At 55.6% G+C, this 69184-nt stretch overlaps 3 protein-coding genes and 1 long non-coding RNA gene across 5 annotated transcripts in view; 2 read left to right on the forward strand and 2 right to left on the reverse strand.

The window, feature by feature from the left end:
• Positions 1 to 4266: 4266 nt before the first annotated feature.
• On the forward strand, positions 4267 to 10681 carry SPC24 (SPC24 component of NDC80 kinetochore complex). Of its 2 annotated transcripts, XM_046685988.1 has the most exons (6): positions 4267 to 4426; positions 7928 to 8072; positions 8462 to 8566; positions 8689 to 8765; positions 9577 to 9713; positions 9826 to 10681. In XM_046685988.1, exons 1-5 carry the CDS (start codon positions 4267 to 4269, stop codon positions 9681 to 9683), a joined length of 594 nt encoding a protein of 197 aa, XP_046541944.1. In that variant the 3' UTR covers positions 9684 to 9713; positions 9826 to 10681. The 2 variants fall into 2 exon arrangements, with proteins under 2 accessions (XP_046541944.1, XP_046541943.1); XM_046685987.1 differs by having other exon boundaries at positions 9577 to 10681.
• A 2315-nt stretch (positions 10682 to 12996) lies between these two features.
• Positions 12997 to 16694, forward strand: LOC124252107 (uncharacterized). The gene is made up of 3 exons (XR_006891914.1): positions 12997 to 13413; positions 16190 to 16278; positions 16586 to 16694. It is a non-coding gene; the product is annotated as an uncharacterized LOC124252107 (long non-coding RNA).
• Positions 16544 to 46115, reverse strand: LDLR (low density lipoprotein receptor). The gene is made up of 18 exons (XM_046685230.1): positions 45950 to 46115; positions 37761 to 37883; positions 36714 to 36836; positions 35139 to 35522; positions 32790 to 32912; positions 31904 to 32026; positions 30261 to 30380; positions 29400 to 29525; positions 27518 to 27689; positions 27202 to 27429; positions 24604 to 24722; positions 24187 to 24326; positions 22809 to 22950; positions 22527 to 22679; positions 21903 to 22076; positions 19891 to 19968; positions 18830 to 18987; positions 16544 to 18240 (listed from the first exon to the last, which is right to left on the reverse strand). The coding sequence occupies exons 1-18, from the start codon at positions 46014 to 46016 to the stop codon at positions 18205 to 18207; spliced, it is 2589 nt and encodes an 862-aa protein (XP_046541186.1). The 5' UTR covers positions 46017 to 46115; the 3' UTR covers positions 16544 to 18204.
• An 18152-nt stretch (positions 46116 to 64267) lies between these two features.
• Positions 64268 to 69184, reverse strand: part of SMARCA4 (SWI/SNF related, matrix associated, actin dependent regulator of chromatin, subfamily a, member 4) — an 84198-nt gene continuing 79281 nt past the window's right edge. The window contains 5 exon segments of the mRNA XM_046684952.1: positions 64268 to 64764; positions 65582 to 65724; positions 65876 to 66008; positions 66684 to 66785; positions 67095 to 67203. Coding sequence (XP_046540908.1) covers positions 64732 to 64764; positions 65582 to 65724; positions 65876 to 66008; positions 66684 to 66785; positions 67095 to 67203 — 520 coding nt within the window. The 3' untranslated portion in view covers positions 64268 to 64731.

A 69184-nucleotide genomic window follows, 5' to 3' on the forward strand; every position in this document is an offset into this window, starting at 1 on the left:
TAAACATCCCTGTGTCACCAGCACCAGGACAGGAAGTAGACCATCCTTGGCCCCCCCACCACTCCCCACAAGGGAGATCGATGATGGACGGTCGCCCTCCTGACTTCTCCCTTCCTCATTTTTCCTCTGGCTTTTTCCACCGGAGATGTGGGTGGGTTTTAGAGGTTATTGGAAGTCCCAGAAATTTCACACGAAGTTGTGTGTTTCTGAGCGGAAGGTCCAATGCTCTTGTCAGCTTCCCAAAGGGGTTTGTGAGCCAAGAAGGGGCTTTTGGGGAAAAAAAAAATTGTTTCTCACAATTGCCAGGACCATTTTTTCCTCATCTTTGTTGTCTTGTTCAGCTCAAGCTTAAGACCCTATGGGCCCCCATCACCCAGAGTCTCACTTTGCCTTTTGGATGGAGATTTTTGTTTTTAATTGTGGTCAAATACAGATCCCATAACATTTGCCGTCTTAGCCATTTCTAAGCGTCCGGTTCCGGGGCATTAAGCACATTCACGTGGTTGCGCAACCTCGCCCCCATCCCTCTCCAGAATTCCTTCATCTTCCCAAACTGAAACTCTGGCCCTGTTAAACATGAACTTGGCACGGCCCTCCCCCAGCCCCGGCCCCCACCATCCTACTTTCTGTCTCTGAATTGAAGTCCCCTAGGAGCCTCACAGAAATGGAACCACGCTGTATTTGTCTTCCATGCCCGGCTTCTTTCACTTGGCCTAATGTCCTCACGGCTCCTCCATGTTGTAGCCCGTGTCAGAACGTCCCTCCTTTTAACAGCTGAATAATATTCCATTGTCTGGATGGACCCCATTTCGTTTATCCAGCATCCATCAGTGGACACTTCAATTGCTCCCACTTTTGCTTACTGTAAATAACGTTGGGTGTACCATTGTGTCTCCAAGGCCCTGCTTTCAATTTTGGGGGTACACACCCAGGAGGGAGACTGCTGGGTCCTCTGGGAATTCTTTTCTTAATTTCTTGAGGAGCCGCCATATTGTTTTCCATAGACTCTGGCCCACTGGACACGCCCACCAACAGTACACAAGGGTTCCCATGTCTCCACCTCCTCTCCAATGCTTGTTATTTTCTGTATTGGGTTGTTTTTTTTTTTTTAAATAATAGCCATCCTAATGGCTGGCAGCTGGTTATTGATTTGTCTTTTGGAAGGGAGGTGAATGGCCTTTTTTGACAGAAGCGTTTATATCTGGCAGGCTGCAGTTGTGCAATCTCGCAGCTTATCTCTCGAACGTCCCACCCCAGCTGATAAGAGAGCTATCATTAGCCCATGGCTCAGAGAGGTTAAGAACTTGCCAAGGTCACAGGTACTGCAGAGCCAGACAGAGAACCCACGGTCTTATCTCCTCTTTATTTCACTCTGCATGGGTATATAGTCCACCACCTTCATGCACAGAAGGTGAGCCCCTGGCACCAAAGGTCACTCTGCTGATGGTGACAGAGCCACCTCAGCCAGCAGGAGGGTGAGTGACGCTCGCCTTGAGCACTGAGTCTCACGCCCAGACATCGATATTTCTGCAGGAAACGACGAAGGTGCCATCACTTCTACATCCGCTAGCCACGCCATGAGACAAAGGCCTGGAGCTTCTTCACCTGACAATCTGGAGGTGGCCTTCTGGGGGCCTGAGCCAAAAGCTGCACAAAACCCAACAATGTGTGGATGTTGGGTATGTTTTTCAAGGAAGAGCCTCTCTCATTGCTTTTGTCACGTTTCAAAGGGATCCGTGACCCGGAAAAGACTAAATATATGAGTCTTAAGGGTGTCCCCAGCTACATGATCACTGTAAAAATAGAAAAACACAAGCAGCTCTGGGGTCTTGGGAAGAACTCTCTCCTGGAAGCGAGCCCTGAGGAGGAAGGGGCCCCAGGCCTGGGGTTGAGGACCTGTCCGATTCCTGATGATCACTGAAATCACATTTTCCGACGGCTCCGTTGTAGCTGCTCGTCTCCCCCCACTGGCTGTGCCTTCTCAGTCTTGCTGGCTTCTCCTCGTTTCTATGATTTCTACACTTGGAGGGTGCCAGAGCGTGGTCCCTGGAGTTCCTCCTCACCATACTGTCCCCCAAGGTGATGTCATCTGATTCTGCCTGCACCCTGGCAACTCCCAGATTTTTATCCCCAGCCCAAATGTCTCTGTGGACTCCTATAGCCGAGCAACCACCACATGGACAGCTGCATGTGGCCACATCTCAGGCATTGGGAACTGCCCCCAAATTCCATTTCCTGCAGCCCCTCACCTCCAAGCCTGCCCCTCCCATTCTCAGCCACCAGCACCACCACCCATCCAGGGATTTGGGCCAAACACCCAGGAAGCATCCTCTTCCTCTTCCTCATTCTGTACATCTGGTTTGCTGGCAAGTGCTCTCAATTCTGGATGAGCTGGAGTCCGTCCACTCCCCAGCTCTCTCCTCCTTAATGCCTTCCAGTGCCTCCTGTTCCACCAGAACCAAGCTTCAGCCCTTGGCAACCCTCTCGCTCACTCTTCTCCAGCTACGCCAATCTCCTCTCTATTCCTTAAGCTAAACTCCCTCACCTCAGGGACCTTTGCACCAGTTCTGCCTTCCTCCTGGAGCTTTGTTTCCCAACATCCTTTCATCACTCAGGTCCCAGTTCATATGTCCCCTGCTCAGGGAGGCCGTCCCTGACCACTTGACCTAACGTCACTTCCCACCCCACCCCCTGACACCAACTCAAGTGGCTCGATCCTATGACCCTGATTTCCCACCTTCGTAACAGGTGTTCCTGTCTAAAATGATCCTGTTCATTTGTTTCCTCGATTATTGTGAGGTCTTGCCACCAGCAGTGGCTTTCAACTGTTTTTTGTGTGACTTACAGTAAGATACAAATTTCACATGTGATCCAGCAATCCAGATGTTACAGCTGCGTAACAAATTTCCCCCAAATTTACTGGCTTTCAACAATGGCATTGATGTTGCTCACAAACGTGCAGTTTGAGCAGATCTTGCTGGGGACAGCTCATCTCTGCTCCTCTTGGTGGCAGCTGGGCTGGCTCAAAGGCTGGCGGCTGGAATCATCTCAGTGTTCACTCACTCATTGTCTGGTGGTTGATGCTGGCTTCCGCTGGGTCCTTATCTGGGAGCCTCTTCACATGGCTGGGCTTCCTCACAACGTGGCAGCTGGGCTCCAAGAGAGGGCATCCTGAAACTGAGAGAGAGGGAGACAGCGAGCTAGCACCTGCAAAAGATGCATCCTAGTTTCTGACTTAGGCCTGGAAGTCACACAGCATCCTTTCTGCCGCATCCTATTTGTGGCACAAAGTCCTGCTCAAGTTCAAGAGGAGGGGAATGACAGTCTGCCCAGGGATGGGGAGTGGCAAGGTTGCACCTATTTCTGTAGCCAATTTTGGGGAAAACAACCTGCCACTCCCAGGACGCAGACGCAGAGTTGGAGTTTCCCAAAACAATCCTTAACTTTCCATACACAATGCAGTGATTTTTTTCCCATTGTGTTTTGTAGAAAACGCTGGTCGTGATCTGCTGAATTGATTTCTGCACCTCAGTTTCACAAACATGTCACAAAAGCGAGCCCTTTATTTTCCACTGTTGTAACCCCGAACACAGCATGCTGTTGGGTGCGAGGTGGGCACCTCACCGGCTGGCATCCTATGTGTGATTCACTGAACGCCTATATAGGGCATATTGAATACCGGGTACTGTCCTCACTTAATCCTCACACCCACTCTAAAGGAGTCACTACTATGGCCCTCATTTTACTGAGGAGGAAAGTGAGGCGCAGTAATTTGCCCACGTAACGCAGCTATTAAGTGGCAAAGCTGAGATTCGAACTCCATCCACCTGGTTGCAGACTCCATTTTGCTATGCGGCCTCCTATGCAATTTACTTATTTATAATGTTTATGGTGAGACCCCCATGCACTGCAGAACGTCAGCTCCACGAGAAGCAGCCCCCATCTTCGCCCCAGAAGGCCACCTTGCACGCCACCCGCAGGCGCTGGACCTAAGCAGAAATAAACAGCTCCGGCCTCTTGCATCCGCTTACCACCCTGCGCAGGCGCAGCCGGCAGGCCTCCCGGGCGCGCCCCCTACCAGCGCCGATTGGCCGTTGCCGATGACTGACAGAGAAGCCGGCGCAGGCGCACCAGGCCAGACCTGCCGCGGCTCGCCCCCATCGGCTGATGACTGACGGAGGATCAAGCCAATGGAAGCGGGGCTCCCCGGGAAGGGGGCGGGACCCCCGGGCAGTTGAATTCGCGCGGGATTGGCCCCGCGTAGTCATGGCGGCTTTCCGAGACATGGAGGAGGTGAGCCAGGGGCTGCTGAGCCTGCTGGGCGCCAACCGCGCCGAGGCGCAGCACCGGCGGCTGCTGGGGCGACACGAGCAGGTGGTGGAGCGGCTGCTGGAGACGCAAGACGGTGCCGAGCAGCGGCTGCGAGGTGAGGCCGGGGCCCGGGCCTCGAACCCCACCCCCCACCCCCGCCGGGCCCCCGCATCCCCTGCCCTCATCCCTGGGGGGACCGGGAGGTGCGCGCTGCCCCCGCTGAGCCTCAGTTTCCCCGCCCGTGAAATGGGCTTCAGGGCACCAGCCGCCTCCCAGGGGTTTAGCGGTGATAGAGGAGCTCCATTCTGGCCCCATTCTGAGCATCCCGCGAGCGGGGGCTGGGGGACCCAGGGTTGCAATTGGGGTGGGGGCTGGGGGACCCAGGGTTGCAATTGGGGCTGGGGCTGGGGGACCCGGGGTTGCATTTGGGGCTCAGGGATCCCAGCATCCCCGATTGCTGAAGTTGTTCAGATGTTCTCCTGAGCACCTGCTGCGTGCCAGGCAGAACGCCAGCCCTGGGATGGCAGCGGGGACGAAACAGACAGAAGACCTTGGGGGGTGCTGCTTTGTTGGGGGAGAGGAGAGAGGCTGAAGGAGAAGAATGGGTATGTCGGGGGGCGATGGGCTGCGGAGAAGAGCGAGGCTGTGTAGGAAGGAGCGGGGATGTTTGGGGGCGGGGTCAGCGAAGGCCTTGTAAAGGACGCGGCTGTTGTAGCCGCAAGTCGGAGGTGGGGGAGCCGGCGCTATGTTGCGGGTTAAATGTAAGACACCATCAAATGTAAGACTTTTAAAGGGGAAAAAAGCTCAGCTAGTAAATGTCTTAACACTGAGAGGGCTAGACCCAGCCTCTCCCCAGGGCCTCCAACCTGGATTTCAGCTAATTTATGAGCCCTGTGGTCCCAGCCCAGTGGCGTTAAGTACGCTCCCACGGCTGTGCAGCCATCCCCACCATCCGTCTCCAGAACTTTCTCATCTTCTCAAACAGCAACTCTGTCCCCGTAAACTCCCCATCCCCCTCCCAGCCCCGTGCACCCACCATTCCAGCTGCCGTCTCTATGAATTTGACTCTTCTAGGTTCCCCCTGTAAGTGGAATCAGGCAATATTGGTCCATGGTGTCTGGCTTCTTTCACTTAGCGCTGTATTCTCGGGGTTGCTGCATGGTGTAGCCTGTGTCCGAATTTCTTTTTAAGGCTCGCTAATGTTCCATTGTATGGAGGACCACCTCTTGTGTATCCGTTCATCCATCAGTGGACTCTCAGGTTGCTTCCACCTCTGCATATTGTGAGTCACGCTGCTGTGAACACGGGTGTACCAGTATCTGAGTCCCTGCTTTCAATTCCTTTTCGTATTTTCCCAGAAGTGGCTCAAATGGTAGTTGGATGTTTAATTTTTGGAGGAACCGTCATGGAGTTTTCCACAGTGGTTTTGTGCCAGGAGTTTTAATGCCTTACATTTTACGAGGACGTGCCCTCTGGGTTGAAACTCGCATGACCTGGGGGCTAGCCCTGGGGTAGCTCAAGAGAACAGTGTTCCTGGCAGAGGGGACTGCAGAGGCAGAGGTCGGGAGGTGAGGATGCGCCTGAAGACTCAGGAGAAAGTGGTAGAAGGTGAGGTCAGCGGGGCCAGACCCTGCCTGGCCTGGGAGCCCCAGGAGGAGTTCGGAGGTAGAGTAAGCATGATGAGTGTCCCCGTCAGAGTCTTCCCCTCTTTTCTCCTCCTCCTCCCTCCTTCTCTCTTCTTTCTTTCCCCCTCTCTCCACCCTTTCTATGGTTGAGGAGAAGATCAGCATGACCCAGCCTGGGTTTTAGCAGAACAGATGGATTGAGGCTAGGGGAATTAGAGTCAGTGTTCTAGGGAGCCCGGACTTTGATCAAAAGGATCCAGTTTGAGGGCTGGACCGGTTGTGTAGCAGTTAAGTTCACATGCTCTGCTTCAGGGGCCCAGGGTTCATGAGTTCAGATCCTGGGTGCAGACCTATGCACCGCTCATCAAGCCACACTATGGCGGCATCCCACATACAAAATAGAGGAAGATTGGCTCAAATGTTCTGTCAGGGCCAGTCTTCCGCACCAAAAAAAAAAAAAAAAACCCACCCCGCATCCAGTTCAGATCCCAGCTTCGCAGCTCAGTGCCTGTGGAGAGGCCACTGAACCTCCTTGGGCTTCTGTGCTTCACCTCTCAAAGGGGGGTCTGGGGTTAAGCCGCCCTCAGAGGGATGTGGGGGTGCCCTGGGTAGGGGCTCCCGGGTCACCCCGCGGCACCTTGAGACTTGCTTGTCTGTCAGGAGGGTGGGTGGGGAAGGGGCAGGAGGCTGCGGCAGAGAGCCAGACCCTCGCTCTCCCGGCAGGAAGTCAGCAGGCCCGGCTAGAGCAGACAAACCGAGAAATAGCAGCGTAAGCAGATTATGCAGAAATATGAAGGTTGTTGCCAGAGAAAACAGCGAAGAGTTGAAAGTGGCTGCTTCGGGGGCCGGAGAGCCTTCGAGAGGGGCTGGGTGTGTGGAAATTTGCACAACCCCATACAGGCGGTGCTTCGATTGAACATTGACTTCGTGGAGGTTCGTAAACATGTAAATGCTGGCCCTTTGGGGGCGTTTTCATCTGTGTCTCCTCCAAGGTGGCAGCTTTCTCTGACTCCGTGGGAAGGAGCACGGTGACCTTCTTGAGGTGTTTGCGATCTTTCGGGATGTTTTGTTCAACACGTGTTTATTCTGAGGAGGTGCTGGCGCTGTATGGCGGCTATGAGACGGCATCTCTGACTCGACGGAGAAATAGTTGACTGTGGTAGGGGCCGTCATGGAGCAGAGTCCTGCCCCAGGAGGGAGGAGATGCCCCACTGCCTGAGTCGGGCATCTCCCAGGAGGTCTGGAAGGCTGGGAACAGTGTGCCGGCCGCCAGGAACCCCAGGGCATCCCATAAGGAAGAGCCGAGGCCCAGGACTGTGAAAAACGTGGCCTGTGAGGCGTCTCTGTGGCCACAGCGGAGAGAGAAGCACATGGTGCGGTGACACAGAGGCAGGAAGGAGGCTGGCGGGGACGGTGAAGTGCCAGAGGTGCCCGGGCCTTGTCCTGGAGACCCTGGGGAGCCATGGCAGGTCTCTGAGCAGGGAGTGACGTCACACTGGGCCTCTAATGCAGCCACTCGGGGGCAGAGAGCAGAGAGGGTTGGCAGGTTGGAACCGGGAGAGGCCAGAGAAGCGCTCCGAGGGGGCTGTTGTTGGCTCTGCAGGAACAAGGACCAGCCTCAGGAAGCAAGGGGGACCTGCCAGGCCTGGTGACCAACTGGATGCAGAAAGCGAGCCAGTCCCAGGCTTCTTGCTCAGGCAACAGGCTGGTCTGTGACATTGTGGATGAGATGAGGTGTGCGCAGAAGCACTGGGTTCTATTATCATTATTTTTTTGGTGGATTCAGATGTGTTTCGTGAAATGGAAGCACTCAGGCGAGGTTGGAAGAACCAGCCAGGGGGCGTTTGGAGACCACACAAGCAGGGCAGGGAGCTCATGGGGACACTGCTGTCGACGGGGTGGTCTAGGCTGCAGGGGGCTCTCCTGGGGCAGGGACAGCCTCTGGGGGGCCGCCCGGGGCGAGGGGTCTCAGCCTTCTCTCCGGCCTGCAGAGATCCTGGCTGTGGAGAAGGAGGTGGCCCAGGGCCTTCTGGATGCGAAGGAGCAGGCGCAACGGGGCGGCACTGAGTTGCAGCAGCTGGAGGCCGAGCTTCAGAAGGCCAGCGAGGAGGACTCCCGTCTGAAGGCCAGCCTCCTATATCCTTTCCCGCGCGCACGCAGCCGCGAGCCTCAGCCTGCCCCAGGGGGCGAGAGCTCGTTCACACTGGAAAATGTGCTTGGTGGGGCTGGCCTGGTGGTGTAGAAGTTAAGTTTGCACACTCTGCTTCAGCGGCCCAGGGTTCACAGGTTTGGATCCCAGGCATGGACCCACACACCGCTCATTGAGCCATGCCATGGTAGCATCCCACATACAAAATAGAGGAAGGTGGGCGCAGATGTTAGCTCAGCGACAATCTTCCTCACCAAAAAAAAAAAAAAAAAAATAGAAACGTGCTTGGAGCCGGAGGCCCTGGGCCCAGTGAAGTGGTGGTAGCACAGGGGTAGCCCTCCCTCCAAAGCAAGGGCTCCTTAACTGCCTGCTGCACTCAGCTCACCAGAGAGCTCGAGGAGCTCAGAGACATTGAGGCCGACCTGGAAAGACAGGAGAGGGACGTGGACGAGGACACAACGGTCACCATCCCTTCAGCCGTGTAGGTGCCACCAGCGCATGAGTGAGTGCATGCCTGCGTGTCTGTGTGTGTGTTCATTCCCACAGTTGGAGTGGACCCTGAGGTAACTTTCTCTCCTCCTTTTTGTTTTTGTCCTTGTACAGGTACGTGGCTCAACTTTATCACCGAATCAGCAAGATCGAGTGGGATTATGAGTGTGAGCCGGGGATGGTCAAAGGCAGTATCCTTTGTGGGGAAAGTGGGCCCCTGTGCAGGGTGGGCAGGCGTGTAACATGGTGCGGCCGCTGTGGAGAACAGCACGGCAGATCCTGCACATGACACGTGGGATTACCATATGGTCCCACCATGAATGCCACTTCTGGGGATAAACACCCAAAAGGTCAAAAGCAGGGACTTGAATAGCTGTTTGTGCTCCCATGTTCCTAGCAGTGTGGTTTCACAAGAGCCAAAAGGCGGAAGCAACCCAGGTGTCCACCAGCAACTGTGGGGATAGACAAGAAGTGGTCCGGCCAGGCAGTGGAATATTACGCAGCCTTAAAAAGGAAGGAAGTCTGACACATGTTCCAATGTGGACGAACCCTGAGGACATTAAGCTAAGTGACAGAAGCCAGTCACAAAAAGACAGATACTGTCTGATTCCACCCACAGGAGGTCCCTAGAGGAGTCACAGTCATAGAGACAGGAAGTAGAAGGTGGGGGAGGGGGAGTTGGTGTTTAATGGGGACAGAGTGTCAATTTGGGAAGATAAGAAGGTTCTGGAGACAGATGGTGGTAATGGTTGCACAACAATGTGAACGTGCTTAACGCCTCTGAACTAGACACTTAAAAATGCTTACGATGGTAAATTTTACGTTATGTATATTTACCACGATTTTTAAAAAAATAGTGCATTACCAGAGTTGAACTTTGGTTCACCAGAGTTTGTTTGAGTCTCCAAATGGCTGAGGAAAACTTTTTTCAAGGCAGTCTCCCCACCTGCGGGGCCGCGGGGAGGGCCGCGGGGGCTGGCTTCCTTACATCTGTGCCCTCAGTCCATCACGGCCCCAGCGTCGCCCAGCCGCTCCACCTGGACGGCACCCAGCTCTCCAAGAAATTCGTCAGCGACTATCTGTGGAGCCTGGTGGACACCGAGTGGTAGCCAGCAGCCTTGCACGCGGCAGTCAGCACGGTGGGTGCTCGGTGCCTCTGTGCTGGGACCAGCTTAAAATGATATATTTACCCGTCAATGAGCTTTTTACTGGGTTTCTCCCCCCGTCCCCTGCTCCCGATTTCGCCCTCAGGCGCTGCCCTGGCCTCGTCTGGGTGACCAGATCGAATGTCTTAACTGTCGCAGGCCCGTGACTTCCCGTCTCTGACAAACACCGGACACACAGCACCGCAGGAAACAGTGACAGCTAGAATCTAGGTCTTGATCACTTGCGATTCAAGTTCGGCCCCTTTTTATCTGTCCTGGGCACATGTTTCAGCGCCACTGTGTACCCAGGACTGTGCGAGGAACCCCAGACACAGAGGCAGGGCACAAGGATCCCCTCGGCCGGGGCAGGAGTCAGCAGCGATCAGGTGCCGCCCTGGAGCCGGAGCAAGTCCAGCGTGCGGGGGACCCTGGTCAGGAGGATCTCAGGGCAGCTTTGGGAAGGATGAGTCAGTCATGAAGAGTGTAAGGGCCCACCCCTGGCTCCAGGCTGTGTGTCAGAGACCACTGGTCACCTCGCTAATATTTGCTCTCCTCCCTCCTTACTAAGGAGAGAGTAACACTTTTAGCTGTTCAGTCAAAACACAACAGTTCCCAGCCTCCATTGCAGCTAAGTTCAGGCCAATGAAATGTAAGTGGAAGTGTTTTGAGTCTTCTAAAAGGATCCTTAAAAGGCAAGGGAGTACACTCCTTTTTTCCCCTCCCCTCTATTTTCTGGAACTTGGGTGTGATGGCTAGAGCCCTGGCAGCCACATTGCCACGCTTAAGGAGGGCACAGTCCTGTAGGGATGATAGGAGCCTGATTCCCTGATGATTGGGGGAGCCGACTATCAGCACTGAACTTTTTGGGGGCGGGGGTCTAAACTATCTTGTGTGTGCTGTTGTTATTTTGTTATTTTCTGTCACAAACAGCCAAAGTAAACCCTCACTGATTCACCACGCAACCCAGGCCTGGGCCAGCCAGTCGATGTGTTCACTTATCCTCCATCCTCAGTGATTGGGGTACTACCAAGAGTGAGAGGCTCGGAGCTCGCCTGCCTGAGGGTAGAGAGTGGGAAGTAGGGTCCCCTCAACACCACTTGCCTCCTGGATACAGCCTCGCCTGAAGCCAGCAGCTTTGTTAGTTATGTGAACCTCTGGGTGTTGGGTTGTGTGCACCTCTGTACAGCTGAGTTGTTCACAGTAAGTGTGATCAGTATTTTTCAGTCAGGGGCATTCTAGGCCGGGGGAGCAGTAAGTTCTAGCAGCACCTGAGCACAAGTGGGCACTAAAACCAGTCCATTCCGGTGACCCTTGGAGGTCCTAGGGCCAAGAAGGCTGCCTGTCAGGCTCTGGGGAGATGGCCCCCCAAAAGAGAGGTCATTAGTCCGTCTCTGAACTGCAAGAAGCCCAGTCCATTGGGCTCCTGAAGGAAGATTCCAGAACTTCAGAGGCCCTGCTTTCACACCACGGACCTGGCTGTACACGGTCAAGTCAATGTCCACAGAAGGCTTCAGGGGCTGTTTTCATTGTCAGGGTCCACAGAGTCTTTTGTGGCGCGAGATGGGAGCAGAGCCCCCGCTTCATTCCATCGGCCTCCAAAAAGACCTGACCTGGACCAGGGCTCCCCCCAGCCCTCGGGCCCTTGGGGCCGGTCATCCTCTGTGGGGGCTGTCCTGGACATCGTAGGACATTTAGCAGCAGCCCTGGCCTGCATCCTCTAGAAGCCAGGAGTGCACCCCGATCACCACAACCTGGGGGCCACACACCCCAGGCTGCCCCCCCGCCTTGCGGCTGCAGCCAGAACCAGTCATTCATGCGCCGTGGTCAGCTGGCAGCTGCTGTCACCTTGGTGGCCATCCCTGAGACACAGCCGGCCTCCAGCTGCTCACCCGCAGGAGTGAGGGTGCCGGGGTGGACCTGGCCCAGCTGGGGGTCCTAGGATGGGCGAGGGGCAAATTTCTCTGCAGTTCAAACAAGCTTGCAGGCGCCGAGTGCCTGGGGAGGACACAGGCCTGGGGGTGCTGCAGCCGCCCTGGACCTGTACTCCCTCCCCAGCAGCCCCCCCGCTGTGTGCTTGGCGGGGGGCCAGGGAGGAGCTGGCCTGCTTGGTGCCCGGTCTCCCCAGGAAGAGGGGGCTCCAGGGGGCTGCATGAAGCCAGGCTCGGGGGCCGGGTCCGCGTCCCCGTGGGCAGCCCCGGGGACTGAGCAAGTGGCTGAGGAACGCGGTGGGCGGCTCAGGGAGGCGCCGAGCCCACAGGGTCGGGAGCGGCCTGGCCCTCGGCATGCCTGCGTCCTGACTCACTGCCCGGCTGGCCGGCCGCCCGGACAGCCTGCAGCCTCCCCACGCCCCGCCCCCGCCTGTCCCCCTCCGAGGGCCGGCCCTGGGGGTGACCAGCTCTTCCCTGGACCCTGGAGGCTGGCCAGAGGCAGGCCGAGCCCTGGCTCGGCCTGCAGGGGTGGGAGCCAGAATCACATCCCCAGCACCGGGTCGGGGGGGGAACCAGTCACTGGCCCCGTGCCTACGGAACTCAGCCTGGGCCCCACGCCGACCCCCGTTTCTCCTCTGCACCCCCTCAAGCCAGCACCGGCCCTGCGCTCACTGTCCAGCACCATCCCAAACCAGTGAGGAGTTTCCAGTTTATGGATGGGGAAACTGAGGCACAGCATGGTCCAGCCACTCGCCCAAAGTCACAGGACAGTGATGCCCCTGGAGCCTGGGCCTGGCAGGGGGACCCTGGGCTCTGTGGCGGAGCATCTTGACGTCTCAGATGAGAAACAGCCCTGGAGGCGGCTGCCCTTGTCCAAGGTCACCCAGGTAGAGAGAGGAAGCGAGGGCTGGAATTCACGCCCGCCCCTAGTGGGGCCCCAAAGGGTGACGAAGGGCCCCAAAGGGTAATGAAGGGGCTGAGGCCCCGGTACTGAAAGTCACTGCTGTGCGGGGCGTGGGGTCAGAAATCCATACCCCTGGCCCGCCTGCTGCCAAGGGGGTACCTGCACAGTGCCCCTCCCCCAAGTGTGGCGGGGAGAGGCTGGGGGACTGGTCATGGGGCACTGACACGATGCTTGGGTTCCCGGGCACCCTCTGGGTGTGGCCTGCGCTGGTGCCCCCTCAGGGAGGCCCCAGGCCCTCTGGCGGCCTCCCCTGAGTGACTCAGAAATGTGGACTGGGCGTCTGAGCCCTGCCAGGCCCCACTTCAAGGAGCCACACTCCAGTGGAGGCCATGACGAACTGGGGTCACGTGGGTGCCGTGTGCCCGGTCTGTTTCCTTACAGGGGACAAGACTGAGGCACAGAGAGGTCAAGCTGTTGGTATAAGGTTTTGTAGCTGATGGTGGCAGAGCTGGGGTTTGAACCGGATCCAGAGGCTGTCTCCTAAGCCCGACCTATGAATGAGAGCATCTGTTAGCCATCAACGCTGTCGCTGTTTGTGGGGAGACCGTAGGAGGCCTCAGCCCAGACCTGAGCCCCCAGGGGACAAAGTGTGGAGAGTGATCCAGGCAGAGGGAACAGCAAGTGCAAAGGCGGGCAGTGAAGGACAGCAAAGAGGCCAGCACGGAGGGAACTGCCAGGCCGTGAGGCTGGATCACGCCAGGCCTGCAGTCCACAGTGAACCATGGGAGGGTTTTCAGATTCCAGGGGGGCCCCAGAGTTGGGGTGCAGAAAAAGGGAGGCTGATGCCAGCCTCTTGACACAGGTCAGTACAGACGCCCTGCCTAACTAGGGGACCTCCCGCGATGAACCCCCAAGCTCACCCCTCTGTCCAGAGCACAGCTGGGAGGGGAGGCTGGGTGAGCGGAGCAGCCGGGCGGGGAGGGTGGGGCTCGGGAAGGAGGGAGCCCCTCGGCCAAGGGCAGGAAGCCGCGCTGAAACCCGAGCTGCCGGGAGAGGGGCTGGACGGGACCCACGAGTCCTGGGGGCCGAGCCCACTCCCGCTGCGCATTCAAAACCCTGGGCGGCTCTCCGGTCCCTGCATGTGCGGGGGGTGGGGCGGGTGGGGCGTGTGGCGCGGACCCCACCCGGGGAGGGGCGGGCGGCGCAGGGCGGGGGGTGGTGGGCCGCCCCCCTTTCCCCCGCGGACCTGGACTCAGGCCCCGGGCTCCAGCCTGACTCGCCGCAGGCAGCTGCGGTTTGGGAGGGCGGGGGGCCCGCGGAGGACACTGGGGGCGTCCGACGGGGGAGCAGCTTCCTCCCACCGCCCAGCCCCTGCCAGAGGCGCTGCGCCCTCGGAGACCCCGTCCTGGGGGGGCAGACTGCCCCGCCCCGCGGGACCAGCCCCTTTGGGTGGGCGCTGGACGACGTCCAGGGGTCGCATCTCATCCGGGTGCCATCCGCGCCTTTCACTGGGGACCCCCTACGAGCCCAGGGGACCGCAGCCCGAGAGGGGATCCGCGCCCGGTGGCCCTCCCAGGCCGCCCCCTCCCCTCCGCCCGCGCGTCACACGGCCGCCCTCGCGACCCCGCGCCCGGGAAGGAGCCCAGAAGGTTCTCCGCGGACACCGGACACCGGCCCGCCCCGCCCGCCCCGGGCTGTGCCGCCTTTGCCGCGCGGCCGAGCATGAGCGCGGCCCATCGCCCGATTATCGAGCGCGCGGCCGCCCCGGGCCTGCTGGCCGCGTCCCAGGACCCGGCGGAGGGAAGGACGGAAGTGCCACCCTGTGGCCACCGAGCAGACCGCAGGCCCCGCCGCCTCCCCCGCCCGCGCTCCCAGGGCCCGGAGGGGGAAACTGAGGCTCTGAGGGGCCCGAGCTCGCCCAGCTCCACCCGGCGGCCCGCCTCGCTGTCCCCGCGCACGGTGGCCGGCTCCTCGGTCGGCTCCTGCTCTCTCCTGATGCGGCCTGTGAGGCAGGGGCCCGGGTCCCGCCGGTCCAGCAAGTGGGGGGCGCTGGCGGGGGGGCCCCGGGGAGAGGCTGCGGTCTTTCTCCCTCTCTCTGTGCCGCCGACAGTGGATCCTCCGCGGCTGCCACACCTCCTGGCTCCAGGAACGTCCCCGCTTCCTCCGCTGCCTATTTCTGGCTGCCTCATTGACCTCCGTTTGCTCTTTTAAAAAGTTATCGTTATTTAGCATTATTTTTAACTGTGGGCCAATACGCATAAAAGGTACCATCTTAACCATTTTTCAGTGCAAAGTTCTGTACACTTGGCATTAAGCACATTCACATGGTTGTGCCGCCATCCCCACCATCCATCTCCAGAATGTTCTCATCTTCCCAAACTGAAGCTCTGTCCCCATGAAACACTGACTCCCCCTCCCCCAGGCCCCGGCCCCATCTTCTCCTTCCTGTGTCTGTGGATGTGCCTCCTCTGGGGACCTCCTGTGGGTGGAATCACACAGCATCTGGCCTCCTGTGTCTGGCTTATTCCACTCAGCATAATGTCCTCCAGGGTCATCATGGTGTGGCGTGGGGCAGAACTCCCTGCCTTTTTAAGGCTGAGCAAAATTCCCCTGTCCGGCTGGACCACATTTGGTGTGTCCATCCATCCGTGGGTGGACCTCTTGGCAACTGGGGGTCACGCTGCTGTGGACACGGGCGTACAAGTGTCCATCTGAGCCCCTGCTTTCAATTCTTTGGGGTGTATGCACCCAGAAGTACAATTGCTGGATCTGATGCTAATTCTGTTTTCAGTTTTTCGTGGGACCACCACGTTTCCCACAGCGCCCACACCCATTTGCATTCCCCCCAACAGCGCAAAGGGTTCCGATGTCCCCACATCCTCACCGGCACGTGTTATCGTGTTGTGTTCTACGTTACCGCCATCCCAGCAAGCGACAGGTGCCGTCTGGTGGTCAGCCCTATTTCCCCCTCCAGACTTAGTTCCCTGGATTCGGTTCTTTCTGTCCAGTGACCTGCCATGTCCCTGACCTGACCCCACTGATGCACCGAGACTGTGTGTGGTTTCACTCACCTCCTGACAGGCGGGGGTCCGAAACGCCCCCGAGGCCCGGGCCCGGGTAGAGCTGGGGTGCACGAGAGGACGGGGTGGGGGGTGTGCTGGGTGGCCTGCAGGGCACGGACACCCGTGGCTCCGGCCAGATGTTCCCACGACGGAACATGGAGCCAGACCCGCAGGCACTTCCGGTTGGTGCTGAGAAATGTCTTCATTTTCTGTATCTTAGTGATGAATTCAATAGCCCCATTTTCATCCTTTGTCTTGTTCTTAAAGAACCAACCACTCCACACCAACCACTCCGGGGGCCCAAGGTTTCAAGGGGAAGAGTCCTTAGAAAGATTGCTTACAGGCTGATGGGGCAGGGGGGTCCCAGCCCAAAATCGCTCTTTCTCCCCCCAGATCCTCACCCGGCCAGTTCTTATTCTTCTGGACTCAGCTCAAATGTCACCTTCTTAGAGAACCCCTCCCTAAATAAAGGAGTCCCCTCCCAGCCTGTCACTTCTCCCTCCCATTGCCGTTTAATATTCTTCTAGAACATTCTTCGAACATATAGTAATTGTGTGTATCTGTTTCCCCTTCCAGAATGTCAGCTCCTTGAGGGCACAGACTCTCAGGCACTTTGATTCACTGCAGTGTCCCACGTGCCTAGACCAGGACCTGGCACACCACAGGTGCCTAATACCTGTTTGTTCAATGAATGAATGAGCGAGACCAAGCAAAACCCTAACTCAGTGAGGCGCCCAGCAGAGCGGGAGGGAGGAGGGAACATGCCCCTAGCTGAGCATGGTGTCACCCCCCGGGGAACTGTGGCACCCACCCCGGGAGCCTGCAGCCTGTCCTGAGCTCTGGGGAGACATTCCATTTCCAGATCTTTCTGTGGGGGAGTCCAGCCCATTAACAGACGGAGGAAGGGAGTGAACAAAAGACAAAAGCAGGTTTAAGCCAAATGGTTCATTTAAGAAATTTCATCCCTCACAGGAAGACACTCAGGCTATAAAAACATTCTATACAGCGGTTCCAAAAGCGACACCGACGCCCCCAGCAACCATATATACAACACGGACCCGATTCTCCGGAGAGCAGGGCGCAGGGCGGCACGAATAACCTTTGTACAGAAAGACGAGGCATCTCGGAGACAATGAGCCCCGGGAGGTCGGCAAGCCAACGCAGCAACTGGGGTTTGCAAAAATAAATAGCTCTTTTTTTCATATATATATAAGTGATAAATGTTTCAACCAATATACAAAGTGCAAATATCACAAAACCCGCCCCCTGCTCTGGACACGGTTTATTTACAGCTTCAGACAGACAACAGGTTTCACAGTTTCCCTCGGGGTGGGGGGGGCACAGTGTTTCGTGGTTGGGTAGTGAATAATTGACAATCTCCCCCCACCCCCGTCTCTTCGGTCATAAATGCAGCCACACAGGTGACACCTGCAGAAAGAATTTTGGTTTCAGAAGTCCCGTAAAGTGACAGAGCCAAGGGACATGTGGCAGGGCTGGACCGCTGTGCACGGTTCAGATGGTCACCCATCCATGACAACAGTCATGTCGGGGAAATTAATGGCTCGAGGGCATCTGCATAGACGTGGTGACACTAGCCAGCGTCCCGATCTTGGCTTTGAAGCACTGGGTCACTGGCCTGGGCCGGTCCAAGCAAAGGGAAATAGTGCCAAGCAACCACACGGACGTCGGCTTTACACAGTGTGCGACTCTGGGCTGAAAAGTGCAAGGAGGCCCGGAGGGAGTGGGAGCGGGGGCGGGGGCCGGGCCTGGCAGCCCCCCGGCTGGGAGGATGCTGTGGGGGCCGCAGGCTGCCGTCCCCAGCGCAGGAACCCGGTGTCAGGCACTTCATAGAAGATTAAGAGCGATCGGTGGCTCAGGCTGTCTCTGGAAACTGTCGAGGTTTTGTGAATGGCTGGGGCTTAGCCGGCGCCACCCCCAGAAAGCGGGACTCAGCCACGTCGCCAACGATACTGGAGTCCCCTCCCGGCTTAAGGGGAGGCCACAAACCCGGCTGGATCTTGACCTGGGGGTGGCAGACGAGCAGCAGACTCTGGCCATCCAGCAAGACGTGCGAGGTGGAGGTGGACACGCTCACTCCTGAGTTTGGGGGCTCCGGCTGGAGGAAGGGGGCGCAGTGGCTGCCTGGGGCCCTGTGGGCAGCACCTGCTCCCCGGTGCCCGAAGCCACTTATTTCTCACTCTGTGTCCCTCCACCCATCAGTCCCTCAGCTGGGGCCAGTGGGAGAGGCTGGAAGGTCAGACGTCCCCGGAGAGGACAGACACGCACCCCAGCTCACTCGGTTTCTCCTCTTCTCCCTCAGATGGAAAGACAGACAGACAGAAGTCCCACCCCAAGCCGTCCCGTGGGCGCCGTCGGAAGCCCGTTCTGCCTCCCAGACGAATAAATATATAGAACAAAGTTCTGGCAGGCAGCGCGGCCGCCAGCCGTGCTCTCGGTCGCATCCGTCGGTGAACGAACAGGAGGGCGTCGGGGGCTCAGGAAGGGCTGGGGCAGGTCAAGGGTCCAGGGAGAAAGTCTCTTCCTGCCCTTGACCGATGGCGGTTCCGGAGGCCCAGACTCCAGGCCGAGGCTCACGCCACGTCATCCTCCAGGCTCACCATCTGCCTCTGCCAAGAGGACCAGGAGCAGCGGAAGCCATCAGGCCAACAGCCGGTAAACAGGGCCAGAGGCCACCCACGCCTCCCGCCCTGCGGCCCCACCCAGGCCTGGTCCCCTGCCCCACAGTCTGATCCCCTCACGGCCACCAGGGGGCGCTGGTGAGCACCCGAGTCAGGCCATCTCCCTCCTGTGCCAGAACCCTCCATGGCTCCCACCTCACTCAGAGCAAAACCAAGGTCCTGCAGCACCTGCCCCATCCCTTCCCTTCTCTGGTCTCCTCCCTCTTTCTGCTCCAGCCACACTGGCCGCCTCCGTTCTCCTCACACACCGGGCACAACCCAGCCTCAGGGCCTTTGCACAGGCTATGCCTTGGGCACACCACACACGCCCTGCTCAGGGAGGCCGGCCCGATGCCCTTATCGACAACTGCGTCCCCGCCCTCCCAGCCCGCAAAACGCTGTCTGACCCCCTTCCAGCTTCTTGTTCTCTGTCAACATCTGGCCTAGGATCTCGTGGCTTACCCACGGTCCCTGTTCCCCCACCGTGAGAGCACCTCTGGGGGCCTCACGCCCGCTCAGGGCAGACGTGGCCTCTCACCGAGGGGTAGGTGTAGCCGTCCTGGCTGCGGCAGATGTGGACCTCGTCCTCCGTGGTCTTCTGGTACACAGGGTTGTCAAAGTGGATGCTGTTGACGTTCTTCAGCCGCCAGTTCTTCCAGAGGAGGAAGGTCCCGAAGCACAGAACGATGAGCAGCGCTGTGGGGAGGGGTGCCAGTCACCCGCTGCTCGGGGCCCCGAAACCCAACGGGTGCCCTGGCCTTTTTACTTGTTAATATTCTTTTTCACTTCCCTTTTTTTTCTTCTTTTTTTTTGGTGAGGAAGATTGGCCTTGAGCTAACATCTGTGCCAACCTTCCACTACTTCATCCATCGGATGCTGCCACAGCGTGGCTGATGAGCGGTGTGTAGGTCTGTGCCCGGGGTCTGAACCCATGAACCCTGGGTGGCTGAAGCAGAGGGTGTGAACTTAACCGCTAACCACCGGGCCGTCCCCCGTGTTAATATTTTTGTTATGAATTTAAAGCAACATTAGCCCATTGTAGAAAACCTACCTGTGAGTGTAATGCGCCTCTACCTTGAAGACTATGGCCTCGCCCCAAAGACTCCTGACGACCGAGGGTCCCCCAGGTCTCCCCCTAACCACACCCGGGCTACGACTTTTCCAGAAATGGAGTTTTTCTCTAAACACAGGGCCACGACTCACTCTTTCCTTCTGTGTGGACGAGGATGGGGCCAGGTCGCTCTGTGTCATTTAGGGCAGCCCTCAGGGCGGCGCCCCCTGTCCCCTCCCCCCGGGTTCGGACAGGCCCGACGTCCCCCATCGGACACATCAGCTGCCTCATGTTGCTCCCCGTCAGCTGCGAGGGGGCAGGATGGCTACGTCTGTCACATCCGTGTCCCCCATGCCCAGAAGCAGGCTCGGTACACAGCAGGCGCTCAGCTACGTTACATGAGTGAGGCTGGAAAGAGGGGCGCCGTGATGATGAACAGGATGCGCGGGGCTGCCCCATTCCTGGGAGGAACGGTGGGCCAGAGCCCATAGGCGGGCAGGCGGTCCTTTCTTGGGGACCATGGACCGGGGGAGGACCAGCATGCTTACCGATGGGGAGCACGATGGACAGGGCCCCCACACCCCGGGGCCTCTCCTCGCCGCCTCTGCCCGCAGCGTCGCCCAGGGCTGCGAGGGAGAAAGGACAAGGGGCGCTCAGATCCAGAGCCAGGGCCACGGGCCACAGAAAACACTGGACGCTTCTCATCGTCCTTCAAAGTTCAACGGAATGTGGAGCGTCCCCCAGATCTGAGATGTGTCACACTGGCCTCCACCGGGGCCTCATTCGTTAGCAACGGGGTCATGGGGTTTGGCTCGGGTTCCCAATGGTTGGTGAGGTCATGGGTGGGATTTTTCAACCTGCTTTTTTTTTTTTTTTTTTTTGGCTGAGGAAGATTTGCCCTGAGCTAACATCCATGCCCATCTTCCTCTACTTTGTCTGTGGGACACCGCCACAGCATGGCTATACCACCAGGCCAGCCCTATCAACCTGCTTCTGCATCTGAGGGAAAGGAGCCTGTTCTGGATGGGGCAGGGGCCACCCTCTGACCTGTGATGCTCAGCAGTTCCAGAGCCCGGGTTTGATGGCACCAAAGCCCAGTCCTGTGCCAGCTGTCCCTGGTGGCTGAGAAATACTGCATATGGGAGGGCGGGGGACCTTGTCACGGAACCACACACGTGCATCTGGGCCAGACAACGGGAGGGCGCTGCCCGAATCAGTTTACGGGCCTCCCACGTGGCCCGTGGGCTGGGCAGCCTGAATCAGCTGCTCCTGGGCCACCCGCACACCGGCGGGCTGTGACTGACATCACTGGTGATATTCAACCCCCCGGGGTCCCATTCAACCGGCTGCTGTCACTGCGTGTAAGGAGTTTATACCCAGTCCTCTGTTTGCACATATTTAAGAAACCACGTAATAAAAACACTTTCGGGCGGCAGTGGGGTCCTGAGAAGTTTTTCCCTTAAAAGGGCTCCTTGGCGAAATTCGAGAAGCCCTGGATGGGCTTGTGTGTGAAATAGTTGTGTGAGCAGCGCCCGCCCCAGCGAGCAGGGCTCCAGGCCTCCCTCGACCAGGCAGCTCCTCTTTTATCTCGTTTATGGTTGAACAAAGGCTTCAGCCCAGAAAAAAAATTGTCTGAAAATTGCTGATGTGCCTTTTTTTTCTGTCTGGAAAAGTCTATGAACTCTATTTCCGGGCTGCTGAAAAAACAGGTCGCGCGCCCTCTGGTGGACAAAGAGATGAATGGTGGGTCTTCTATTAATTGACTGAGAGCCCAGCTCTGACTTCCGTCCAGGAGGTCATGACCTTGAGGGTGTAGATCATGACCTTTTTTTTTTCTTTGCTGAGGAAGATTGGCCCTGAGCTAACATCTGTGCCCATCTTCCTCTATTTTGTATGTGGGTCACAGCCACTGACGAGCAGTGTAGGTCTGTGCCTAGGATCTGAACCTGTGAACCTGGGCCGCCGAAGCAGAGCCCACAAACTTAACCACTACGCCATGGGGCTGGGCCCGAAATACCAAAATTTTTAGGAACACAGGATTCGGACTCTACACTTCCACAATCCTGCCTCATTGGACCGTGGCTTTGATCAAAACAGTATTTATGAGACCAGGGGTTCAGCCCTGAAGGCTACAGTTTGCTGATTTAATTTTTTTAAAATATCACATTAAAATATGATTTGAGCCCTGGGTTTTGTGGTTCCCGCTCAGAGGCTGCCTGGAGGGAGGAGTGCCTCACCGGCCTCACCCTGGACCTGGCCCGCTGGGCAGCAAAGGGGCTGTGGTGACATCTCAGATTCCCAGGACCGCGTCTGGAGGACTGTGGGCTGAGCCAACACTGTGCACTCAGGCCCTTCACCCGGGTTAGCCCGTGCAGCCCCGCTATTCCCGGGGGATGGGCAGGTGGGGAAACTGAGGCTGCAGAGATGCACAGGCCCGGGCAGAGACAGTCAGCACAGGAGCCAACAGTAAACCCACTCCACCTCTACACACCAAAGCCTCTGAAGGGGCCCATCTAGACGTGCATCCCGATGAACCCAGCCAGGTGCTCCCAGCCCTTACCTTGATGGGACACCGTCACTGTCTCAGCCGTGGTGAGCTCAGGGCTAGCCATGGACCACGAGCTGGCTGTGTGCTTCGGCCCCACCACCGCCGAGCTGCCTGTCGGCCTGACCGTCGAGCTGGCCACAGGCCTGGCTGTGGAGGGCCCCCGGGTGGTCGCGACAGCTTCAGTCTCTGAAAGAACAAACGTTTCCTGGGTGCCCCAGGGCCCAAGCGCCACGCGGAGGACCCTGTGCTGCTCATGACAACGAGCAGGAGGGGAGAGCCATTGGCCACGAAGAAATAACCGAAAACAAATGCAGTGAAAATACAAACCCACCAATATCTACGTCGTTATTGGATTATCTGTGGCTCAAAAGGGAGATCCGAGTTATGGACACACTGGCCCCCAGCCTGGACTGTCCCCAAGGATGAGAAGAATCGAGAAGAGGGCCGTCTCCTCGCTCGTTGTCTGTGTCTTAACAGTCACCTCCCGGCGTTCAAGAAAGGCCGACTACGGTTACCCCAGCTCATGAGTCCCCATCTCGGCCTCCCGGGGCCTCGATCCCCCATTGAACAGATGAGGAAAGAGAGGCTCGGGAGGGTCCAGCCAGCAGGGGGACGGAGCAGGACTTGCGCCCTCACCTGTGCGGCAGCTGCGCATGTTCTTGGCCAGCACCATGCCGTCGGGGCAGGCGCAGGTGAACTTGGGCGAGCGGGGATTGATCTGCGGGGCCGGGAGACACAGGTACTGGCAGCCGCCGTTGTGGAGGGCGGCCCTCTCACACCAGTTCACCCCTGAAGCAAAAGAGGTGGGAGTCAGGGTGAGACTGAGGTCAGAAATTTCTAGAAGTTTCTAGAAAATTCCATAAAAATCCTAGGACACCGGCAGGAAAGTGGAGGTTGGGGCGGCCACCTCGTCTTTACCTCTTGGCTGCGTGAGGTTGTGGAAAAGGACAATGTCCTCTGGGGACAACAGGTTTTCTGCCATCAAGTGAATGTCTGAGCCCGTGAGGCGGTTGGCACTGAAAATGGCTTCGTTGATGATATCTGTCCAAAATACTTTATCCTGCGTGGGCATCAAGGAAGACGACGGATCTCATTAGCCACGGGGGTGGGACACAGACCACTGTCTCCCCGTCACCCCGGTCTTTGGGGTCCTCTGGGAAGAAACAGCACTAGGTAGTGGCATCGTTTTTTCTTTCTTTTCTTTTGCTAAAATTTTTAATTGTGGTCAAATACACATAACATAAAATTGACCATCTTAACCAATTTTAAGTGTCCAGTTCAGCGGCATTAAGCACATTCACATTGTTGTGCAGCCGTCCCCACCATCCGTCTCCAGAACTTTCTAACCTTCCCAAACTGAAGCTCTGTCCCCATGAAACACTGACACCCCACCCCCTCCCCCAGCCCCTGGTGCCTCCATCCTCCTTCCTGTCTCTGTGGATGTGACTCCTCTAGGGACCTCCTGTGAGTGGATCACAGAGTATTTGTCCTTTTGTGACCATGAGGTTCATCCACGTTGTAACGTGGGTCAGAGTTTCCTTCCTTTTTAAGGCTGCATAATATTCCCCATGTCTGGATGGACCACATCTTGGGTGTCCATCCATCTGTCAGTGGACACTTGGGTTGCTTCCGCCTCTTGGCTATTGTGAATCATGCCTCTTAACCCAAAATAGTATTTTATTTTTTGGTGAGGAAGATTGTCGCCGAGCTAACATCTGTGCCAATCTCCCTCTATTTTTGTCTGTGGGTCGCTGCCGCAGAGTGGCTTGCTAAGCCGTGCATAGGTCCTCGCCTGGGATCTGAACCTGCAAAGCCCAGGTCACCAAAGTGCAGCGTGTGAACTTCACCAACACACCACCGGGCTGGCCCCTGAGTCATGCCTCTCGAACACGGGTGTACGGATATCCTAACTGTGGCGCTATTTGGGGCCAGACGACCCACTGTGGGGGGACCCTCATCTCTTTATAGGGTGTTCAGCAGCATCCCTGGCCTCTCCCCACTGGAGGCCAATAGTAACCCCACTCCAAGTGCAACGAGCAGAAAGTTTCCAGAAGTTGCCAGAGGGCTGCTGGGCGGCAAGATGGTCCCTGACTGGGGACTGCTGCTTTGGACCTTTCAAGACTCTTTTGATAAGAAAATGGAAGTAACTCTAGGTCTAAGACCTCGTCAGAGGCACAGGCTTGAACGAACTGGACAGCACGTCCCCAGTTAGTGGGACACGCGTGGCGCTCAGTGAACAGCACCTGGCGTGAACTCCCCGGCTCAGAGGCAGCGACCACGCGCTCCCAGCCCCCACCTCAAAGACGGCCAAGGAGAAGGGGTGCGCCAGCTTCTTCTTGTCCTCCAAGATGGTCTTCCGGTCCCCGCCGTTGACGTCGATGCTGGAGATGGAGTGGAGCTTGGAGTCAACCCAGTAGAGGCGGCCACCGGAAAGATCTGGAATCCACAGGGGGACGAGGAGAGGTCACGTGTCGATGCCAGAATGGCCCGGCCACTCCATTCCCCGCAGGAAGGAGACCCCGAAGGCCCCAGGGCAGCCGTGCCCAGCAAAGCAGCTCAGACACACAGACAGCACCCCCCGGGCCAGGGCGGTGTGGTTCCAGACGGTCAAACCCTCAGGGGGCTGTGTGGCCTGGTCCAGGCGCGGCCCAGACACTGTCCCCTCTCCTGCAGCCAGTGCCCGGCCCCCAGGGACCACCTCCTGCGAAAGTACCCAGGGTGATGCCATTGGGCCACTGGATGTCCTCCGTCACCAGCGAGTAAATGTCCACGCCGTTCAGACCCCCCTTCTTGATCTTGGCGGGCGTCCCCCAGTCCGTCCAGTACATGAAGCTGGTGGAGAAGCAATGAGAACAGAGGGCATCAGTGGGGAGGGCCCCCCCGCCCACACCTGAGAGCCGCCACACCAGGACCCAAAACACGCCCTCGGGGAGACCCCGAATTCGTCCCCATGCTCCCCGAACCGTGCCTACCCCGGGGCTGCCCCCTGAGGAGCCCTGGCAGGATTCAAGAAGCTTCGTGAACAGATGGAGGTGTTCACCCCAGTGTCAGGACCAGGGCCGTGGAATCTGCATGCTAAACACCGCTTTCCAAGGTCTTTTATGAATTTTCTGTAATTTTTTTTTGCTCTTCAGATATATATATATAAATTGTGGTAAAATGCACAAGATGTAAAATTGACCATTTAACCATTTTTGGGTGTCCAGTTCAGTGGCATTTCGTACAGGCACACGGCTGTGCAGCCATCCCCACCCTCCGTCTCCGGAACTTTTCCATCTTCCAAACGGAAGCTCTGTCCCCATTAAACGCCCCCACCGGCCCCTGGTCCCAGCAGCTGCTTCCTGTCTCTGTGGCTGTGACTCCTCTGGGACCTCGTTATCAGTGCGAGGACAGTGTCCGTCCTTTTGTGTCTGACTTATTTCACTGATCGTGATGTCCTCCGGGTTCAGAGGCTGTGGCAGGTGTCGAGTCGCCTTCTTTGAAGGCTGAATAACGTTCCCCTGCACGGAGGGACCACATTTTGGTTCTCCACTCATCCTTGACGGACGCCCGGGTCGCCTCCACTTCTGGGCTATTGTGACTGAGGCTGCCATGAACACAGCGTACAAATGATCTATTTACGTCCCTGCCTTCAGTTCTCTTGGGTCTAAATTTACAAGCCTGTCTCCAAGGGCTTTGAAACCTCGGGAGGGACGCCAACGAGCCCCCAGGTAGCCAAATCCCAACGACAACCACACTGAAACTGGCTCAGAGGGACAGCCCACGGGTGGGGTGTGGGAGGACGGGCCCTCGGGGGCCCTCTGGCTGAGGGTCCGGTTTACAACATGTGTTTGGAAGGACAGTCTGATGCTGTGTCGGTGCATTTGCCCCCCCGAGCTAGTTATCCAATTTCTAGAATGTTCTCCTGCTGATAAACTGCAACAACTCACTTCAAAGGATTCCCAGCTGCTTTGTGACGTAGGGGGAAAAATACTAAATTTCCATGTGCTGGATAGCAGTTCAATGAATCATGGCCCACGGGGCGACAGGGGGCCAACCCCAGGTGCCAAATGGAAGAGACAGGAGGAGAGCAGAGGGCCATGGCGGGCAGGCATCCTGGGGAAGAGACACCAGACAGGCCACACACACGCACACACACACGCACAAGCACGCACGCACACGCACACACAAGCACAGAGTCCCCACCACTTGTGTCTAAGTGGATTTTTTCTGGGCGTCTCTCTCTCCTGGTAGTTGTGGCCCGGTTCACTGGACCGCGTGTCCCTCCACCGGATGATGGCATTAGTCCTGTGGGGGGGGGGACCTGCCCGGGGCCCATCTTCACCCCCAGTTCGATCCGATCTGACAAGACTGAGCCCTGGATGCCACGTGGAGGCGCCAGATGCGCCTTCTCTCACGTTCCCTCCCAGAAGCCAAAGCTCCCTTTTCTCCAACTATTGCAGCCAGAACAGGCTGTCCGCCCGGTTGTCTGCACGCCTCTGGAATTGTGAAATTCCACATGTGACGTGCTGAGGTGGCAGATGTGGTCTGACAGGTGCAAAGTTCATGGGAGGGAGCCAGGCTTTCCACAGGCCACACTGGTCCCTGTGGGTCCTGGAGCTGCTGAGTCAGCCACAGGCCCCTGCAGACACCCTCCTGGGGGCTCCACGGGGTGGCGACCTCGAAACAACTGTCAATCGACTAACGCTAGACCTGAGGGTTTTTACTTTTCTCCAGTCCTGTCCTGGTAGATGATGCTCTGCCCTTAGATACTCAATCAGAATTGAAATTTCTAATTTCTAATAAGAATTAATTTCTTTTTTTCTTTTTTTTTTTTGCTGAGGAAGATTGGCCCTGAGCTAACATCTGTGCCCATCTTCCTCATTTTGTATGTGAGCTGCCACCTCAGCGTGGCTGATGAGTGGTGTAGGTCCATGCCGGGGATCCAAACCCACAAACCTGCGCCACCGAAGTGGAGCATGTGGAACTTAACCACTATGCCATGGGGCTGGCCCCCAGTATTAATTTCTAATACCGATTTCAATCAGTAGTTTGATTTCTGATTTTGGATTCTCATTCCAAGCCCAGGACTTTTGAGGCTCCGGGTCCATCTCAGGTAACGCAGACATCGAGAGGGACCCACACCCTCCACGACCCCCAAAGGGTGGGTGGGGAAGGCCCGCCCTTCCAGGCCTTGTTCTTTTTGGCTCTGCGGCTCCGGACAGCGCCCACCCCACTTGGTCTTGCCCACCTCGGGCACAGACCTTGCCCACCCCCCGGAGCCCTAACTGGTTCTTCAGCCTCTGAGCCCCTCAGCTTTGGGGACACTCACCCGTGAACAGGGTCCACCACGATGGCCCTCGGCTTTGAGTCCTTCTCCTTGAAGAGTGTCTTTCTCTTCAGCCCCTTGGTGTCGGCCACGGAGACGGTGCCCAGGACGGAGTCGGTCCAGTAGATGTTGCCATGGATCCAGTCGACTGCCAGCCCATCGGGGGCCTGCAGGTCCTCGCCGATGACAGTGTCGTAGGAGGAGAAGCTGGGGGCTCTGTCGATCTGGGTGCTGAGGAGGGAGGAAGGGGAGCAGGAATGCGCTGGCACCAAGGGCGCTCATTTCACCCCCGGGCGGCGGGGCGTGGGGCCGGGCTCACCTGTAGATCTTTCTCTGGGACAGGTCAGACCAGTAGACCCTGTTGCTGGCCACCTCCGTGTCCAGGGCGACCACGTTCTTCAGGTTGGGGATGAGGCTGGTGTACTCGCTGCGGTCCAGCGTCATCTTCCTCACCTCGTGGCGGTTGGTGAAGAACAGATAAGCGATGGTGCCTGGGGACCCGGGAGGGATGCTCAGGGGCGTGCAAGGGACCCGCACGCCCCCACCCGTCACCCTGTGAGGTCCGTCTGAAGCAGAGGAGACACCCGACACGGCGTGGAAAGGGCCTCCCTGTGTACGAACTACGAGCTTCTGATGCTCTGACACGCGAGGCCACAGAGATCCCAGAGGGACGGCCCCTCCCGGGGCGAGCTGGTCCCTAGACATAGTCAGCGACTTCAAAATGCAAACTAACCAGCCACTGCCCCTGCCTGGTCCCCTCAGGGCCAGGGACCTGACAACCAGGGACACACCCGGCACCCCAGAGCCGGCTGAAATCATTCCAACCAGCCAATCCCAACGGACACCCTGCCACCTCCGTTGCTTCTGGTGGAAACCACGACAGGGGCTCCTGCCCACACGTCGCCCTCAATCCTTCTGCCTTCTGCTGGTGCTTCCCCGTGTGGCCCTGCGTGGCGCCCCCTCCTCCCGGGAACCGTGAGTGACAAGCTGGCTTGTCAACGGCTGTCGTCTCCTGATCTTTAAAGCCTCACTTTAGCTGAATAATAATAACACCTATACTTTGAGCCACGTGGGCCCCAGCATTTTACAACTAGAGGATAAGGATGAAGACGTGATCATGGCTCATACGTACAGAGCAAATCCTAAGGGCAGGGAATTCTGCTTGCTGCTTTTCCTACTCATTTTTCCTCACTGATCCTTACACTCCGATGATGCAACCCCCCTTTCTAGATAAGGGGATTGAGGCTCAGAGAGGGGAAGGGACTTGTCCAAGGTCACACAGCGAGTGAGTGGCAGAGCCAGGACTCGAACGCGGGTTGCCCCAACAGTGGGGGCTGAGCAGTCACTCTGACACCAATCTTGACCAACAAACGGACCACTTCTACAACTGACCTCACTCCCAATATCGCTTCCCAGCCCCGGGGTTGAAGACCATATAGACGCTGAGCCCTACAGACTGGAATGGCAGTGAAGTCTCAAATCCTGGAGGGTTTTATGAACTCAGTCCCCACTTTGCCCCAGAACCGGGACACACACAGGGATGTGACGGAGGGAGGCCAGGCAGCTGTCAAAAAGGACGACAACAGGGGACAAAGACTTATGGCCTAAGGGGCCCTTGGGGAAACGGCAGCAGGTATTTCTGCAAAATTGGCCGTCACGGGAATCACACTGCAGGAGCAGAAGATGACACAAAAAGGGGCATTTGCACGACCAGAAAACCCCGCCAGGATGACGCCTCCAAAATCACGGGGTCCTTTGATTGAGCTGATTGTAAGAATTAGCCCTCAGTGGCAGTTCCAACCTAACCTTCAGGTGGCAAAGAGACTCAGCGATTTCCACTCTCTCGTTTCATTACGAGCTCTTCTATTCTGGTCTCTCTTAAATGCACTTGTTTTTGGGGTGTAAGTGCCTTTGGTTAATAACAGCTGGGGGGGTGTGGGCTGTTTGGGGTCACAGCTTTCCACTTCCTGACCCCCGAAGCCCACGGCGGCGCTGGGGGCTGCCAGCTGTCCCCCGCGGGGCCGCCCTGGGTCTGTGGAGAAGCAGGACGGTGCGGCAGCCTCCTAGTAAGGCCACATCCTAACTGGGCTGCCCTTTCGGGGCCAGAGGCCTCGGCGACAGCTACCCCCAGTTCACTTGAGTCCGTGCGAAGTTCACATGGTGAAATCCCCGTGGCATGGCGCTCCCCTCCCCGTGCTCACCTGTGGCCTTGCAGGCCTTGGTGAGGGGGTCCAGCTGGAAACCCGCCTCACACTCACACTTGTAGCCGCCCTCGAGGTTCACGCAGAGCTGGCTGCAGGCGCCAGGGTCCTGACACTCGTCAATGTCTGCAAGTCGGGACAGAGAAGGGGGTTGGGGGCGTCTCCCCCTCTGGTGTGGATGGAGCGGCGCACTCCAACCAAAAGCCGTGCCCCCCAGTGGCAAATGGGGGACAGCACGCCCTCTCTGGGGAAGATCTGAGGCCAGGGTCTCGGTGACCATCGGGCTCAGAAATGGAATCGTGGAAACGAACAAGCGTCGTCTCCAGCAATGACCTGACCTCACTGTTCACCTCAGGGGTGCAGCCAGCAGGGCAAAAAATCTTTGGTTGCAGTTTCTTTAATTATTAACCCCAAAAGGCAAGAACCGAGGCAGCCCAGTGGCATAGCAGTTAAGTTCGCTTTGGCGGCCCCAAGGTTCACAGGTTTGCATCCTGGATGCGGACCTACACACCACTCATTAAGCCATGCTGAGGTGGCGTCCACAGAGAAGAACTAGAAGGACCTACAACTATGTACTGGGGCTTTGCAGAGAAAAAACAAAGAGGAAGATTGGCAACAGATGTTAGCTCAGGGCCAATCTTCCTAACCAAAAAAAAAGGAAGGGGGGCAAGAACCAAGTGCTTCTTCGGGGTCCACTAGACATCCCGTGCATTGGGAATCTCATTAAATCCTCCTACTATGTGAGGTGGGGACTGCTTTCACACCCACTTGACAGGGAAACTGAGGCACAGAGGGTTTGGTCACCACATCTGGGGAAAAGGCTGAGGAGGCCCAGGGCACCCTGCTCTGCTCAGGAATCACCTTCACATCTCCGCTGGTCCACCAGCCGGAAGCCCTCGGGACACAGGCACTCGTGGCCGATCTTGAGGTCGCTGCAGATGTGGGAGCAGCCGCCATTGTTGTCCAGGCACTCGTTAGTCCCTGCACCGGGCGGGGGACACAGATCGGTCACACTCGGGCCTCCAGCCACCCCTTCCCCGTCACCCTGTGCTATTTCACCATCTTTATCGCAGTCACAGCAATGACTTGGAGGCCGGCGAAGTAATATGACCCCTAAGAAGACTGAAAATAACTCTTGTCACATGAACGCCATGGAGGAACCTGGAGGACATTCTGCCGAGTGACAGACGCCAGTCACAAAAGGACAAATGCTGTCTGATTCCACCTGGAGGAGGCCCCTAGAGGGGCCAGATCCACAGGGACAGAAAGGAGAAGGTGGGGCCGGGGCCCGGGGGAGGGGAGGGGAGATGGTGTTTCATGGGGACAGAGCTTCAGTTTGGGAAGACGAGAAGGTTCTGGAGATGGATGGTGGGGACGGCTGAACAGCAATGTGAATGGGCTTAATGCCACTGAAGCGGACACTTAAAAATGGTTAAGATGGTAAACTTTGTTATTTTTTTACCACAATTAAAATTGTTTTTAATTATAAAAAATTAAAAGCCACACACTACTTACTACAGTTACAAATATTAACTAATTTAATCCTCCCTACAATCGTAAAGACAGTTGAACTGCAGCTGGGGAAACTGAGGCACGGCCACGTTAAATGACTTGCCGAAGATCACACAGCTGGACCGGAAGCCGGGGGGCCTGGCTGCGGACTCTGCCCTCGCCCTCCTCGGCCTCTTGCCCACCTGCCACCTGTTCGTGCACAGCCCGAAAGCTAAGGATGGTTTTTACACTTTTAAATTATTGAAAAGAAATATAAGAGTCAGCCCTGAGGGACTGGTGGTTATAGTTCGCTGAGCTCTGATTCGGCGACCAGGGTTTGGGCCCTGGCACAGAACCACACCACCCGTCTGTCAGTAGCCGTGCTGTGGCAGCATCCCACACAGAAGAACTAGAAGGGCTTACAACTAGAATATGCAACTGTGCACTGGGGCTTTGGGGAGGAAAAAGAAAAAAAGAGAGAAGATCAGCAGTAGATGTTAGCTCAGGGAGAATCTTTCCCAGCAAAAAAAAAGAAAGAAAGAAAAATAGTATTTCAGGACATGTGAAGTTTGATGAAATCCACATTTCCGTGTCTGTGACAGAGCTTTCCTGGGGCAGAGCCACACACATTTGGTCGCATCGTTATGCGTTTCTATGGCTGTTTTCTTGCTACACCAGTCGAGCTGACTATCTGTGACAGAGCACGCGGCCTGAAAAGTCCAAAGCATCTACACAGCCCTGGATCACAGAGCACCACTGACACTTCCCGGGGGACCCACCGGCCGATCCCAGCAGCCCTAGGACGTGTGAGCAAGGCTGCCCCATCCTGCGGATATGAAAATGAGGCTTAGAAGCGGATCCACTTACCCTCATTGCCCTCACCACCATCTTTCCCCAGGGCCACAGCTCTCACGGGCAACGGCGGCAGCTGGACCCTCGAGGGACCACGGCACCCATGTCTGGTCCTACCCCCCCCCCCCAGCTCAGCACGAGCTCTGCACCCCGAGGCTCACCGCATTGCCTGAGGGGCTCGTCCGACCAGTCCTGGCAGTCCCTGGCCGAGTTGCACACCTTGTCCAGGGGGATGCACTCGCCGCTGCGGCACTTGAACTTGCTGGGGCCCTCGCACAGGGTCACTGAGGAGCCAAGAAGAGCGTCAGGCGCCGCGGAGCACCAGGGGCCTGCTGAGCGCTCGGCAAGAGTCTAATACTGAATCCAGCCAAGAATGTCCGCTGATGGACTCACGAACCAGACATCACAGTGACTGACCCCCCGTGAACCCCCACCCAGCTTACAAACCAGAACATCGCCAAGAGCAGATGCTGGCCCCGCCCACCCGTTTGCACACTGTCTGTGGCTGTTTTCATACCACAAAGCGGAGTCGACAAGCTGCACCTAAGATGTGGCCTGCAAAGCCGGAAGTATTTACTATCTGGCCTTTTAAGGGAAAAGTTTGGGGACCCCTGACCTAGATCATTTTCACAGCCTTTGCTGTCCCGTCCACCACCCTCTGCCATGCCCCCGGAGGTAATGATAATTCTGAATTTGAGGCTTATCACTTCCTTATTTTGTCATTAATAGTTCTATCACACATCTTAATGAATTGCATTAATTATACGGTTGAATTCTCTTCACGTGGAATTGTATTGTACATAGAACTCTGAGCTCAAAGACGTGAGCTCTGGACGCTCGACCTCGTTAAATCTCATAGTCCTGAAATAGGTGCTTTCATTATGCACATTTTTCAGATGAGTGGAAGTGAGGCTCAGAGAAGTCAAGTAACTTGCCCAAGGACACACAGCTGGTGCGGGGCTGACCTAGGAGGCTCCTGCCTCGCCTGGGATGCACCGTGCTCGTCCCCACAGGCCCAGGACCCCCTCGGCATGGAGCGCAGCTCACCATTGACGCAGCCCAGCTCGTCACTCATGTCCTTACAGTCATACTCCTTGTCGCACTGTCGGCTGCCATGGATGCAGGTCCCATCAGAGCACTGGAACTCGTCAGGCTGGCACGTGGCCACGGCTGGGGAAAGACAGACACGTGCTGGTTTTTCTCAAGGAGCTCCTTGAAAATTCACTCAAAAGCCACAGACCCAGCCGGCCATGCTCAGCAGACAGCAGTGACGCAGCCCGATCTCGACAGAGGCCGGCCAAGCACATGATGAGAAATGAGAGCAATGCCCTGAGTCTGACACAGCCGTTCAAAGGACAGAGACTGTGGACAGGAAAAGTGGCTATAAGACGACGGACGTGAAAAAAGACATTACAGTTAAAGCTCGGGGCCACACGGGGTGACTGGATTAGGTCACTGCTGGCCACGGTACACACGTGGACGTCACGCAAGTTTGTGGCAATTAATAAAAGAAACCTTAGCTAACTAGAGCCATGAAGGCCTGCAGGGGGAGCTCTCATGCCCTGTGACACATCATCAATTGCACCAAATGGGAAGAGAGGACCTGCTTGCACCTTAGACACAAAGTAAAACTACTTTACTGGGGAAGGAAGATTTCTCTCCTCACCTGGCAACAGCTCAGCCAATGAGAAATGCCACAGCCCCGCCAATGTAAATAGCACAGCTCAGCCAATGAGAAACACTGCAGCCCAGCCAATGAGAAGCTGTTGCCACCCTGAACTGTTACTTTCCGCCAATGGACTTTCATTTAGAAGAGCCTCCCTCCCCCTTTATCCCTATAAAAGCAGCTCCCCTTCCCTATTTATTGTATTTGCCTATGCCTTGCCTTAGCATGCACGTCCTGAGTTGCAATTCTTTTGGCTATTCCTGAATAAACTCATTTTGTGCCTTTTCAGATCAACAGGTTTTTGCTTTATACTAATTCGTTAAGCCGAAAGTTCACATTTCATGCACTTTCCTGTGGGTCATATTTCACAATAAAATGTTTGCAATTCAAATATTCGATTTCAGGATGTCAGCGAAAAGAGAGAATAAATCTGTGGGCTGAACCATCCCCCCTTCTCCTTTTAAAAACCATGCACATTTTTGGAGCTCTGCGAGTTCAAGCCGAGACTCGCTCAGCAATGATATAAGTAAAAAGGAGAGAGATCCTATTTTGAATCTTCGCATGTGTCTTTGCATTGAGGAAAAAGACAACTGGATGCAACTCTAGCATAACGAGAGCTCTGATGACAGCTAAAAAGCAGAGAATGATGAAATTTTTAGTTTTCACAGATGTGTCCTTAGAAGGGCACCCAGCCTTTCTGTGCCTCAGTCTCCCTATCTGTAAAGAGTGAGGGAAGCCTGCTCTAAGTTATGGGGATGAAATTAATTTCTGCTAATTTTCAGTATGGATCACATGCAAAGTTATCAATTGTTTTTAAAATGTGACATTTAAAAAAGTTTAATTAGGGGGCTGGCCCTATGGCATAGTGGTTAAGTCTGGTGCACTCTGCTTTGGTGGCCCGGGTTCATGGGTTTGGATCTCGGGTGTAGACCGGCATCACTCATCAAGCCATGCTGCGGTGGTGACCCACATACTAAATAGAGGAAGACTGGCGCAAATGTTAGCTCAGGGCCAATCTTCCTCAAGTAAAAGAAAAGAGGAAGATTGGCAACAGATATTAGCTCAGAGCAAATCTTCCTCACCAAAAAAAAAAAAAAAAAATCTAACTATATCTGCATAGTAATTACAATTCTATGAACACTGTGTATATGGACAAAGACATCAAAGAAACAGGAAAAGGAAAGCATGTTCTAGATTCACAGTGGTTCTCTCTCACTAGCCAAGCGACAACGACGTTTGTTCAAGGAGCAGTGACACGGGGCCAATCCAGGGCCACACCTTTTATCGGCACTGTCTCCAGCACAGGCGCCACTAACCATGTGTGGCTATTCAACTAATCAAAATTCAATAAAACTACTGACCCTGTTCTTCACTGTGCCTGCCACCTTGGTCAGCGGCTACTGTGGGGGCAGCACAGACGGGAGACAGGCCCCCCATCACAGAAAGTTCCATTGGCGGCCCTGGACTTTCCCAGGCCCGCAGAGGCCAATGCTGTTGCCCATGCTACAGGGGAGAGGACCACAGCGCAGTGAGGTTGGGTCCTTGGCTGAGGGTCACACGGGCCGGATGTCACCAGCCAGGCCTGGAGCCCAGGATCTTTTCTGGAGCAAAATAATACAGGCAGCTGCGCCTTGCGCCCCTTGTGGAAAAAGAAATGTGACTGGAAATGGTTTAACCCCCTAGAGGGGCCACGGGTCCCATACCCGGGACGCACGGGGACGGGGCCCTACCGCAGTTGTCCTCGTCGGACTTGTCCCTGCAGTCGGGGTCGCCGTCGCAGCGCCAGCTGGAGTGCACACACTCGCCGCTGCCGCAGTGGAACTCGAGGGCCGAGCAGGGGCTGTCGTCGCGCGGGGGCGCCGCGTCCCGGGCCCCGCAGCGCTGCGGCCACTCGTCCGAGCCGTCCTTGCAGTCGGGGTCGCCGTCGCAGGCCCAGAGCTCGGGGATGCAGGCGGAGCTGTTGCACTGGAAGCTGGCAGGGCCGCACGTGGGCGCCGGGCAGCTGGCCTCGTCCGAGCCGTCCAGGCAGTCGCGGTCCGCGTCGCACACGAACTCGCGGGCGATGCACTTGCCGTCGAGGCAGCGGAACTCGTCCTGGGCGCACGTCTTGGGGGCTGCGGGGCACGGGGAGACGACAGCGGCAACACCGGGCAGCCTCCAGCATCGGCCCCTCCGCAGATGGGGACACCCAGCCCAGCGGAGGCCCCACCCGGTTAGCAGACCCTGGAGAGGCGGTGCGGGTGGGGGTCACGGGTCCTGGACTGGGAACCACGGCCCCTCCCTGCCCTGCTCTTGTGCCCCCTCTGTGCCTCAGTTTCCTCATCTGTACCGTGTCTCGTCGTGTTGTGAGGAATGTTGAATTGACAGGTGCAGAGAACTCAGGTTGGGCCAGGCACACGCGAATCACTATTTAAGGGTCTGCTTATGATTAATATTAAAAGAACCCAAAAAGGCGCCCGCTGGTGGTGTTAGCAGTTAAGTTCACACGCTGTGGCAGCCCAGGGTTCGCAGGTTCAGATCCCAGACGGAGACCTAGTGCTGCTCATCAAGCCACACTGTGGTGGCATCCCACATGAAATAGAGGAAGATGGGCACAGATGTGAGCTCAGGGCCAGCCTTCCTCAGCAAAAAGATGAGGATTGGCAACAGATGTTAGCTCAGGGCCAATCTTCCTCACCAAAAAAAAAAAAAAAAAACCCTAAAAGAAAGTGATAATTATGAGAAGTGATGGAGGCACTAACTCACCTTATTGTGATAGTCATTTCGCAATATGTACGTGTATCAAATCATCACATCCTCCACTTTAAACTTACACAAGGTTATATGTCATTATATCTCAATAAAGGTGGAACGAGAAAAAAGAGTGGCTGGAAAAGAACACTAACTTATTTTATTCTATAACAAAGGAGTGGTTTCATCAGCCACTCATCACGCTGAGACGTGCATTTCTAAGGCAAACGAAAGCAAATACGCTTGTTTCTTAAAGACTCTTATGGGTTTTTGTGTTTTCTGAACTTGGGTTGATATGATCTTACTTATTTAAGTTTTTCCCAGTTTATTTCTTTTGGAGAGGCTTACTCCATTAAAAAAAAATCTACAGAATTGAAAAAATAATAGTAATAATAAATAAAATCAAAGTGCCAAGACGGACACCCCGCTCCGAAGTGCCAGGCAATGGAAGAGCAGCTGATACCCAGCTCGGGCAGGACTCGTGGGGAACAGACTATGACTGCCGCCCGGAACCTGGTTGGGCTCCGCGGACGCGGCCAGGGCGCGCAGGCAGCCAGGCGAGGAACCACACTTACGACAGCCCTGCTCGTCCGAGCCGTTCTCGCAGTCCACCTGGCCATCACATCTCCAGAACTGAGGAATACAGCGGTTGACACGGCCGCCACAGCTGAAGTCTCCCGCCATGCAGGTGACGGACACTGTGGGAGAGACGGGAGCGGGCTGAACTCCAAGGGAAGACCCAACTGCCTCGCAGGTCCTCGCTTTGCAGAGAAGACCCCAGAGAAAGAGGGTGTCCATCCCAATTCCACTTTTCTTGGTCACAAGGAAGGGCATCTAATGGAGCTTGTTAGGGGCCGACCCCATGGCCTAGTGGTTAAGTTCGTGTGTTCCACTTTGGTGGCCCAGATTCACGGGTTTGGATCCCCGGCTTGGACCTACACCACTCCTCAGCCATGCTATGGCACCAACCCACATATAAAATTGAGGAAGACTGGCAACAGATATTAGCTCAGGGCCAGTCTTCCTCAAGGAAAAAAAAAAAAAGAGCTTATTAAAAAATCAGATGTTAGGTGATATAAAGGTTTTGGAATGAGAAAGAAGTAGTGGTTGCACAGCACTGTGAATGTATTGATGATACTGAACTGGCCACTTTAAAATGCTTAATTTTAATGTTTAATTTTAATTTTAAATGGCTCAGCAGTTAAGGGCACACGTTCTGCTTCGGTGGCCCAGGGTTCGCTGGTTCGGATCCCGGGTGCGGACATGGCACGGCTTGGCACGCCATGCTGTGGTAGGTGTCCCACGTATAAAGTAGAGGAAGATGGGCATGGATGTTAGCTCAGGGCCAGTCTTCCTCAGCAAAAAGAGGAGGATTGGCAGCAGTTAGCTCAGGGCTGATCTTCCTCAAAAAAAATAAATAAATAAAATGGTTAATTTTACATTATATGAATTTCACCGCAATTTTTTAAGAAAGAGCCATTAAAGGACAGTTCCAGTAATATGTTCTCTCCCCATCTCCCAGTTCCTGGTTGAACGCATCCATGCGCTGGCCGTTTTCCCCCTCGTCTGTCTCCCACCATCGTGGAAAAGGCTGGGGTCCTGTCACGTCCCAGGGGACTCACTGCACGTCTCCGGGGCCTCGTCGGAGCTGTCGCTGCACTCGGCGCGGCCGTCGCAGACCCACTTGTAGGAGATGCACTTCCCGTCCCGGCACCGGAACTCGCGCCTCCCGCACTCGCCCTGCGCTGGATTGGGGGGTGGGGGGGAGGGGGGGCGGAGTCAGACGCGGACCGGAAGCGGAAACTCATCTGCGTCTATTTCCCGCCAACCGACAGACTCCAGGAATAGAAACCTATCCGGACCCTCCAATTCCCTGGAAACGAAACTCACACCGTAAATTCAATTCATGACCCAGAAGGACAGAGGAGGAGGCCAAGAATGTACCGGAAAGCGAGACGTGTCGACAACGTGTAAGACTTTGCTAGAACAGTTGCTGAGTCCAGAGTCTGGGCCCACGGGGATATGGGAACAACATATCCGAACTTCCATGCACACAAATAAAGAAAATTATTTAGCATGTTGCAAACCCATGTTGGAAATAGGGATGAGGGAAATTGACCCTGTAAAACCATGAAGCTGAAGGAAAACTTGAGCTGCTCTCTCTAGTAGGTAGAGAGGAAATATAAAGAGACAAAAATTAACAGAAATTAGGGGCCGGCCGGGTGGCACAGTAATTAAGTTCGCACGTTCCACTTTGGCGGTGCCGGGTTCGCAGGTTCGGATCCCAGGTGGGGACCTAGCACTGCTTGTCAAGCCACACCATGGCAGCATCCCATATAAAATGGAGGGAGGCTGGCACAGATGGTAGCTCAGGGCCAATCTTCCTCACCAAAAAAAAAAAAAAGTTATTTTTTAAAAGTCCTTGAAAGATTACATACATTAGAACACCCCAGTTCTTTAAAAGGAACAATGAAGGGGAATGCAGATTTGTGGAACCTCTGGGGGTGAAAAAGACTTTAGGGCTTGAAGCCACGTGAAAGCAAGACCTTAAACTGATGAAGGAAGAGCTATGAGTCTCCAGCTCACCCCATCTTTGGCCCCAATGGAAGAACTGTGGTGTCCACCTAAGTCACTGCCAAGACTGAAGACGGCGGAGAGGTGAAGGGGGCCCACGGCCAGAGGGGAGCAGAAAGAACGGGCCTAGAAGCTTCCATTCCAAGCGCGTGAACCCACGGCCGGCGCTCCTTCCTCCTATCCCGTCTCCTCTCTGCCTGTCGATCGAAAGCTTGTCCACAAGCCAGGACATGAGAGCAGCCTGGGGCACTGGATTTCCCCAGCTGCCCCGCCCCGCAAATCCGGCGAGTTACAACACGGTCCAGGCAGCATTCTGCTGCCCCTTTCGCAATGACCCCCAAGGGCGACACATCCTGCCACTGGGCCAGATCCCTTAAACGTTTCACAACCTCAGACCCCAAGTAGTTGCAGTTCCCTCTGCCTGCAGGGCCCCCTCCCGACTCCACCCCTCTGAGGCTGACCCGCCGAAAAACCGGGTTTGGGCCCCCGACCCTGTGAGCTCCTGAAACGCTAGTTTCTCACTCCTGTCACACTGTTTGGAAATCAGCTGTCTCCCTGTGTTCCTGCCAGTCTAGACTTAAACTCCGGGAGGGTGAGGAGTGTCTTTTTCATCCTTTCTGCCGACACAGCCACAGCCCAATGCCTGACAGTCGCTTTGTTCAAGAGGTGGGCGAAAATCAGGGAGGGTCCAGCACCTCGATGGGCAAAGATTCCAGGAAACGGGAGCTCTTCCACCCTCTAGCCTTTAGGAGGGTAACAGGGCAGAACCTGTCAAAATTTAAAGTGTGTGGAGCCGGCCCCGAGGCTTGGTGGTTAAGTTCGGTGGGCTCCAGTTCAGTGCCTGGAGTTTGTGGGTTCAGATCCTGGTGAGGTAACCTACACACCATCAGCCATGTTGTGGCAGCAACCCACGTAGCAAGTGAGTGGAGGAAGATTGGCACAGATGTTAGCTGAGGGCTAATCATCTTCAGCAAAAAAAAAAAAAAAAAAAGGGACTAAAGTGCAAAGTCCCTGGGACCCGGAAGAAATACTAACACATGCATCCAGCAATGTTAAGTTCAGAGAGGTCCAAAGTCTTCCTTATAACAGAGAAAAGGAGAGAACAGCTGGTGGCAAGTTAAAATATGACTGCAAATTCTGTGACACTCCCTTCAAAAGAGGAGCCTAATTCACCACCCTTGGGATGTACTCTGGACTTAGTGACTTGCTTGTAAGTGGTAGAAAAAGGCAGACGTGATGAGGTGTGGCTTCTGAGCCTGGATCGTGAAGGCACCGTGGCCCCCTCTGTGATCTCTCAGATTGGACCCTCTCTGGGGTCACTTGCTCTGGGGGATGCTTGTGACGAGGAGCCCTGAAGAGCTCCATGCAATGAGGACCCTCCCCCACAAGCCATTGAGTGCACCATCTTGGAATGGAGTGTTCGGCCCCTGTCAAGCCTTCGGATGATGGCAGCCCCTGCAAATATATATGTATATTTTTAAAGTTTTATTTTTCCCTTTTCTTCCAAAGCCCTCTGGTACATAGTTGTGGGTCCTTCTAGTTGTGGCATGTGGGATGTCACCTCAGCATGGCCTGATGAGAGGTGCCATGTCCGCGCCCAGGATTCGAACTGGCAAAACTCTGGGCCGCTGAAGCTGAGCGCATGAACTTGACCCCTCGGCCATGGGGCCAGGCCCCCCTGCAAACATTTTTTTCCCTGCAGTCATCGGATTCCAAATTCGCGAGAGCCTCTGCACCAGAACCGTCTAGCTGGGCTGCTTCCGAACTCCTGACCCGCGGAAACTGTGGGAGGATAAACGCGCGTTGTCTTCAGCCACTCTGTTTTTTGGTAATTTGCTATGAGCAGGAGATCATTAATACACAACCTGAGATGGTGTTTCTGTATCTAAATGTAGATATACAGCTGCGTGTGCAAAATCCATGTACAACGAGGACGCAGCTCCCCTATGGCCAGTGAAAAAGATGTCGGTTATCCTATGTTGTGACATGGAAAGCTGCCCAAATTACCTTGTTAAGGGGAGAAAAATGCGAGGGGCAGAAGAGTTTCTATAGCTGTGTGTCGCATAATGATGTTTTGGTCAACAGTAGACTGAATACACAACAGTGGTCCCTTAAGATTAGGACCAGACAGGGGCCGGCCGGGTGGCGCAGCGGTTAAGTGCACACATTCTGCTTTGGTGGCCGGGGTTCACTGGTTGGGATTCCGGGTGTGGACATGGCACCGCTTGGGAAGCCATGCTGTGGTGGGCGTCCACATATAAAGTAGAGGAAGATGGGCACGGATGTTAGCTCAGGGCCAGTCTTCCTCAGCAAAAAGAGGAGGATTGGCAGCAGATGTTAGCTCAGGGCTGATCTTCCTCAAAAAAAAAAATAAAAAAGATTAGGACCAGACAACCCAGGTGCGTAGTAGGCTATCCCACCCAGGTTTGGGTAAGTACACTCTCTGATGTCCCCACAACAAGGAAAGCACCTAACGATGCCATCACCCAGCAAAGCATCGATCAAATGCATGCCCATGGTTAAGCGCTGCACGACTGTCATAGTTTTCAGTGGGTCCTATTTTTCTAAGAAACAAAATCTTATCTGTGTTTCGGCCTAGGAAAGAGTGGCAAGGCGCTCCTTTCATTCCTTTCGGGGTTGTGTGGTTTTCTTCTCAGAATGCTTCGTTCTTGAAATTTTTAAAAAGTAAAGAAAAAATAACGAAGTTCTCGAATACACACGGACAGAGGGGGAAACTGACTTGGCATTTCTGGTAAAGGGGTGCAGGGAAGAAAGCCGGCCCCCTCATTCATTTCTGCTTTGATGGTTCAACCAGCACTTTCTCGGAGCTTCTCCAAGAGGCAGTGTCGTGAGGTGGTTAGACGCGCAGACCGGGGAGAAGTGACTTTGCAGGCCATGACACTAGAACTGAGCGACTGAATTAATCCTTCTGGGCCTCAGTTCCCTCATCTGGAAGATGGGGGGGAAGGGTGGGCCCTATTCCCAGGAGACTGTTGTTGAGGATTAAAGAACAGAACAGAAAAGGAGCAGGTGACGTGTTCGTTCGATGGAATACAACTCTGCGACAGAAAGGGACAGATGGCTGATAAAAGCCACAGAGGAATCGCTGAAACACTGTGTCTGTGTGTCTGTCTGGCTTCTGTTGCTCAAGAGTCCGAACTCTGATTGCGTTTATGTGAAGTTCTAGTTCAGCAAAACTAATCCAAAAGGATCGAAGTCAGGTTAGTGGCTGCCTCTGGTGTGTGACGCTGGCGAATGAACTAGAAAAAAGCGCAAGGGAACTTTCTGGAAGGCTAGAAATATTCTATATCTTAACGGGAGGCGGTTACACAGAGAGACATTTAATAAAACTCACTAAACTGTTGTTCCCTTAAATATCTGTCCATTTTATAATATGTCAATTAGACCTCAATTTAAGAGGGACGTTCTAGTCCAGTGGTCCTGCCAGAGGTCAGGAAACCAGTCAGGTGAGACTCTGAGAGATATGAGGGGGGCCAAAAAGGAGGGTAGAGCTGATAAAGATGGAGGAATACAGAGTGTTTAGGAAAATCGACAGAACTCGGTAACTGAGTTACGGGGAGGCCGTGCTCCGGGGGCCACACTGGGGAGCCGAGTGACGAGGAGGACGAGGACACAGAGAGGGGCAAGACGGAAGCGAACGGGTCGGGCTTTGGAATGTGCTGTGTTCACACATCCTGATACCTGCATTGCTCAACTACCGATCCCAACAGATATCTCCCCCCCGGGGGCCTTAGCATACACCCCACGCCCCACTGACTCACAGCTGAATCATAATTGTGCCAAACGGGGGAAATGAGTCACTTCTCTTTGCTGCTGGCACACAGGGTGCGCAAAAAGCGAGTGAAATTGGAGGCCTCTCAGAAAAAAATCAGAAGGAAGTTCAGGCCGGGGGAATCTTGGAGGAGGGGCTTCTGTCATCCCTGTCACCTCCCGCCTCGCCACCACCAGGTGATCTCAAATCTATTGGTCTCATCTCTCAGCCTTTGCAAAGGATCCATCTTAAAAGCAAAATGTGCCACCGGAAATATTGATAACATCTTAAAGACCTTTGAAGAGGGGTAAAGATAAAGAACAATGACTCTTTCCTGGACACCAAGCCTTCCCCTGGCAACAGTTCGCCAAATATTTGCCAGCCACGGGTGACTGAGGACCTCACCAACAGGAAGAGGCTGCCACTACCTATTTTCATCAGAACAGGCCTGCCCACAGCTGCCAACGGCTCCAGACAATGTTTGTATGAAAACTGGGTGGATTTTACTGTTCCGGGCGCAGCCAGACAGCAGTCGGCTGAGAAGTGAGCCTTGCTAGGTGCAAGGCCATTGGGGACAGAGATCAAGACAAGTGAGCGCCGAGTGACAGCACATCAGACGGGTGTGCCCACAGCAGGCAACACCATCCTGAGCAAGGGGACAGAGCTGGTCCTGTTTCAACCCCACAGCCCAAGAAACCACACATTGTTCTCATTTCCTCCCTGTTGTGAAGCAACTTTGGGTGTTCCATGTCACTTTCACTTGAATTTCATCAAAAGCAAACCAGAGCCCCCTCCCATATGTCCCCGTGCTGAGGACGCTTAAAACGACCTAAGCACGGCACCACCTCAAAATAAATCTCTAAACATAGCCCTTAGATCTCTCGTTACAAGTAACCTGTCAGGAACAAGGTTATCGAAACAGAAAAGGAGAATACACATTTCTGCTTTTTGGCCAGCACACAAATGAGGTGGTAAACGCTTTCGATGTTTTCTTTCCCACGCTCCCGAAGACACTGGTCGCCTGGGAAAATCAAAACTGCAGAGAGAATCGTTTCCTTGAAAACAGAAGTTTACCAGACGCGGCTGGAAATGGTGAGAGATCGATTTACCCGTGCTCTTTTCCAAACTAGGTAACATCAAGGTCACCCCGGGGGTGACCTCCACAGTAGATTGTGCTGCCAGCTGCTGTGGGGAGGGGTGGCCTGTCTCCGACACTGGTCACTGCTAGACAGACAGACAGGCAAAGTGTGGGTACTATGAACGTACTCAGTGCGGCTTGTGAAGGGCCGTCAGAGAGCCGAGCCACAAAAGCCTCTAGAAGTGGGTCTTCTCAGGGGAGGACCCCACAGATCCCAGCAGGACCAGCCTGGAAAGACAGAAGCAGGCATGTAACTCTCCTTAAAGTTTTCAGTCTCAAAAAAGCTCTCCTTTCTTTGGCCCGTGTTGCCCTGGAAGGAAAGGATGCCTTGCAATGTCCGGTGAGCCCCCTGGGGCACATTGCAGAAGCGGACGCGACTGCCAGCAGGAGGCTGTCCTGTCGCTAAGTCTGGGTGTGCCCTTGGCATAGTGGATACCCCACACACAACTCTTCGCTGCTTTTGATCTGGCAAAGGAAAGGCATGGGGTTCAGAGTCCAGCCACTTCCATTCCCTAAGGAAAGGGACATGACGCCCCTCCCCTGCTGCTCCGGGAAATGCTTTGAAGGAGCAAGCCGGAGCGGCCAGGGCTGCCACAAATACACAACTCTGGGGGGAATGACTAGCCGCCAGCTCAGGAGTCCGGGGACACATCAGGACTCAGAGCCTCCTTGAGCACAGAAAACCCATCACGTCCTCCACCACCCAGCAAGAGAGGAAACTAAAGCAGGCCACCCATCGTGCTCCAGACGTCCCCGCCAGGATTCTCTCTTAGGGAAGGTGGCCGTGAGCGTGTGAAGTACAGGTTAATCCGCTGTCTCTTGACCCAGCCTAGCTCCCTGCGCCTCACACCCTTGGGCAGCCCAACTCTTAGAATAACCGGCTCTGTGGGCCCACCACCTCCCTTCCTCCCCTCCCAGGGGAAACGGATGTGTCACAAGGAGCGATTCCAGTTCAAAGCCACCTCCGGGCCAATGAAGAAAGCTTCCTGCCATTCTGTTGAGCAGCCAATCTCAGGCTGGGCCGGTTCCGAGCAGGAAAAGGACCATTTATCTGTTTTCCAGGGCGAGGTCAGATGCCGCGGGCGGTCACTTACAGCCCCGGGACAACTCAGGATCGCGCACCAACCAGACTCTTGCCCGAGTCTGAGTTTGAAACGCCCTAAAGTGAGAAATCGCCCTGCGGGACCCACTGAGCCTCTGAACCCACAAGACGACCCTCAGGGGTCCCTCTGCTGTCGCTGTCCCGGCCCGGCTGAAGGTCTCCGCGAAGTGCCATTCGCGTCCGACCGAGGGGCGGGAGTTTTCGGAACAGTGTTTCAGCTCAGAAGGAACCGAGGCCCCGAGGGTGGCCCGGGGACCCATCTGCGAACTTGCCCCGGGCGGGTGGAGCGAGGGTGGCCCCGAGGACACAACGGGGACCAAGGCCTTGTCACCGATCCGGGAGGAAACCGGGATGGGGGCCAAGGCGCTCGCCGGCCGCCTCATCACCCTCGCGGAGGCGGCTCCAGGGGACCGGGACGTGTCGCCGCTTTTGGTGACAGGTGCCCGAGACGACACGACGCGTCGCCTTCTTCGCCTCCCGGAGAACCAGGTGCGGGGCGAGTGTCGCGCCAGCCCCGCCTCACTCGTGCGCAAGCCCCGCCCCACTCGTGCGCAAGCCCCGCCCACACCGCGCGCGCCTCCGCAGTCGCCGCCTCCCATTGGCCAAGGGGAGTGGCTCGAGGCTCGCCTGTTCCAATCGCGCCCAATAGGAGTTCGGGGGCGGGGCAGGGGCGGGGCCATGGGCGGGGCCGGAGGCGAGGCCAGGGGCAAGGCCGGAGGCGGTGGCTCCCGGCAGAAGCGCGCGAGGTCCCGGTGGCGGATGCCCTCCGCCGGGGCCCGGGAGCCCGCGGCGCCCTCGGGAGGCACAAAGCCCGCTTGGCCGCCGCGGGGACAGCCGCCCGTGGACGCGCGCAGGGGAGCGCCCGCAGGGCCCTTCAGGCTGAGCAGCCGGGCTTCGGGTCACCCTCGCCCCTAGGATGACTCCAGGAGGGGGTCCCACCTTCCCCAGAGCTGGCTATCCCGGTACTCCGCTCTGGGGGAGACAAGGGAGACACCTGGGGGGACAGCCGCACCCCGTTTCCCCTGCCTGCCCCAGACCTCCCCCAAACACTCGCGCCCCGCTCTGCGCTCCCTCCAGCCGTTTGGGAAGGACTTCGTGCCATTTTCCCACAAGTCTCCCCAGGATGGAGTCGCTTTTCGCTCTCTCCCCCCAAAAATTGCCAAGGTGCTCCCCGAGTTCAGGAGGCTCATCCCAAACTTGCGCGGGCGCCTGGAGCCAGCCTTACCTGCAGCCCCCACCGCGACGAGGAGCAGGGCGATGGCCCAGCGCAGCCGCCAGTCCGCGAGCCTCATGCTCCCAGCCTCCGCCAGTAACGCCCCGGCCCGGGTCCCTGTCTGCTGTGTCGGCGGTGGAAACCCGGGCTTCGCGCGGCCCAGCAGCGACTGCACGCGGGGGCCCCGTCATTTGCAGCATTTCAATGTGAGGTTTCTCGCAGGGGGAGGAGTTTGCGGTGGGGTGATTTTCAAATATCTTCGCCTCACTGCGGGAGGAGGAGTTTCGAGAGGAGGAGTTACGAACGGCCGATGTGACATGGGCCCCTTAACCCCTGAAACCCTGACTCAGATTCCAGCCGCTTCCGGGCGGGCTGCCTCATTTGTCATTTTGTACCCCAGGAGGATAGGAGTCGTCCCAAACTGGAGCTGCGTCTCCTGAAAGCGCTCCCTTAAATTTTTTTTTCCTTTCTAGGAATTGTGGATAGATTTTCACCGAGTTTAGTCGTATATAATTTGTAGATGGTTCTTCCAAATCACCGTATAAACAGTCATCAACGAGGCATTTAAAAAAAATCCTCAAAAGTCCAGCCCCAAATGGATTTTGTTTTGTGCGAGCCAGCGCTTGAAGGAGGAGCAAAAACGTTTCTAAAGTCAGTTGACCCGATACCTGGAGCCTGATGTAAATATTGATTTCTCCTTTTACGAGAGGGAGTGAAACAGACAGAAAGGCCGTGTCCTCGCCCCAGAGCAAAATTAAAACAAAACAGGGGGCTGTCCGAGTTGGTCCTGATGCTGATGCTCAGGGCCGACAGAGAGCAGCTTTGGGGGACCAGGGAGAGCCATGTGGAATTCGTGCCCAGAAGGCACGTGTGCGGATCTTGGCTGAACCCCACAAAAAGTCTGGCCGTCTCGGAGGGGTCAACCAGGAATGAGCAGAGTCTCTGGGGTCTTACAAACCGACCTGGGCCAGCGGGGTACTAACCTCTCAGCGAGCCGATGGGGAAGCCCATGAGAGAAGGCAGAAAAGAGGCAGAAAGGGGACAATTGAACCCATAGAAAAAAACTGGTGATTAATCCCGAGGAAGAAATTTATGAGCACACTTTGGCCCTGAAGAGCCTCGGGCGCGGAATCAGACAGACCTGCGGCGAGCGGATTAGCTTTCAAAGAAGATAATGCCTGTTCCCCTTACTTGGCAGCTTCAGTGTCAGGGTCAAAGGAAATATCAGCCACCGCCTGGGGAAATTGACGAGGATGGGCAAATTCTGGGAGTTGCGACATTTACAAAAGTGTCAGCACCGCCTTCCGCTCCTTCTACCTTGTGCTACATTTTTTTGTGTCTGTAAGAGTTCTGGGTTTGATCGCCCTTCGGAAAAATTACAAGACCGGACAAGCTCAGTGTCTGTTGTGAGTCCAACGTTCTGGCCCCAACAGGCCTGGAAAGGATTAACAGAAACGTTTTCCTCCGGGAAGGAACTTAGCGTAAATAAGATGTCTACACAGCTAGCTCGACAGAGATGTAAGGACAGACCTGGAACAGGGCCACAAAAACTCTGCAAGGAGCATTCCTCGGGTGCCAAGGCCTGCACAGGGTCTCTGGGGCAGCTGTCCTCAGTTGTCCCTTTGACCTGCCTGTGGAAATCTCCAGGTCCCTTCTGTTCCTGCCATGTGTGCATATGGTGACATGTTGCCCTGAGGACGGGGTCACGCTGTTTCTCCACTTCTACTCCTTGGAGCCTCCGTTTCTTCTTCTGTAACCAGCTCATAGGGCTGTTGCGAGGTTTAAGCAAATTGATAGACACACAGGCATGCCTCGGGGATGTCGTGGATTCGGTTCCAGCCCACGGCGATAGGACAGATACCGCAATAAAGCGAGTCACTCGAATTTCGTGGTTTCTCAGTGCGTATAAAACTTACCTTTACACTCTCCTGTAGTCTATTAAGACTACAACAACATTATGTCTAGAGAAATAATGTGCATCCCTTAATTAAGAAATATTTTATTGCTCAAAAATGCTAACCACCCCTGGAGCCTTCAGTGAGTGGTAATCTGGTTGCTGGGGGAGGGTCTTGTGAAAAATGCATTATCTGTGAAGCACAATAAAGCGAGTGCAGCCTGTATATAGTGATTAGAACCGAGCCTGGCACATGGTACACACCATATATGGGTTCGCCTTTTTTTTTGGCTGTGTCTGTGTTGCAGCTGCATCTTTTCTTTTTTTCTTCTCTCGGGGAAGACCTTTTGCCTCGGAGCACTGAAAAATAATCCTTTCATTTGAAAGTTCCTGAGCTGGCAAAGTCACCTGAGACAACCCAGGGTGAGCGTCCTCCTCGTTCTAATGGACGGCCCACCGTTTTGGCTCATTAATTCACCAGGAGGCTCAGAGCCCAAAGGAGTCCAGCCTTTGGGCAGAGGTGTGTCATGGCAGCTGCGATCTGGCCTGTGGCCCAGCAGGCACAGAGAGAGGGTGAATAACTGCGGGAGCCTTGGTGCCTTCCGGTAGGTTCGATTAGGGACCCGCCTTGACCTCGCTGCCTTCAATTATCTCCATAAAAACACCCATAAGCCACACGAGGGCAGAGACCATGGGTGCATCTGCAGTGCCTACCTGTGGTAAAGGTTAAATAAATAAATAGAAAGAAAAGAGATTGTTGGGGTGATTGCAACAAGATGCACTCTCTCTGAATTCCACTTTCGTTGGGATTTTGATAGTTTGGAACTCAAATTTCCTTTTTTTTTGGTGAGGAAGATTTGCCCTGAGCTAACATCTGTGCCAATCCTCCTCTATTTTGTATGTGGGATGCCGCCACAGCATGGCTTGATGAGCAGTGTGTAGGTCTGCGCCCGGGATCCGAACTGGCGAACTCTGCGCGCCGAAGCAGAGCACGCAAACTTAACCACCACGCCACTGGGCCAGCTCCTAGAACCCAAACTTTCTCTTGGGCTGCTAGTCCTTCTTTTGAAACAGAACACCAGACTGGAAAGCAAACCCACATTGAGGACACGGAGAGAGCCCTGTCAGTGGTGGGGGGAGGGTCAGAATTGACCGAGATGCCACTGTGTCCTCGAGAGCTCCAGGAGAGAGAACAGGGCAAGATGTGTCCTAAGCAACGGGCCCATGCTGTGCCTGAGGATGCCGAGGCCGCTTCCAGTAGGAGAAGTGGAAGGCCACTAGAGAAAAAGGCTGTTTTCACTTAGTTTGAATACTTGAAACATTCCCACAGTTCAAAAGTTAAAAGCCTTTTTCCCAAGATCAGGAACAACACAAGGATGCCCACTTTCATCCCTTCCATCAACATGGTATTGGCAGTTGTAGACAGCGTAATTAGGCAGGAAAAAGAAATCAAGGGTATGCAAGTTGGAAAAGAAGAAGTACGAAAGAAGTTTCATATGTAGAAAACCCTACAGAGCCCACATACACAAAAAACTGTTGGAATGAATAAATGAATTCAGCAACATTGCAGGATATGAAATCAACACACTGGGCTGGCCTGGTGGCGCAGCGGTTAAGTTTGCACGTTCCGCTTCGGTGGCCCAGGATTTGGAACCCAGGTGCGGACATGGCACTGCTTGGCACGCCATGCTGTGGCAGGCATCCCACGTATAAAGTAGAGGAAGATGGGCACGGATGTTAGCTCAGGGCCAGTCTTCCTCAGCAAAAAGAGGAGGATTGGCAGCAGATGTTAGCTCAGGGCTAATCTTCCTCAAAAAAAAAAAAAAAATCAACACACTAAAACAAGTTGCATTTCATACCCTATCAAAGAATAATCCAAAAAGGAAATTAGGCAAACAATTCCATTTACAAAAGCACCAAACAGAATAAAATACTTAGGAATAAATTTAACCAAGAAGGTGAAAGACTTATACACTGAAAACTAAAAAATGTCCTGAAAGAAATGAAAGAAGACGCAAATAAATGGAAAGACAGCCCACGTTCACGGCTTAAGACTGTTCAGATGTCAATAGTACCCAAGGCAATCTTCAGAGTCACTGCAATCCCCATCAAAATCCCAAAGATGTTATTGGCCGAAATAAAAAAATCCACCCTCAAATTTATATGGAATCTCAAAAGACTCCAAATAGCCAAAAGGATCTTTTGACGCACGTGCCGAGGCCGTACAGTGGGGACTGGACAGTCTTTTCAACAAACGGTGCTGGGAAACGGTGATCTAGGTGCGGAAGAATGAAGGTGGACCCTACCTCATACCGTATACAAGAAGGAACTCAAACTCAATCAAAGACTTGAAAGGAAGAGCTTTTGAAAGTTTCATAAACTCGTAGAAGAAAACATACGGGTAAAGCTTGATGCCACTGGATTTGGCAATGATCTCTTAGTATAAAAGTATAGGCAATAAAAGAAAAAAGAGATTAACTTGGGCTTCATCAAAATTAAAAACTATAGTGCATCAAAGGTCACTATCAACAGTGTGAAAAGGCAACACATGGGACGGGACGAAATATTTGCACATCCTGTATCTGATAAGGGATTAATATCCTGAATATATAAAGAACCTCTGTGACTCAATAACAAAAAGACAAACAGCCCGATTAAAAAATAGCAAAAGACGTAAATACACATTTCTCCACAGAAGATAGAAAAAATGGCCAATAAGGGCGTGACAAGATGTTCAACATCACTAATCATTAGGGAACTGTAAATCAAAAGGACAACAAGACGCCACTTCATACTCGTCAGGATGGCCATTATTTGAAAAAAAAAAAAAAAACGGAAACAGAAAATAACGCGTGTTGGTGAGGATGCCGTGAAATCGGAATCCTTGTGCATTTCTGGGGGGATGCAAAATGGCGCAACCACTTTGGAAGACTGCTGGGCAGTTTCTTAGAAAACTAAACATACTCTTACCACGTGATCCAGAAACCTCACTCTTTGGTATTTACCAAAATGAGTTGAAAACTTATGTCCGTACAAAAACCTGCCCACGAATTCCTGTTGCCAAAAATGCGGACTCCCAGCAGTGAATGGATAAACAAACTATGGTCCATCCAGACAATGGAATGTAAGTCAGTGTAAAAAGAGATGAGGCGCCACCCAGTGGCGCAGTGGCTGAGTTAGCGCTCTCTGCTTTGGCAGCCAGGGTCTCTGGGATTCAGACCCCAGGCGCGGACCTACTCACCGCTCATCAAGCCATGCTGTGGCGGCAACCCACATAGAAAAGACACGAAGCTGGGCACAGATGTTAGCTGAGCGACAATCTTCCTCAAGCAAAATAAATAAATAAATAAATAAAATAAAAATAAAAAGAGATGAGCTCTGAACCCATGAAAAGACACGGAGGAAATTTAAATGCGTGTTACTAAGTCAAAGCAGCCTGTCTGGAAAGGCTCCATACTGTGTGATCCCCACTTGACGACATCCTGGAAACAGCAAAACTGTGGAGACCGCAGAGAGATGAGCGGCTGCGGGGGGCTGGGGTGGAGGGAGGAACAGGTGGGGCAGAGAGGATTGTACGGGCAGTGATATTGTGATGGTGGACGTGTGTCATTCTACATTTCTCCAGACTCATAGGATGTATGACACCAAGAGGGAACCGGAATGTCACCTGTGGACTCTGGGTGCTAGTGACGCGTCAGTGTCGGTTCATCGATGGTAACAAGTGCCCCGTCCATAGCGAGCGAGGCTGCGCGTGTGCTGGGCAGGGCCCTGTGGGCGACCTCCGCATTTGCCATTCAGTTTTGCTGTGACACTAAAACTGCTCTAAAAATAGCGGGAGATGCTGAGGAAGAGATGGGGGGAAGCTGGCTGAGGGCGGGGCGCGCGTGGAAGGGGGGGTCGAAATAAAATCGGGACAGACGCCTGAGGCCTCCGCGCCCTTCGAAGGGAGGAAAGTATTTGGGGGCCGCAGAGACCGGGTGTGGCAGGATCCAAGTGGTAAACTGCGCAGATGACTCACTCTGAGGCCTCGGGAAGGGGACCGGAGAGTGGCAGTGGCGCAGGAGTGGAGTGCAAGGCAGGGAGCTCGAGAGCTTGGGAGAGGTGACACCTCTCAGGTTATACTTTATATTTAGCTCACTGGCTGCTTATTAATCGACATGAATCCCGACGTAAAAAGTTTGGTCACTAATGGTCCCCACCTTGTCGTGGGTCATGAAATACATCCATGCGAAGTGCATCACTTACAGCCTGCTCCCAGTTGAAGGGTTTCCTGAAGGGTCTGGAAATATCTGGAATGATCTGGAAGACCCCGGAAAGCTTTGGAGGTGTGGGAAGTCTGGCCAGAAGTGGGAAGGGTCGGCTCTCTGTCCTGCTGGCATCACTTCTGTGACCTTGGACACGTCACTTGTCCTTTCTGGTTCTTACTTCCTCATATTTCTTCTTCATTCAACAAACTTTCCCTGAGTGTCTGCCATGTCTCCGGAACATTCTAGGTGCTGAGGACGCCGCAGAAACAAAGATCCCACCCCTGCTGGAGGCGACGTTGTCGTGGGGGAGACAGACAGGGAACAAATCAACCAGATGGTTTCCAGGCATCAAATTCGTGAGACCCTGCAAAGGCGCGGCTCATGTGGGAAATGCCGATTTTTATGATTTTTTATTGAGATTCAGCACACAGACCATGAAGCACAGACACTTAGGTGTTCGCCTCAGGAGACTTGTTTCATGTTGTCACCTCTGTGTAGCCACCACCTGGAGCAAGATAAAGAATGTCAACAGTGTCCCAGACGCCACTGGGCTGACCTTAGAGTGTGGAAAGGAAGGGGCTTCCCTGGGGATGTGGACATTTCAGGTGAGACCTGGACAGCCAAGACGTGGCTGAGGGAAGGGCACCGTGACAGAGGGAAGAGCAACAGCGAGGTACCTGAGTGGGACTGAGGTTGGAACGTTCCAGTAGGAGGCGGCTGTGGCTGCAGGGGAGTGAGAGGGGTAGGCGAGGGCAGGGAGGGGACGGGGGCAGGTCGTGCAGGGCCTGGTGGGTGGCAGGAGCAACTTTGGCTTCTACTCCAAATGAGGTGGTAGCCATGGAGAGTTCTGAGCAGAGCAGGGAGGGGGCCTGACTCCGGTGCTCACGGGCGCCCTCTGGCTGCTGTGGGGGGAACAGCCTGAAGGGGTCCAGACACGAGCTGGGAAACCCGAGAGGAGGAGGTGACTGCTCTGGTCCAGGTGGGACCAGGGTGGGGCCCTGGAGGTGAGGAGGAACTGCCAGACTCGGTTTACCTTTTGGCTGGGCAGCCATGCGAGTCCCAAAGGCCAGGATCAGGTTCTCATTTACCAACAACCTGTCCTTGGTTTGCAAAGCTCTGGGCTGCGGGGCCTCCCAGGCACGACCCCCGGGGGCAGAGCTGGGCTCGCAGCTCCCCGAGTGGCGGGAACAGACTGTACGTCCCTGAATTTTCGTAACTGCTGAGGGACCAAGGTTGAGAGACCGATGCGGGCAGAAGCGAAGGTGGCGGGAGGTCTCGACTCCCGTCAAGACTGCAGGTCAGCCATCGGGGTACGAGGAGTCCCCCCGAGGGGAAAGCTGAGCCCCACATTCCATTCTGAGGAGGCGAGCGGGAAGCGATGCCTTCGTTCTGCGTCCTCCTGGGATGTTGTCTTACAAGGCTCTGTCCCATTTATGGGACCCACTGCTTGTGGGATGAAGAACACAGTGAAATAAACGAGGCACAGAAAGGGTGTGATTCCACTCACAGGAGGTCCCCAGAGGAGGCACAACCACAGACACGGGAAGGAGGATGGAGGGGCCAGGGGCTGGGGGAGGGGGAGTTGGTGTTTCATGGGGACAGAGCTTCAGTTTGGGAAGATGAGAAAGTTCTGGAGACGGATGATGGGGATGGCTGCACAGCAATGTGAATGAGCTTCAATAGCCAAAACGTGGGACAACCCAAGTGCCCATCGACCGATGATTGGATAAAGAAGATGTGGTGTATATATACCGTAGTAACTCAGCCAGGAAAAAGGCAAAATTGCCCCATTTGCAGCAACATGGATGGACCTGGAGGGAATTATGTTAAGTGAAATAAGCCAGACAGAGAAAGACACACACCCGCATGATTTCACTCATATGTGGAAGATAAACTCAAGGACAAAGAGAACAGATTAGTGGTTACCAGAGGGGAAGGGGGTGGGGGGTTGTGTGAAAGGGTTAAAGGGGCACATATATATGGTGACAGGTCACCACTAGACTATGGGTGGTGAACACGATGCAGTCTGTACAGAAACGATAGGCAATAATGCACACCGAAACTTACACAGTGATATACGCCAATATGACCTCAATAAAGTTTAAAAAAATGGAAGGTACAACAAAAACAACGAAAGAAAAACCATGTGACTGTGCTTAATGCCACTGAACTGTGCACCTAAAATGGATGAGACAGTTCAATTTTATGGTTGTATTTTGCTTGGATTAAAAATAAAAAAAGAGGGACCAGCGGGTGGCGCAGCGGTTAAGTGCGCACGTTCCGCTTCGCGGCGCGGGGTTCGCCAGTTCAGATCTTGCGTGCAGACATGGCAGCGCTTGGCAGGCCATGCTGTGGTAGGCGTCCCACATATAAAGTGGAGGAAGATGGGCATGATGTTAGCTCAGAGCCAGTCTTCCTCAGCAAAAAGAGGAGGATTGGCAGATGTTAGCTCAGGGCTGATCTTCCTCAAAAATAAATAAATAAAAAAAGAACAAAGAAAAAAATGAAGAGGAAGAAGGGAAGGAGGGAGAGAGGGAGAAAGAAAGGATGGAAGGAAAAGAAAGGAAGGAAGAAGGAAAGAAAAAAAAGGAAAGAAAAGAGAGGGAAAAAACCCTCCTCCGAAAGCTGGAGCTCCCCCCGCGCAGGCGGCCTGGGCTCGCAGCGCCTCCTGGCGGCCGAGTGGTCAGTGTCGTTCGGTGGCGCTCAGTGTCGGTCAGCCTGGTGCCCTCACCCCTCCTTTCCAGGAACCCCGGGCTCCAGGGAGGGGAACCCCGTCGGAAACCCCCCGGGCCCGCCCGCCTCCTGCGGCCCCGCTCTGCCCGGAACTGGGCTCCCCCTCGGCCGGAGGGGCTGGAACTCGGGGTCCTGGGTGGGGGGACCAGACGTGACACCCGTGTCCCAGGTGCAGGTGCCCTGGCCACCGCCAGCGGCCTGCACCCGGAAGGCCCTGCTTTTCTTCCCACAAAACGCAAAAGCGACCCTCTTCTCCTTCGGATGCTGCGAGTCAGCATCTTCATCCTCCGCCTCAGCTCGAGGCCGTCCTGACAAAGCGCCCCCCCAGACGGAGCAGAAGGGCCTGGCGGGGCAGGGACTTCCCAGGATGCCGCCTCCCGCTGCTCCTCCGGGGGCTGGGGCTGCGGCCACATCCGAGCTCGCGGAGGGGACCACGCTGCGGCCTCTGGCAGCCACCCAGGTGGGCACCGGCCACCTCCGCGCGCCGGGCAGGCGGGACCCGCGAGCCCGCCTTCCTCCACCCGCGCGGGCGCATGCGCACGGGGCCTGGCGGGCAGCGCAGGGCAGCGAGCAGGCACGTGGCTCCGGCCTGTGGCCCGGGTGGCGGACGTGAGCCTGGACTGGTCGCCTGGATCTTGTACCAGGAGCAGAGGGGCTGCACTTCAGAGGGTACGACGCGGAGCTGGGAGCTGCTGGGAAGGATGGAGATGAGGCTGGGGGCTGAGGCGGACCAGAGACATCCCGGATGGCAGCGCGCAGACGAGGAGGACATGGACGTGACGACGGGCATCCAAACGACGGCCGCCTGCCTTGTGCCTGCAGGGCGGGGGGCTCCGAGCCGATGGGCAGCCCCTGGGGACAGACGGAGGCGGAGGCTGGCACGGGCGCTGCACAGAACATCTGGGCATCCAGCGTGAACATCTGGGCCTCCCAGCTCCTGCTGACCCCCTGATGGGCCGGCTCACGGCGGCCTACAGACAGCCAGGCTGAGCTGCTTCAGGGGACCCCCGGCGCCCCATGGACAGCCCCGGTCATCTTGAAGTGTCCAGCACGGTGGCATTAAGCACAGTCACATGGCTGTGCAGCCATCCCCACCAGCCGTCTCCAGAACTTTCTCATCTTCCCAAACCGGAGCTCTGTCGCCATTGAACACCAGCTCCCTCAGGCCCTGCCCCCACCGTCCTCCGTCCTGTCTCTGTGGACGTGACTCCTCTGGGGACCTCCTGTGAATAGAATCACATCTTGTCTTTCTGTGACCGGCTCATTTCACCTAGTTTAATGCCCTCCAGGGTCATCTGTGGTGTGGCCTGTGTCAGAACTTCCTTCCTTTTCAAGGCAGAGTAATATTCCATTGTGGGGATGGGCCACTTCTTGTTTATCTGGTCGGCCATCAATGGACAGCAGGGTTGCTTCCACCTCTTGGCTCTTGTGAATCAGGCTGCTGTGAACACGTGTGCAAGGACCTCTTTGAGTCCCTGCCTTCAATTCTTCTGAGTTTATACCCAGAAGTGGACTTGCTGGATCATGATGATTCTTTTTTCTTTCCTTTTTTTTTTTGCTGAGGAAGATTGTCACTGAGCTAACATCTGTGCCAGTCTTCCTCTATTTTATGTGGGACGCTGACACAGCGTGGCTTGATGGGTGGTGCTAGGTCTGCGTCCTGCATCTGAACCTGCAAACTCTGGGCTGCTGAAGCCAAGAGCGTGAACTTAACCACTACCCCGCCGGGCTGGCCCCTGATGATTCCCTTTTTAATCGTTCGAGGAAGCTCCGTACTGTTTTCCACAGCAGCTGCACCAGTTTACATTCCTTTTCTTTTTTATTTAGAGAGTTTTATCCTGTTTCCAGCTCTAATGAGCCCAGTTAAAGCCACTTTCCCAGATGCCCTTGCAGCCGCCAGCATCCCAAAGACCCAGTTCTGCTGCACGGAGCAGGCGGGCATTTCTGCACCCGTAGGACGACCTTCCCTGCGCCTGTGCAGCCTCGGGCAGGTTCTCCGACTCCCCTGGGCCTGACTTCCTCCTCGGTCAAGTGGCCATGAGGACGGCTCGCTGCTTAGGACGAGCATCCAGATCAATTGAGTCAAGGGCGTTCGCTGGTGTTATTGTTATTACTGTGCGGGGCTGCCAGCCGGTCCCCCGGGAGACCGGGCACCTCGTCCCGGCTTCAGGCCTCCCGTCTCCTCTCTCAGCCTGAACTGAGTGCTGCACACTCGGCCTTGGTGCATGCTGTTCCCTCTGCCAAGAACGCCTTTCCTTCTACTCCCCTCATCTAAATTTAGTGGGCCTTTTGGGGACTTTGCCTGCCCAGCAGCCATTCTCCTGACTTCTGGTCACAAAGGGGAGGGAGGGACCATCTCTCCCTGATCCTGGGGCCATAGCCAGGTCCCTGCCTGCCAGTCTCAAGGGATTGGCCACGTGACCCTGGCCTGACCTGTTAGAATAGTAAATCACCCCCAGCCATAGAGATGGACTCAAGGATGGGCATGTGACTCAAGCCAGCCAATGAGAGGACAGGGAAAGAGGAGCTCTCTTTCTGTCAGGGTAGCTGAGTTGAGAAGGATGGCGCAATGGGAATTCATTCCATTTGGGACCACTAGGGGAGGGCCTGCCAAAAGGGAAAGCCCTGAGACAGGGAGAGACAGAGCCACGACGTGGAGTCCTGACCTCATGGCTAGACCTGAGTACCTTGATACAGCCATGCCTGAAGGCATCCCTGGGTTTTCCAGTTATATATTGCTTACCCCAGTTTGGGTTGAGTTTCTGCCACACTCAACTGAAGTCCCTGGCAGATGAACTCTTTTCCTCTAAGGCTCAGCACAGGTATCACACTTCCCTAAAGCCCCACCAGCCTCTCCTCCACTGCTGGCAGCTTGGTGTTCCTCCTAGGCTCTCCCATTATTCCCCTGTGCATCAATATGGGATCGACATTTTCGGTGCCTTTTCCCATCACTAGACTGGGACCTGGTTGAGGGCAGGGACTGCATTCTTGTTCCTGTCAGCATCCCAGCTCCCAGCAGGAGCTCAATAAATAAGTGAACAAATGAACGAATCGTACATGCAATACGTCCTTGAGAAACCTCATTTGATGGTGGGGGTTTCCAAAGGCTACTCAAGAATCCCTTAAAGAATGAAAATTGTTATTTTTATTCATTGAAAATCTCTTGAAAACAAATGAAACCTTTGGCATTCATGTTCATTTTTGTTCTGGAGAAAGGGGCTCTCATTTTTTGTTTTCTTTTTGTGTGTGTGTGAAGATTGGCCCTGAGCTAACATCCGTGCCCATCTTCCTCTACTTTATGTGGGATGCTGCCACAGCATGGCTTGACGAGCAGTGCCAGGTCCACGCCCGGGATCTGAACCTGCAAACCCCAGGCCACCAAAGTGGAATGTGCGAACTTAACCGCTAGCCACCAGGCCAGATTCTCATTGTTCCTTTTGATTCTGAAGTCACCCAAGCTGGTTTGTGCCATTTGCCAACAAGAATCCTGCTTGATCAAACATCTGTCAGATTAAACCAAACCGAGGGAACCCATATCTGAGGCTGGAAAAGCCACAGGTGCCACATCCACAAACCCTCAGCCTTATGATCTATTACAACATTCCTCAGAGGTCCATCTAAACGCCATCATTTTCTTGGATGACAGCACGGGCTTAAATCTGAAAACCTCAGAAGTAGAAAACTTAGAAATTACTGGGAAGCACCAGACACCCAGCATTGATTCACGAGCGTCACTGGTTGTATGTTATTTCTTCCAGTCTCTCTACTCATATACATGTGACGTGGACGTTTTTATAAAATGGGATTATTTTCTCTGCACAATGTGGGAGTCACCAAACTTGTCCTTCTAGGCCCCCCAAATTGCTCTTTTTGTCCCCAAGTGAAGTTCATCATGGCCAAGGATATCAGGCGGAAGTGTCACCTCCAGGGGGATGCTCTAAGTGTCACTTTCCTGTCTTGGGGACCGTGGTGACGCACATCAAGACAGGGCCTCCACGTTCCTGGGTCCCTAAGTGACCCGAACTGGTCACGTGTGAAGAAAAAAATCACCTTTTGTTGATTTAAACCACTTGTTCGATGGGGCTGTTTGTTACGGCAGCACACACCCAGCTTGTCCTGACCGATACCATTTTTTTTCAACTTTTATTTTGAAATAATTATTGGCGCAAAAGGAGTTGTAAAGATAACACAGAGGTTCCCTGGGCCTTCCCCCGCTTCTCCCAAGGGTGGGGAACATCGCCGTACCCATAGTGCTTTATGAGACCAGGAAACTGACGTTAGCACAACACAGTTAACAAGGCTGCAGACTTTACACGGATTTTATTGACCAACACTACTTTGTAGCCCATTTCTGCCGCATCTAAGCTCTTCCTGATGCCCACAATATGATGTCTCTTCAGGATGGAACAGAGCAGGTGTCGCCACTGCGTTATTGTCGAGCTCTTTCATCCCCACCCGAACCACGGAAACGATACCCATTCACGTGTCTTCGATGGGCTGACAACCTCCTGAGAAAAAGGTCTAAACATTTTTATGTCACCTTGTCCAGTTGCTGTTTAGAAAGCCGGATCTGCGTGCAGCTGTGACTGAGGGCCCGCCGTCCCATCGCCTTGCCAACAGTGTTATCACTGAACAAGCCTTCACCGATTTGCTAAGAAAAATACTAATGATGAAGTATTTCCTCAATGTTTTAGTTTGCATTTACTCGGTGGTTATGGGATTAAACCTTTTTTTCATGAACGCGCTCGTATTTCTTTTCCGGACCTCGGTGAGGCTTCTAAAGATAACAGCAAAGAGGAAGCACTCCTCCACTGTCAGCTTCTTAGTGCGTTTTTTCAGCCAACGAGCTGGTGTTTCTTTTTCGGTTTCCATCCATTCATCTCTTACCCACATCCGCCTCCTGCTGGTTGCTTAGCAACCAGCCTTCAGGGTGTCATGGAAATAAGCTCCGGAAACACACCTTTCTGGGTGCTCCTAGGGAGGGCTACACGCTTCCGCTCCCAGCTTATCAAGGAAGGCGACGAGTGTGGGAAGGTGACATTGGAGACGAGGCTCAGAGGAAGGAGATTCGCAGAGTGAGGCCTTTGGGGAGGGATGTGCATGTGCAAAGGCCCGGAAGTGAGCAGTGTGCATTTCAGTAAGGCGATGGCGGGAGGGCTGCCAGGCTCACGTGATCAGGGCCCCATGTGCACATGGGAATCGCGAAGTTCAGAAGCTTCTGGCGCGTGGGAAGGCCAGCCTGGTGGGGAGTGAGGGTGAAGGCGGGGAACCAGGGAGGAGCTGACCACAGTGGTCCAGACCAGCGATGGTGGCCCAGGTGGGAGCCAGGGATGGAGCAGCAGGTGGACAGATGGGAGAGGTACTTAGAAAAGGCTCAGCTGGGAGACTGGCTGGGTGGTGGGGCCTGAGGGAAAGGGACAACAGCGGACTTGGATTGCTGGGGCCACTGGGGCCACCTGGAGGTGGGGACATGGGATCAGAATCAGGTGTGGGAGGAGCGTGATGAGCTGGGCTTTGGCCACCTTGTAAGTATCAATGCCCCAGAAGGCAGGAACGGCCTCATTGCAGTAGAAATCTTTTTTTCTTTTCTGCTTCATCTCCCCAACCCCCCCCCCCCCCACCGTACACATTTGTATATCTTAGTTGCATGTCCTTCTAGTTGTGAGAAATATTTGAGACCACGAAACAAACTACAAACCAACTGTTCTGTTGAATTAAACACCAGTGAGGAATCAAGAAACGGTTCTTACAATGGACGGACAAGTGTCGGGGCCTCACCAGCTCCCAACTCCATCCACTTATCCCTCGCCCCCAGCGATAATGGCTGTGTGGGATGTGGTGTGTTTGGGGTGTATCCTGATGGACCTTTCTCTAAAAGTTTACATGGCAGTGCATGGTCCAGAGCCAACATCCAGGGTCTGGTTTGTGCATCAAAAACGGCATGTTGCTGGACATTTCACTGTGCAGTGTTTTTCTATGCTTAGTAATGCTCTAAAGTTCTTTCCATTAGTTTAATTGGACCTATGTCACTCGAAAAATTATTTTGGGATGTTCCAGTTACGGTTGCTACGTAGTCAATGACCCCACAGCTCAGTGGCTTGAAACACTCAGTTTATTCTCACTCCTGGTTCCTGTGTGTCAGGGCGGGTGGAGCAGTGGGGCGTGGCTGGACGCCCCCTCTCCACCGGTGGGCTCGGTGGTCTCTCAGCACGGGCTTGCTTGGGCTTCCTCACAACATGGTGGCCTCCGGGCAGTGGGGCTGTGAGATGGCGGCTGGTGGCTTCAAGAGTGAGTGTCCCAGCGAGCAAGGTGGAAGGGGTGACCCCCACTGGCAGCCACACTGTCACCTCCAGACTCAGGGTGGGGCCCAAGCCAAGCTCAAGGGACGAGAATTGGACTCCAGGTCTCGACCTGCAGCTTCCAGAAGTGCGTGTGGGAGGGAGGGCAGTCCTGCGGCTGCTCGTCACATGTGACACCCCACGCTCCTCCCGACGGCCCCCAGCGCAGCTCCCTCTCCTGCGTGCGCTGGCCCTGCGGACACAGACCTGTGCCCCACTGTTCGACCCTCACCCCCCAGGGGCCTGTGGCACGTCCTGCACCCGGGGCCTTTCCTCCAGACCCAAGCAGGTGCCAGCCCCTGAGGTCGCCTGTGCCCCCAAACCCAGGATCACCGCTGTGTCGGCCTGGGCGAGCGCCTCGTCCCCTCTGAGCCCCCCTTGTGTCATCTGTGACAAGGGAATGATGTCGCCCGCCCCTCGGGGTTGCTGGGAGACATGGGGGAGGGGGGCAGTGGCCGGCAGGGCAGAGGGAGGAGCTGGCTGCTGTCACCAGGAGCCGCGGAGTTGGGGCTGGTGGAGGCCCGTGGTTTGTGGCCTGTGTCACACGATGGCCCCACTGGTTCCAGGACCTTGAGCTGAGGTTAATGTGGGAGCTGAGCCACGTGGCTTGAGGCCCCAACCTCTGACCTCACTCACCATGGCCATGTGGCCCTGGGTCACCATGACGGGCAGGGCTTGAGAGGCACTGGTTCCAGGCCTGGCCACGCAGCATCAGGCAAATGTGTCCCTTCTCTGTGCCTCGGTTTCCTCATCAGCGAGTGAGCTGTGAGCTCACCCCTCGCTTCCTGTGTGTCAGGCCTCATGAGCCTGCTTCTCGCCTGGCCCCTGGTGCCCAGCCCCTCCTTCCAGAGCAACAGCACAGCCGCAGCTGGGCACAGGCACCAGAAGAAGGCTGCGTTTCTGTTCCCCGTGCAGCCACATGTGGTCATGTGACTGTTCTGGCCAATGGGCACATGAGAGAGACCAATGTGTCAGTTTCCAGAGAGGGTCTCTAAGGGGTGGGTGGGCCTTTCTTACCCCCCTTTGTTGATGGCTGGAATGTGGAATGGATAGATGGAGCACCAGCAGCCATTCTGGGCCATGAGGTGATCTTGGACATACAGGTGGCACATACTATAGCACTAACACAGGAGCCTGAGGCCCCAACTCCAGACTCTGACATGAGACAGATCTGAATTCATGTCTAATAAGTCAGTATTATTTTGGATTTTGCTGCCATTCACCAGAAACTATCTCACACACACGCTTTTGTCATTTTCAAATTCCATGTGTATTTTTCGTTCCCTCCCAAGGAACTCATTTTTAAATTGGCCTCATCCTGAAATCAAGGATTTGGTGAGCTGGCTCTCTGAAAACATTAACATAAATCCAAATCTCTGAAAATAAAGTCGAAGCCATTCAAACAAAAGAATGTGCATTTCCACAATTACGGGTGAGAATCTTAGCAAATCCGCTCCCTAAAAGCAACAATAAACTAGAGGAGCTGTCGGAAACAACCGTTCCGGGATTCTGGAGATTAAGCAAAGGCATCTGACAATTAAGAAGCGTTTATTCACAAAAAACGCCTGGGTGGCAGGCACGAGCGGTGGAGTTGGCGGGATTTTCTGCCTGGGTTTTTGGCGCCTGCTGGCCAGGCCAAGCCCTGCAAACGCGTAGGTGACCGGACAGGAGTCCAGGGAACGAGACAGCCACAGCCGGCCCCACACAGCCCGAGGTCCAGAACACCGTGTGCACGCTCGGGAGAGCCGGAGAGAGCGCCCTGCATGCAGAAACTTGCGCAACCTGCTCGACGGGAGGCCGTGTGCCGGGCTGAGGGACGGGCACGAGCAAGGCAGGTCGAGGGGCAAACCGCCCGAGGGAGCCCAGGGCCACATGCCGGGGCCTTGGACACACGGATTGGAACACAGGCTCTTAGCCATCAGCGGCTGACCCCGAGGCCAGGCCGACCCAGGGGCGATTCGCAGAGGAAGCCAGATCAAAATAAAGACGGGAAACAGAAGATGCTTCAAATAAAGGAACGACCCTCCACAGCTAATCAAACCAGAATCAACTCTTTACTATTTAAAAAATAAATCAAGGCAAGAAGGGAAACCGAAACCCAGAGATGGGGCACAGTCACCATCAGTTGCCTGCCGTGGGGCAGACAGACCGACCGTCAGTCTGGCAATTACCAAACCAGCAAACCAACCCAGCAGCAGCACGGGTCCCTGTGGGGATTGGAGGTCAGGGCTGCTACAATCTGTTCCTTAAAATGTCCATTTATTTTTCTTTTTTGAGGAAGATTAGCCCTGTGCTAACTGCTGCCAATCCCCCTCTTCTTGCTGAGAAATACTGGCCCTGAGCTAACATCCGTGCCCATCTTCCTCTACTTTATATGTGGGACGCCCACCACAGCATGGCTTGCCAAGCAGTGCCATGTCCCCACTCAGGATCTGAACCAGCGAATGCTGGGCCACCAAAGTGGAACATGTGCACTTAACCACTGTGCCACCGGGCCAGCCCCATAAAATGTCCAGTTTTTGAACAAAAAAGCTGTAAGACATCAAAGGAAAGTGCGACTTATGCTGAGGAAAAACATAGTCAATTGGACCCTCTGAGGGGGTCCAGATGTTGGACCTTAGAGCCACCATCATAAACGTGTTTACAGAACTCAAGGTGACTGTCTCTGAAGAATTAAAGGCAAGCATGACAACAACAACTCAGGAACAGAAGACCCTAATGAAGAGCCAAAAATTACAGAAAACAACCCAAAGGAAGTTCTGGACTTGGAAGCCCTGCCCCCCGGGGCCACCACACTGCCCTGGGCTTCCCACGTCACGGCCCTGACCGCTGTGTGTGGCACCTCCTGTCTCCGTGCCCATCTCCCCACCCCGCCTTGGCTGCGGGCAAGAAGGGGGCCCAGCTGCTCGTGCCCCGTGTGACAGGGTCAGGGGACAAACGGAGAACGGCAGCAGCCCTAGGAGGGCCAAGAGCCGGAGCTTGTGGTCTGACGGTCCCTCCCTTTGCCTGGGCCTCAGTGCCCTCCGTGTGACAGGAGGACCGGCCCCCACGGGGCTCCGGGGTCCCGAACCGCCACGGCACAGGAAGCCAGGAATGAATCCACCAGAAGGCGAGGCTGTGAGTTTTGCTGTCGGTTTAATTTATTACTGTTTGACATCCAGTGACATTGACATAGCCCGCCGGGCCTGTGGCGCCCGGGCCCCGGCGAGTGTGACCTGTCCAAAAAAATACAGTACGAGGAGTGGACGGCTATAGACATGCATCCACGGCTTCAACTACAGTGACCCCAAACTGCGGCCGCATCAGCACTGCCAGGGAAGGACAAGGAAAACAGGCGTCGCGTGGGCCCCGCACGGTTCTGTCTCTCGTTCAAACACTTAATGCGTGACACGCGCGAGCAAGGCCGGGACAGGGCCGGACACAAACAGTCCTAGTCTTCTCTGCCGTATAAATATGGAAGATTTGTGTTTATACACTTTACCCCGGGCGGAAACTACCTCTGCTGCTACCCGTTACTGCTACTGGCTATGCCGCCTCGGCCCCGGAGCGACGGGCTCGCGGTCGAGACTGGAATGTCGGCGCTCAGTCTTCCTCGCTGCCACTTCCTGAGCGGTCCTGGAGGGGCGACAGGAGGGGAGCGGTGAGCCGGCTCTCCGTGGGTCTGTTAACTGAAACCCTGACGTGGGCAGAACCGCCTGCCCGGGTGTAAGTGAGCACACGGGCCGGAGCCGGGGGGCCTTGCCCTCAGCCCCTGCAGCCAGGGCCACACCCCAGTGTCACTCAGCTCCTGAGGACGGGTCCCTGGGCCTCCCTGCTCCCTGCTGTGTGTCTGTCCCTGTGCCCCTGACCTGCGGCTGCAAAACCTCCTTGGTCACTCCTGACCACGGAAGATCCTTGCTCCTCCAGATGAACATTCTATTGTTTTTATTTTTATCATCTTTTTTGGGCGAGGAAGAGTGGCCCTGAGCTAAGATCTGTGCCCACCTTCCTCTATCGTGTGTGTGGTACGCCGCCACAGCGTGGCCTGATGCGCCACATGTAAGGTCCACATCCGGGATCCAAACCTAAAAACCCCGGGCCACTGAAGAGGCGCACACTTCACGGCTATGCCACCAGGCTGGCCCAGGGGGTCATGGGATTTGTTGACGCCACCTTGATAAACACCCAGCCCTCTGGGCCTCAGCACGGCAGCCCTGGCATCCTGGGCTGCTGCAGGGGGAGCAGGGTGGGAGGCCCGTCCTGTCCCTAGACGCCCGCCAGCGCTAGGGGCACTGGCTCGAGGGACACGCGGACTTGGTTTTAAGCCACAAGCCATGTGATGCTGAGCCTCAGTTTCCCCATCTGTGGAGCGGGGCAGTCAGAGCATCTCTCCTCCAATGAGCCAGACCTCTCCCGGCCCCCTGCTGCCCCCGCCCGGGACTCGGGGCCTCACCTCCTCCTGCTCCTCCTCACTGTCGTCATCGCTCACCACCGGCTTGGCCCGGGACCCTCGGCTCGGCCGCCGCCGGGCCCCCTTCAGCCGGTCCTGCGCCTTCTCCTTCCGGCCGAGCTTGATCTTCACCTTGACCGAGCGGGCTGCAGGGGGAGAGAGAAAGAAGGCAGGCGTGAGCTCGGGAGAGCGCGGGGGACGATGGGGCGGTGCGGCCACGGGTCCCCTCCAGCGGGCGTGCGCCCCGGCCTCCTGAGCCGCCCCAGCCCGAGCCCCTGGCCCGGCCCCGGGACTCACACTCGGACTCGGAGCCTTCCTCCTCGCCCTCCTCCTCCTCCTCACTCTCCTCGCCTTCGCTGTCATCCTCCTTCTCGATTTTCTGCCGCACGCTGGTGAACACGGACTGCAGGACGATGGAGTCTTCATAGATCTGGGCGAGACACGGGGCTTGAGTGGGCCGCGGCTCCAGGGGGACTGCCCGCCCTGCCCAGCCCAGCCTGGAAAGCCTGTGTGGGGCGGGGGTCCCAGACCAAAGGTCAGGTGTGTGCATTAGGAACAGCCGTAGGTTCCTCCCTCCCTTTGAAGAATCACAGGGAGCATCCAGTTTTAAAGGCTCTGACAAGGTCTGCAGTAACATCATAAACGCATGTCCCTTGTTTCAGCCAGCAGCCCCCCAAACTATGGCCGTATAATTTCCTTCCCAGGAGGCACCTGTCCCAGACACACTCGGGAAAACTTCGCTAAGTTGAGGTTGCGGGTGTGTATGTGTTAACTCCATCAGAAGGCACATGGCCATGCAACTCCTTTCCAGGGCATCCCGAGGGAATTCACAGTAAAATTCCCACAGATATGCCGATGCTCACAGGGTCCTCCTGGGGCAGAGGACGTGAATGGGGCCGAGCCTCCTGCCTCTCATTTGCTTGTCGTGTTTCTGGTTTCTGTCAGTGAGGACACACACTTTTGTAACTGCTAAGATACTCCCAGTTGTTGGGATTTGTAAGAAATCAGTCAATTCAAAAGGGAGCCAGGGTTTGGGTTGGTTTGGGGCGCAGCCGTGAGGGTGGCGAAGGCTGGGAGTGGGGCCCTGGCCCAGGCGCCTCCTTACCAGGGAGCCCTCCAGGTTGAAGGTCTGCGCGTTCTGGCAGAGCAGCATGACGTCCTTCTCCAGGTCGTTGAGGCTGCGGTACTTGTGGTTGCGGATGCGTTCCTGCGGGCGTGGGAGGAGTGGCCTCAGCTCGGGACCCGCCTCGGGCCTGGGGACCCTGGGACAGGAGGCCCTCCGCCTCACGAGGTCACAGCCGGGGCTCGGGGACCTCCGTGCAGACTCGGAGGCCCAGGCGCCCTGAACACAAGAGGCGCAGGACGAGGCCTGGGCTGTGCGTGACCTCGAAGGAGCCCCAGATGCCGGCCACCCACTGACACATCCCTGGGACCCTCGAGGCCACGAGGAACCCCAAGATCCCACAACCGGGGCCCCGCCAAGGGCCCCCCCCACGCCGGCATGGCCCTGCGGTACCTTTATCTTCTTGAAGTCCACGGGCTTGCGGATGAGCTCGTAGTACTCGGGCAGCTCCTTGCGGGATGGCAGCTGGATGAAGACCTCGCTGAGCTGGCGTCCACTGCTACTGCAGGGGGACACTGCATGTCACCTGCGGAGCCCCCGCCTGGGCCCCCCGCCCCCGTTGTTTGAGGGCAGAGAGGGCAAGAAATTCAAAGCAGACCCAGGAGTTATTTCCTGAACACGTACTGTCCCATGCATTCTGGAACCTTCCTGAGAGGCAGCCGTGCGCACAGAGGCCCAGGATGCATCTGAGCCAGGCTCTGCGCTCCCCTGCCCGCCACCCAGGCCCTGGAGGAAGGTCGCATGCTGCACGCAGCCAGCCAGGGGCTCAAAAGAGGTGGCACCACAGCCATCTGTTCAGGACGTCAACAGCGGGCCATGTCGGGAGCAGTCGGCACTGGGGCTCAGACACCAGTTTGCACAAGCACGTGGCGTCTCTTGCGGGCAACACTCAGGAGCAGCGAACTTCCGAGAATTGGGCAAAAACTGCGGGAGAAAGATGTCTCCCAGCAGGACGCTGATGAAGGACCAACGCTGCTTTCTAGGTCTTTCCACAGGGAAAGCACCTGTTCTGCACAGGAGCAGAAGAGAGACGCAACCGCCCTCCCTTTTGTGGGCACCTGTGCGCTCGGCCACCAGGTCGCACCACCTGAGCCTGGCTGTGCCAGGGTCAGGAGCTCAGAGGCCTCGTCCCTCCTGGGCCTGCCCGAGGGAGGGAGCAGGGCTTCACAAGCCAAAAGCAGCAGCCTCAGTTTCTCTTTCTGCTCCGTCAGCCTGACGGAGCCTGGTGACCTCAATGGCTGTCTTGCTCTGCGGGTCCCCATTCACCCAGCCCCGCATGCTCTGGCCACGGTGGCCACGGCTTGACCTATGGATGGCTGGCGCAGCCCAGCGCCCATCCCGGCTCTGTATCCAGGATGCACCACTCCCGCCTTGTTTACGGTCCCCGAGGGCGGCAGTGACAACACGCTGCCAGCCGGGCTTGTGCTGGACGCCCCGATTTCACAAAGCTCCGCTGGGACCGCCTCCTGGAGGCAGCAGCGCAGGCGGTGTCTGCTTGCTGGCGTTTCTGCGCATCCCGAGGCCGGGCTGGATCCGGTCCCGGCTCCCGATCTGCCTCGGCCAACCTGACACAGCCTCTCAAACTCTGTTACTCCAATTGTTGCGATGAGGAAACTGAGGCTCCCCTCAGGGCTCTGCCGCCCCGTCCTTCCAGGCTGCCTCTTCCGCCACATCTTGCCACCTGGGGGACCCGAGCGGTTACAGACAAGGGAGGGCCTGCCCCCTTGAGGCCACCACTCCCGCCCCCTCCCCTCCCCAGGGCACAGGCTTCCTTTCGCTCCTGAACAAGCTGGTGGGTGGTTTGGCCACAGACAACTGGAATTTGCTGCATTGGTTCCAGAAGCGGACGTGGTGGCTGCTCCACTTGGGAGAAGCAGACGTGGGGGGACGGGAAAGACGTCAGCCCCCTCCGCTCCGGGGTCTCCATGCCTCCGGCTCAGGCAGGGCCTGGGCCACAGCCCGCCCGCTCCTCACAGCCTGCCCTCCCCGGGAACCTTCTAGGCATAGAGCTCTCGGCTCTCATCCAACGGCAGTCACCCCACTTTCCCGCGGCGCCGGCGGCACTCATTTCACCCCGAGCCAGGACACACCCCCGCAAAGGTGACGCGACAGCAGCTCCCTTAGGACTGCAATGCACTCAGACGTTTCTGCTCTATTCCCACCAGAAAGGCCAGCTGTGACCCACTCACCTCACTTCACAGCACGCTCGCGGGCACAGACCCCCAGCTGGTAAAGCCCTGGCCACGGTGCCAGGCCAGGCTTGCCCGCTGTGTGCCCCATGCTCAACCACACGAGCGGCCGGGCCTCGGGGTGCGGGGGGCCCTTACAACAAAACCCCCTCTCCAACAAAGAGGTTGTTGGAGAGAGTGAAGCACAGGGGACAGCAGGCCCCTCTTCTAGGCCTCTGGGGGACTCGCGTTCTGGAGGGAGGGGGTCCTGCGCCCTGCCCAACGGCCCTTCCCAGTGACACGAGCCCCGTGCGG

Source organism: Equus quagga, chromosome 14 (genome assembly GCF_021613505.1).
Source record: "Equus quagga isolate Etosha38 chromosome 14, UCLA_HA_Equagga_1.0, whole genome shotgun sequence".
In the NCBI taxonomy this organism is placed as follows: Eukaryota; Metazoa; Chordata; class Mammalia; order Perissodactyla; family Equidae; genus Equus; species Equus quagga.

Bases quoted from the DNA above. Each gene is read 5' to 3' on its own strand.
- SPC24 (XM_046685987.1), top strand. From the start codon at position 4,267: ATGGCGGCTTTCCGAGACATGGAGGAGGTGAGCCAGGGGCTGCTGAGC. The intron at 4,427-7,927 runs GTGAGGCCGGGG...TCCGGCCTGCAG, and splicing joins TGCCGAGCAGCGGCTGCGAG to AGATCCTGGCTGTGGAGAAG. The intron at 8,567-8,688 runs GTAGGTGCCACC...GTCCTTGTACAG, and splicing joins GTCACCATCCCTTCAGCCGT to GTACGTGGCTCAACTTTATC.
- LDLR (XM_046685230.1), bottom strand. From the start codon at position 46,016: ATGAGGCTCGCGGACTGGCGGCTGCGCTGGGCCATCGCCCTGCTCCTC. The intron at 36,837-37,760 runs GTGAGTCCCCTG...TCTCTCCCACAG, and splicing joins CGAGGCCCCGGAGACGTGCA to TGTCCGTCACCTGCATGGCG. The intron at 22,077-22,526 runs GTGAGGGCGCAA...TTGTTCTTTCAG, and splicing joins CATGCGCAGCTGCCGCACAG to AGACTGAAGCTGTCGCGACC.